The sequence below is a fragment of the Lactuca saligna genome, chromosome 4, assembly GCF_052625555.1.
Source record: "Lactuca saligna cultivar CGN05327 chromosome 4, ASM5262555v1, whole genome shotgun sequence".
NCBI lineage: Eukaryota > Viridiplantae > Streptophyta > Magnoliopsida > Asterales > Asteraceae > Lactuca > Lactuca saligna.
Window position 1 is genome coordinate 88721073 of NC_136420.1, and position 72089 is coordinate 88793161.

General features: G+C 35.2%; 2 protein-coding genes and 1 pseudogene across 3 annotated transcripts; 2 read left to right on the plus strand and 1 right to left on the minus strand.

The window, feature by feature from the left end:
* The first annotated feature begins 23507 nt into the window (after window positions 1-23507).
* Window positions 23508-29477, plus strand: LOC145038675 (uncharacterized). 2 transcript variants are annotated; one of them, XM_078986956.1, is made up of 5 exons: window positions 23508-23739; window positions 25771-26029; window positions 26458-27403; window positions 27674-27820; window positions 28719-29477. In XM_078986956.1, the coding sequence occupies exons 2-5, from the start codon at window positions 25979-25981 to the stop codon at window positions 29258-29260; spliced, it is 1686 nt and encodes a 561-aa protein (XP_078843082.1). In that variant the 5' UTR covers window positions 23508-23739; window positions 25771-25978; the 3' UTR covers window positions 29261-29477. The 2 variants fall into 2 exon arrangements, with proteins under 2 accessions (XP_078843082.1, XP_078843083.1); XM_078986957.1 differs by having other exon boundaries at window positions 25811-26029.
* Window positions 29478-44904: 15427 nt separating this feature from the next.
* On the plus strand, window positions 44905-45791 carry LOC145038676 (universal stress protein PHOS32 pseudogene; annotated as a pseudogene).
* Window positions 45792-61493: 15702 nt separating this feature from the next.
* LOC145039871 (uncharacterized) lies at window positions 61494-61928 on the minus strand. The gene has a single exon (XM_078987875.1). It carries the CDS (start codon window positions 61926-61928, stop codon window positions 61494-61496), a length of 435 nt encoding a protein of 144 aa, XP_078844001.1.
* Between the last annotated feature and the right edge of the window lie 10161 nt (window positions 61929-72089).

Sequence of the window (72089 nt, forward strand, 5' to 3'; positions counted from 1 at the left end):
GGAGGCAAATTGATCTTGAAGAAATTCAAGAATAAATTGGTGAAGGAACCTCAGACACTAGCAATCAACCTGAGGAGGAAACTCCTGTTGAGCTAGCTAACGAGTCTGTACCTCCGAGGCGTTCCACACGGGTTAGGAACACACCTGCGTTTTATTATGGCTTTCATATTACTACGGAAGGTGATACATTTATCAGTGATAGTACACTGGTAAATTTGGATGAACCTAGCAGTGTTAAGGAAGCCATGGCAGGCCCGGAGTCTGCTAAATGGAAGGAGGCTATGGACAGTGAGATACAGTCCATGTATGAAAATCAAGTTTGGAACTTGGTTGACAATGTACTAGGCCGTAAAACAGTCGGGTGCAAATGGATCTTCAAGAAGAAGACCGACATGGAAGGAAAAGTGCATACTTATAAGGCTCGACTGGTCGCGAAGGGTTTTACTCAGACTCAGGGTATTGATTATGATGAAACCTTCTCGCCAGTAGCAAAGATTAAGTCTATTAGGGCTATACTAGCCACTGCTGCATTTCATGATCATGAAATATGGCAAATGGATGTCAAAACCGCTTTTCTTAATGGAAAATTGGATGATGATGTGTACATGAATCAACCAGAGGGTTTTGTCAGTGCAGAGTACCCTAATAGAGTATGCAAGCTTGAGAAATCCATTTATGGATTAAAACAAGCATCTCGTAGCTGGAATCTTTGTTTCGATGAGAAGGTCAAAGAGTTTGGCTTCTCGAGAAGTGAAGATGAGTCTTACGTGTTGTTAGAGCTAGTGGGAGTATAGTTAGCTTCTTGGTACTGTATGTGGATGACATACTACTTATAGAAATGGCATCCCAACCTTGCAGGAGGTTAAGTACTGGCTTAGGAAGTGCTTTGCTATGAAGGACCTAGGGGAAGCTGCCTATATCCTAGGGATAAGGATATTAAGAGAAAGGAGTAAAAGATTAATTGGACTTAGTCAGAGTACCTACTTGGATAAGGTGTTGAAAAGGTTCAACATGCAGAATTCCAAGAAAGGAGATTTACCGATTCAAAGCAATACCAAGCTGAGTAAGACTCAGAGTCCGAGTACAGAGGCATAGATAGCTGAGATGAGCCAATTACCGTATGCTTCCGCTGTTGGCTCGATCATGTATGTTATGACTTGTACCCATCCTGATGTGGCTTTTGCTTTGAGCATGGTCAGCAGGTATTAAGGGAACCCTGGCAAGGCTCATTGGACTGCGGTAAAGAACATTCTCAAGTACCTGCGGAGGACTAAGGATTGGATCCTTACCTTTGGTGGGAGTGATGACTTGAGAGTATTAGGGTATAGTGATGTTAGTTTTTAGACTGATATGGATAACTTTCGCTCTCAGTCGGGCTGGGTCTTTACCTTAAATGGAGGGGCAATCTCTTGGAAGAGTTCCAAGCAGGAGACAGTGGCTGATTCGACTTGTGTATCAGAGTATATAACAGCGAGTGAAGCAGCGAAGGAGGCGATATGGCTGAAGAACTTCATCGGAGACCTTGGAGTTGTGCCAGCTATTAAGGAGCCGATGGAAATTTTATGTGACAACAATAGTGCGGTTGCTTTAGCTAAAGAACCGAGAGATCATGGAAGATCCCGACACATTTACAGAAAATATCACTTCATAAGACACAAGATAGAAGAAGGACTCCTCGTGGCAAAGAGGATATCGTCAGATGAGAACCCTGTGGATCCCTTTACAAATGGACTGACGAGGGCTAAGCATTTTCAGCATGCGAGGCGCATCGGGCTGAGAGACGATATTAGTTTTACAGATTAGGTAGATTCTCTGAAACTTGTAAAATGTAATCGACATTTGATGATGAATAAAATTGTGATTTATTTATGAGTAAGGTGTTGCTGTCATTGTCAATTATTTACAATTGTTTCAGCTTTGCATGTTTTGACTTCCAGAATAATTAATTTATTCAAACCTCCACAATCAGTCATACGTCGGAAGTAGGTATGAATCAAGATTTTCATGAATTGGGTTTGTAGATGGCTAAAAGTGTTTAGACATGGCAATGGTTGCTACAACGTTCATGAGTACTCATAAGTTATGAGTATTGGAATAAACCCACGCTCACTTGTATCACTTCATGGAATTTATCTCGAGTGATCGTGAGACGGTAATATCATATAAGTCTTCAAACCTAGAGATATGAGTTGTTACCTATGAGTTGGTTGTGCATTGATTGCACGTAAATGCATCAGTAACTTGATGTTATAAAACGTGCCTTTGTGTACAATTCAACAAGTAGTAGAACAAGTATATGAGTCGAAGTTTATTTGCTCCTTCTAGAAATAGAAGCGATATATGGGGCTCTCGATGATTTTGTGTTGACCCATGTACCGGGCCCAGTCAGAACTAAATTGATGTGTTCAGTTGAGTTCTTTGTCAAACAAATCGGAAATCGAGAAACAACTGCCATACAATAAGCAAGACATAGTTCCATGTGTTTGTCCGGCTGATATCATGAGAACAGAGGATTGTATGATCACTTATCATAAAATGGTGCTTCATAGTTCAACAGAGTTTTCGAGAGCTATGATTGCTGGTTGGTTCCTGAAGTAATAGGCAAATACAGTTATTAGACTTATCCAAGTAGGAGTCTGTTGGATAAGGTGTCTAAGTCCATAACTTATTTGGTATGTACTTGACCCGACCCGACATGGTCCATTTGGGTTGCATTTCATCCAAACTATTTATGGATAATTTTATTAGAGTTATACACATATGATTATTAATATATTATAAGTTATAATATATTAATATGAAGTCATGTTATTTAATTAGTCTTAGTCTTAAATTAATTATGGATTAATTTAGAGATTAAAAGGAAGACTAATTAGATTGTGGGATATTGGTTTTATATGGTGTGGGCTAACACTCATTTGTTAATGGGCTAGGCTTGTATGGAAGTCCATGGATGATCCATGGATCTTTTAACCCATGGATCCTTGGAAAAGGAAAGGTCATGGGTTATTAGGGTTTCACCCTAACCATGCACACTATATAAGCATGCTTATGTTGCATGAAATAGCCACTAGTGTGTGTGTTTGTGTGTGGCCGATTTTATAGTGTGTATACACTCTCTCAAAGTTTTCCAAGAGTTTGTGGTGATTTGTGATTCCATTTGAGGCATTTACAGTATTGGTGCTTGGCCCTCAAACTCCTTAAGAATCAAACACATCAAAAAGGTATGTAATCTCATCTAATTCTTTTATGTTTAAAAGTACCCCATGCCATGTTAGATAGGTTATGAACCTTGGAAAATTATTATTTTGCATGTATTTAGACAAACATAGATCCAAGGTTTATTAGGGTTGCATGCACACTTAGGAAGTGTTAGATTGCTCAAAACCCAACAATTGTTTGTTGTGAAAATTTTTAGATATCGTCTGATGATTATATGGAAGACTAGGATCTGCCCCTAGAATTTGTGTGAAGGAATAGGATTTGGCCTCTGACAGTTATATGAAAGACCAGTATTTGGCCCCTGGCATATATATGAAAGACTGAGATTCGGCCCTTAGCACTGAATGGAAAGACTATGATTTGGCCCATAACATTTATCTCCTTTCATGTATGGTATTTGGTACTTAGGGAACTCACAAAGCGTTATACTTATTGTTTGTGCATATGGTTTCAGGTACTTCTAGTTCCAAAGGGAAGGGCCCGATGTGATCATACAACATCCCCCCTCATGGTTTTTGCATTTGAGAAAATTTGTACTCTGATTATTTAATTCTATGATTTGTATGGGTTTTGAATAATTAATGAATGATTTGAATGAATCTTAAATGAGAATTTTTATTACTATTTGGGGACGTTACAAGTTGGTATTAGAGCATTGGTTTGAGGGATTCGGGAAAACTTACGGGTGTGTCATAACTCAAATTCAGGAAATGATAATTTTCTTAAGAAAATAAAAATTTAAACTTCTAAAATGGTTTTATAAAAAAGGACAGGGGTGTGATGCGTGCGATTAGCTGAACTCAAGTAAGTGGTTCCCAAGTTAACCATAATTATGTGTTATGATTAGTGTATTTGATATGAGAATTGCATGCTAGATTAGGGCTAAGGATACATTCATAAATATATGATAGATTTGCCTGATTTGTGTGATGCCTTATAGCCCAATAGAAGTTGATGTCATGTATTACTTGGAATTGACATCGGCTCATTTATTTGCTAAGTGTATGCTTTCAAATTTGTATATGATTAGGATTGTATATCTCTAGAATGATCGATTTATCTTTATTTCCTGCTCGTTATTTGGTTGTGTAATTAGGGTAGAATCTTCATTTAACAGTTTATATGATCCTATTTTGTGTATAACTTGCATGCATAAGGCAACCAACGGTGTTGATTGAGGTTCTTGGTATTGTGAGTGGTGAGAGAGTTCCTAGGAGAGTCTAGGATATGTATGTTATAAAGCATAAGTTTTTTTTATGGTTATAGTGTGTTAACTTTATGGAAACCTTGAGGAAGGTACAGGTAGGTGTAGAAGGTAGTATTGGCCCCGTACTACTGGAAGCACAAGATCTGTACCCGAGACAAGAACAAACCTGACAAGTCTAAGGAGGCCTGTGTTTCTGGAATTTTTCCCTCGGGTCATATCTTATTGTTAATATGTTGTATTTCAGTTTGAGGACGGTAATGATTACTCAAGGAGGTTCAAGTTTGGGTTCTGGTTTAGTGTCTGGTTCTAGTGTTGAACTAATTATTGAGAGGATGTACGAGTTTATATTTGATGAGGTTACTCGTTGTATTTTGGATGCTACCCCTGTATTGTTCGGTGCCATCAAGGAGGGGATTATGGAGTTGTAGGATGAGAGGCTCAGGACTTTTGAGTTGAGATTGTTGCAGGTTAGATTGGAGCTCGAACTCCCTCATTTCGGGAGTTCAATGCTTGTGGGGCTCCTAAGTTCTTTGGGGTTAAGGACCACATCACTAACCATTGTTGGATCGCTGATATGTAGAATCTAAGGGGGAAAAGATGGGATTTGTGTCTTGCCTATTGAGGGACAGAGCATGAGATTGGTGTAATGAGGTTACTCGAGCTGTATCGACATCAAGAGTGGAAATGATGACATGGGAGGACTTCGATCAGAGGTTTTAGATGCAGTTTACAACGGATATTGAGGTGCAGTAGATGGTGTGGGACTTCGAGGACCTTGGGCAGACTATAAAGACTATGGAAGGGATTACCGCCAAATTCAGGGAGTAAGTGTTGGATTAGGTGTCTAATCCCATAACTATAATCGATATATAGTTAAATTGATAGTATCACAGTCCTTTTGGGTTGCCCTCAACACTAGCAACCATACATGATGATTTTTGTCTAGAGAAGGTTGATTTATTAATTTGATTAATAAATTGAAATAAGTAATTTATTAATATATTATGAGAATAATATATTAATTAGAAATAGTAATATTTAATTATAAATTAATTGGAATTAATTTTAGGATTAAAAGAATTAACTAAAAAGTGCAGGGCCTGAATTGTAATTAATAGTTGAGCAAGAGGCAATCTAGAACCCTCCATAGGCTATGCACAATTTTCATATGCCTTAGAGTTTCTAGAATAGTATTTAATGGATAATCAGGAAAGTGGATAACTACTCGATTTAAGATAATCTTGGATTTGAGCTTATCCAGGGTTTCTCGACTGCACTATAAATAAGGTTGATACCCTATGATTTTCAGCCACTTGTTCTTGAAGAGTTCCATCCAAAATTTGCAACCTCCCTCCTCCTTATCAATCATTCTTCCTTGCTAGTATTGGGTATGAGCCACTAGAGGCGTGACAACTGTGACGCTTGCGCTCAAGGTTTTCAACAACACAAGGATTTAGATTGCTATTGCTATATAGTGATCAAGGTTTGATAATCTAATCCTAACCTGTGAATTTCAAAATTATAGAAGCATGCTAGGGTTTTTTGTTTTGTTGTTCAAGTTGTATGTTCAATTAGATAAAACATAGATCAAATTATTTAGGGTTGCATGCATACATATGATTGTTTGTTTTGCTCAAAAACCCGTCAGTGGTATTAGAACATAGGTTTACTTTTCTATTGAATTGATACAATTGTTGAACTTGAATAAGGAGGAGAAAACAGAATCGTCATTATGTTCATCAAACACACTGTAGTGTTCTTCCAACACGGCATGTTGACCTATGAAATCGACCCAACACGACGTGGTGATTGTTCACAACGACGTGTTGAGTTGTTAGATCCTAAAAATTTGGTTTCATTAATTATCTCATGGATTGATTAGGATCATTACCTTAATATTGTTGTAATTGGATAAAATTGAATATTTTAATCAGTAATCTGATATCCTTATCTTGAATTCATAATTAGCTTAAATTTTAAAATTAAAAAATAATTTATTAATTTTCAAAATTAGAATTTAACCTACATTATTTTTGAAAAGTTTTAAAACTACACCCTTATAATATACGTAACATTAAAGGTTTAATATATATATATATATATATATATATATATATATATATATATATATATATATATATATATATATATATATATATAAGACCGAGTATGTCGAACCGCTAGTACACCTTATTCACGAAGTCGATTTATAAGGGGGGTATAAGAAAATTGCCTATAAAATGGTGATTTAATGGGTGTCCACTCTCACCCACCTCTTCCTTGATTGGTGGAGGGTTGTTAGCTGAATAGATTTGATAGGATAAACTAATTCTCATTAATAAGTATAATGAATTATGAATTAACGAAACCTATTTTTACAAAATTCCCAATCTTAGTTACTTTAGGAAAAATATGAAATTGTATGCTAACCCATGAAATTGCACATTGCACTTTATTGGTCGTTAGTGGAGTGTGTGTGGTTAACCGACACACTAATAGGGAGTAATAAAGAGTGACAATGGGTGTCTCCTAAATTATCATTGAATGAAGCTCGTGTTGCTAACCAACACATTAAAATGAGATGATAAATGACATCGAAAGTACCAAACTAATTTGCATGGTTATTCACATCTAGTTTGTGATGCTCGGTATCCCAGTTACAAAAGGAGTAGCATAATCGAGATTAAACATGCCATTGAATAGTTCAATGAATCTCAAAAGCTCTAGGAATTTCATTAATAACCTAATTTGTTTAGATTTTTTTTTCGTGGTGGAATCGATAAATCTTCATTTACCTACCATTATATAATTTACAGTTATATTACGACACTCCTTTTTCTAAGTTGTAAATTATTTAGTTGGATCATAGCCTTGATATTTCATTTCGATGTTATATTATGGATTGTTCTTATCTAAATAAAACTTTCCTTTCTACTCTTTCAGATGTCTGCTCATACCGATGCTTCTGGTTCCTCCTCCAATAACGAAAACAACTTCTCTCTATTGAAGATCCATGCAAAGATGAAATTGAATGGCACCAACTACAACGAATGGATACACAACAGCAAAATGGCACTTTGTTTTGAGGATTAGGATTATGTCCTCGAGAAACCAATCGATGAGATCGATGAAATGAAGGCTACTCCTAAAGAAATAGCTGCCAACAAAAAAACACTACAAGGATGCAATGCAACAAAGTTTGCTTGCATCATTGTGTCTATAATGATTCCAAAATTTCAGAGACACTATGAGGATTACTAGTTGTACGAGATGAACAAGAACCTTATGGAAAAGTACCATAAGCGAGCTTGTCAAGAGAAGTACAAGGTGGTAAAGTTCCTCATGGTGTACAAGATAAAGGATGGTGAGTTTGTAAGCAACCATGTTTCAGGAATGTAATGATAATTGGATAGGCTCATCAAGCTGAATGTGCATTTTGTTGAAGAGTTGGCAATCAAGATAGTGTTGAACTCTTTGCAAAGTTGTTATGATCAGTTCATATTGACCTATCATTTAAACAACAATGAAACTACTTTATGACAATTGCACAACCTCTTGCGAACAGCTGAAGCAGGAATCAAAAGGAAAAGGTGTTGCCTCCATTCCTGATGCTGCTCCTGTTCTAGCCATTGGTCAAGGGAAAGGGAAAAAGCGAAAAGGTCCTCCTAAACTAAAATGGAAGGGAAAGTCCCAATCTGGGACATCTAGTTGTGGATCCAAAGGAAAGTCTAGTTCTGATGCTCCACTGTTTCTAACCCAAAGGAGACCATTTTCTTTTACTACAATGACAAGTGGAATTGGGAACGAAGCTGCCCGAAATACTTGCAAGATATTAAGGATGGCAAGGTGAAGCCAACCTCTACATGTATTTACAATATTTTATCTAATAACTATCATATTATCATTATTGGTTCCTTGATATATGTTGTGGGTTTCAGATATGTTTTGATTTGCAGGGGCTAAGAAGAAGTGAGGATGTGGAGCATGGAAGGATGAACTTGATCATGAGAAGTAAGAGATCTTCACCTGTTATCAAGATTGGAGTTTATAACTTAGTGCTTAGTTGTAGGTTAGGTTTGGATTTGAAAAATTGTTGCTACTCGTTAGAAATGACATGAAACATCATTTCACCATGCTTTATTTAAACAATGTTTTAGATATTCTTTCAATGATGAGAACGGATCTATTTTTGCTTTTAAAAATGGTGTGTCTTATTTTGAATCTTTACCTTGTGATGATGTGTATGAAACTGTGATGATTGTAGAAAATTTAGGAAATAGTGTTTTTCAAATTGATTCGTCTAATGGTATAGACAAAGCATACTTGTGGAATTGTCGTCTAGGACATGTCAACAAGAAATGCATGGCACAACTCTAAAAGGATAGAGTGTTGGAATCATTTGACTTAAGGTTAGATGATACATGCGAGTCTTGTTTGCTAGGTAAGATGACAAAATCACCTTTCGCTAGTTCTTGTGAACGAGGTAAAGGATTGTTAGATCTTATACACACAAATGTGTGGGGGCGTTTCAGATCCACCACAAGGGATGCAAATCGATTCTATGTGACTTTTACTGAGGATTATAGCAGATATGGGTATATGTACTTAATCAAGTATAAGCCAAAAACCTTTGAAAAGCTCAAAGACTTTAAACAAGAAGTCGATAATAAATTGGGCGGGAAGATAAAGATGCTTAGATCCGATAGAGGCAATGAGTATCTTAGCATCGAGTTCCACGACTACCTCAAGGAATGTGGAATAGTTTCATAATTGACTCCTCCTAGAACAACACAACTTAATGGTGTGGATGAGAGGCATAATTGAACCTTTTTGGACATGGTTTGTTCCATGATGAGTCAATCTTCACTTCCAATATCTTTCTGGTGGTATGCCTTAGAGACTACCGCCTACATTCTTAATCTTGTCCCAATAAAGAAGGTTGCCAAAACACCTCACGAATTGTGGATAGGGAAGGTTCCCTCGTTAGCACATATTAAGTTTGGAAACATGCGATGGACAACGAGATCAAGTCCATGTATGACAAACAAGTTTGGAATTTTGTTGGCAATGTAACAGGTCGTAAGATAGTTGGGTGCAAATGGATCTACAAGAAGAAGATCGACATGGATGGAAATGTACACTAGAGGGATTTATGGATGCAAAGTATTCCAATAGAGCATGTAAGCTAGAGGGGTTTATGGATGCAAAGTATCCCAATAGAGCATGTAAGCTTGAGAAATCAATTTATGGATTCAAACAAGCTTCTCGCAGATGGAATATTTGCTGTGACGAGAAGGTCAAATAGTTTGGTTTCTCTAGAAGTGAAGATGAATCTTATGTATATGTTAAAGCTAGTAGGAGTATAGTAACCTTCCTGGTTTTGTATGTTGATGACATACTTCTTATAGGAAGCGCATTCCAACTTTGCAAGAAGTTAAGTCTTGGCTTGGAAGGTGTTTCGCTATGAAGGATCTAGGAGAGGTTGCTTATATTCTAGGGTTCAGGATTTTGAAAGACAGGAGTAGAAGGCTAATTGGACTTAGTCAAAGTACATATGATAAGGTACCAAAACGTTTTAGTATGAAAATTCCAAGAAGGGAGAACTGCCTATACAGAGTAACACCACTAATGTAAAGATAGTAAAAATGAGTCAAGTTCCATATGCTTCTGTCGTTGGATCAATCATGTGTGCTATAACATGTATTGTAAGTCCCTAAAATGCTTGTGTATCAATCAGATCCGTTTGATGGTGAGGAATCCCAATCAAACGGATGATGTCAGATAAAATAGAAGAGGAGAAGAAGAAGAATATGATAAATCTATGTATGAATTGATTAGAATGAAGATTCGGATACAAAAGATTCACACACACAAAACTTCTCTCTAGTTTCTCTCTTGGCTGTACACTCCTTGTGTTTCATCAATCTCTACTTCTCACCCCTAACACCTATATATATACAAGGGAATATGGGCTTGGTGAACATGGGTCGTAAATGGGTTTATGGATGTAAACCTGTTTACTACCGTAAACACTGACCGTAAACCCCACCTGACTGTAAACTAGACTGTAAGCTCATAAAATATTACATAAAAATATAATTGCCCTGAAAAGCAAAGTATAAACCATATTTTGACATAACAATCCCCCTTTGGTTTATAGCTTTTTTTTCCTAATTAACCCAACAAACTCCCCCTAAAAAGTAGCTGGCTTTTCTTGTAAATCTTCATCGAGAGCTTGGCTTCAACATTTATCTTCAATGAATGACTTCATCTTGAGCACTTGGGTAATTCTTCAAGATTTGGAATTGAACGCACATTGGGTGAGGATGCTTGATGTACTGATTCTTGAAAGATGACGCTTTCAGCTTGAGAATCCTCAGAGAGAACTTCAGAGAGAAATAATTTTATGGATCACTTCAATAGGTTCATAGATAGCAGCAAATTGATTGAGGAGGCTTCAATACAATCCATCATATAATATTCAATTTCAGCTTCACCTTGCTTCTGTGGTTGAAAGATTGAATGCTGAAAGAATAATCTTCATTTCTTGCTCCTTTGAATGAGAATTCTTTGATGATCACCGATGAAGCTTTGGCTCAGAAATTTTCGACACAAACTCCATGAGTTTCATCTATACCTGAAATCACTTTTCAAAACAAAACTAAAAGAAAACTTAGCACACAAATTAAAACATAAACAAATATTTTTGGATTTTTCATATTTTCTGAAAAAAAAATAAAACAGAAATAACACTATTTTTTTTTTAATTTTTAATTTTATGATTCTTTTTTAATTCTCCCCTAATATTTAAAGTAGAAGAACACTATGATCAAATTTAAAAAAAAAACAAAAATAATAGCTAACTTTAAGAGTGATTTGGGATCAAAGTTTTTAGACAACCTTTATCCATTTATCAGTACCTATTCCTTCATGAATAGATCTGGTCAATCGTCGGTATTGTGGTCCACTTGAACACAAGAGATTGTGACAAAATTAGGACATACTATAGGTGACAAGACAATGTGATCCTTTATTCTTAGATGAATTTCTAGGGACCATTTAACTGACTACAACCAGGGATATTGTTGTCCACCAAAATTGAGCAGCGAGATCTACAAACAACCTGTATGTGTTCATTTTTAATTGTACTAGAACGTGTTTCCCGCTTCCTGATATACCCCAACCATCAAGGACTTCCAAAATACTCCGTACACCGGGTGAGCAGACAATTACTAAGAGAGAAGATAGATTTAGAATGCATATGGTGTACATCCAGGTCGGATCTCTTCCAATCACGCAAAGGATGAAACATATGACTAACTGAAGTTTCAGAGGGATTGAGAAGAGAACATTGTATATACTGTGTACCAGGTCGGATTTTGAGTCACACAGAGGATACAGTATATGGCTAACAGATGGAAAGAATTGCATAGATAGAGGATCCAGAGAGATAGAGATGCATATGTTACAATCCAGGTCGGATCTATTGATCACACAGAGGAGGCAACGTATGACTAACATATAGAAAGCAAGAAAATAACCTTTTACAGACCTAGTTTATCGGAATTCCCCAGTCACCCCATCTAACCGGAATTAAGGACAGAATCCGCACATCGAGGAAAAGTGAATCCATAGTTCTAGATACGGGTTATTTAATGTGGCCGATAGATTCCCATGTATATCTCCCTGCTCAACCTATCCGAGCGTCGTGATGTCAGGCTAAACGGATCTAACTAGGTCAAAGTTTGGCAGGTCCTTAAATTCATTAAGTTCAACTCTCCTTACTCAAGCCCATTTAAAATCTTTTGTGCCTACCAGCGCATCGAGCACAGAGCATAGACAATTCAGATTCATTCCCTTACACAGATTCAGATTGCCTGTTATCACATGATTATATCACTTCCCAAAACGTCTCCTGCAAGCACATTCCATTAACACCATATTTTTGATTTTCTGGTTTTCTAATGTTTTTGGATTTTTTTTTAAATTAAAATTTTCTAATTTTTGTTTTGTTTTTATTTCTCCTCCTAAATTTGTGCATAGGAGAGAAACGAAAGTAAATGCGCAAATTTAAACTATCCTAACACAAAAATTAGTCTTTAAAGCAAATCAGCTTAAGAAAAACTCAGGAGTATAGAGAAGAAAATTCATACCGTAAGTCACCGAATAAATTTGCATCCAGAAGGTCTGAGAACTGCACGCGTAATCTCAAAACAGATCCTAAAATTCTTCACATCGTTAAGTACTAACCCCATGAGTGATCCCTTCCTTTCTTCCCTTCCCGCAAAAGGACACATACTCTCAAGCAAAGGTCAAAATGTTGCACAGTTGAGAGATGTCTCCTATCATGTGTCTGGAACAACCACTATCAATAAACTGAAATCTAATGATATGCCTCCATAGCTGCTCTGAAACAGAGTGAGATCAGTTGGTCTTTGGAACCCAGTCCATTTTGAAACCAGGTTGACCTTTGTCATCAACACACGATACTTTCTCCCATGACATGTCCTGTTTCTGACAAACAGAAGATGTAGAAATATTAGAGTCATTAGGAGATTGAGCCTTTGGTACCCATTGGTAGTTGGGTTTAACCCATTTCTTTTTCTATCCGATGGGTGCCTCGACACTTGATTTGGAACTTGAAGCTGATCTTCGAGATGACTTTGACTTAGCCGATCTTTGTTTCACTGGAGCATCTCTTGGATTTGGCTTCTTGGCAGACATTTCTTTTTTTTCCATTGGGATTCAGATTCTTGGGCTTCTTCACGTTCCAGTCACCATTGACTGAACGTGACCTGGAAGGGTTTCATTTGAAGTATCTCCCACTTGGCGCATTTTTCCATCCTTATGCATAGTAGGGAACGTACGCACGATTTGGACAGTTTCGAGCAATATGTCCAGGTGTTCCACAGTGAAAACATGTCTTTTTCTTCACTGTGAAGTTGTTTCTTCCTACCCCTGATGGTGTATCCATGCCTTGTCTCTTATTGATCCCACATGCACACTTGCAACAAGCACTCTGTTGCACTGGAATTGGAGGCCTGTATTTCTCAACGGCAGGTTTGTTAGGAGTAACAGAATTCGAAGCAACATATTTTGAGTTCAAGGAGTCATTGGTTTGTTCAGTAGTGTTCTCCTTGTTCTCATCTTCTGCTACTTTACCTGCACATGAAGTAGAAACATTAGTATATTCAACATGAATACCTCCTGACACAAATCCAACTGGTTTTCCATATTGAAGATGTGCCTCCTTGTCAATTTCTTCTTGTGTCATAATGGATGTGTAGTTATGATTGAAAGGTGGAGGAACACTATCATACCCTAGACCCTTGTTTTGATTATCTTTGAATTTTAATTGGGTTTCAAATAAGGACTCGACTGTCTGACTTGACGCAGTATAATTTTTAAAACTAACATCTGTTTTTCCACAATGAATTTTCAAAGTGTCAGGTTCTTCAGTTACAGCAGCAAGTTGTCTCTTAATATAGTCCTAATTTTCACACTTGTTGCTATACTCTTCCTGAAGCTTCCTAAAGTCTTTGATTTTTGCTTCTAATTCAGTCTTTAGGGGTTTCTATCCTTTCCTGAGTTGATATCTTTCATATCTCAGGTCCTCAACTTCTCTTTTTAATAAATCAATTTGTTCCTGAAGAAATTTAATTGTAGTTTCACAAGTTGGAGTACATGTAACTTCATTGACCGAGATGTGTGCAGAATTCATTGTATTTCCACACTTCAAAGCGTTAAGCTATTCAATTACATCAGCAATATTAAGACGATTGATATCTTTTGTCTTCCTGATGATAGCCACGTTTATATCCCACGATTTCGGAAGTGAATTCAGTAGCTTTTTGTTTACCTCAAACTTATACAAGAAGATCCCAACTATATTCATCTCAGTAATAAGTGTAGTAAATCGCTGCAACTGAGTTTCAAGGGTTTCTCCAGGGATATAATCGAAAATGTTGAAATTTTGTCTTAACATATCCTGACAACTCTCTTTCATGTTTTCAACTCCCTCGTAGACCTTAAAAGCCATTAAAAAGCACAACTAGAAGCTAAAATAAAACTTAAAAGTCAAATTTAAAAGTCAAACTTGAAAGTCAAACCGAAAAGTTAAATTTGAAAATTTAAAAAAAAAAACGAAAAAGTCAAAGTTTAAAGTCAAGGGTCAAACTTGAAAGAATAAAAAGTTAAAAAAAATTATAATTTTTATTATTTTTATTTAATTTAATTTTTTAATTAATTAATTAATTTATTATTATTATTTTTTAATTTTGGATGAAAAAGGAATTTAAAATTAAAAGGAATTGAATTTTGGGTTAAAAGTGTCAAATTTGGAAAGTTGAAACCGAGAATAACATGTTATAATTTAAATTTCGAAAGATTGTAACAAGTGATCAGGTAGCCGACTTGGATAAGGCATTGGGTTGTTGAATTAGAGGTCTTGGGTTCGAAACCCGACACCTCCAAATGCGCTACTAATTTTCTCCGCCACACCCTCGCAGAGCAAAAATATTTCGAAAATAAGATAAAATAAGCTCCAGATCTGACAAAATTGACTAATACAATCCTTGCTCTGATACCAATTGTAAGTCCTGAAAATGCCTGTGTATCAATAAGATCCATTTGATGGTGTGGAATCCCAATCAAACGGATGATGTTAGTTAAAATAGAAGAGAAGAAGAATAAGAATATGATGAATCTATGTATGAATTGATTAGAATGAAGATCCGGATACAAAAGATTCACGCACACAAAACTTCTCTCTACTTTCTCTCTTGTCCGTACACTCCTTGTGTTTCATCAATCTCTACTCCTCACCCCTAACACGTATATATATATATATATATATATATATATATATATATATATATATATATATATATATATATACACAAGGGAATATGGGCTTATATATATATATATATATATATATATATATATATATATATATATATATACACAAGGGAATATGGGCTTGGTGAACATGGGCCGTAAATGGGTTTACAGCCGTAAACACTTACCGTAAACCGCATCTGACCGTAAACTAGACTGTAAGGTCATAAAATATTACATAAAACTATAATTTCCCAGAAAAGCAAAGTATAAACATATTTTGACCCAACATGTACTTCCCCTGACATGGCTTTTACTTTGAGCATGGTTAGTCGTTATCAGGGAAATCCGAGTAGAGCTCATTGGATAGCGGTCAAGAATATTCTTAAGTATCTGCGAAAAACTAAGGAATAGGTCCTTGTATTTGGTGGTAGTGATAACTTAAGAGTAACTTGGTATAGTGATTCTAGTTTCTAGACAGACAAAGACAACTTTCATTCTCAATCTGGATGGGTGCTTACCATTAATGGAGGAGTAGTGACTTGGAAAAGTTCCAAATAGGAGACCGTGGCTGATTCTACATGTGAATAAGAGTACATAGCAGCAGGCGAAGTATCTAAGGATTCTATATGGTTGGAGAACTTTATCGGAGACCTTGGAGTTGTGCCATCCTTAAAGGAGCCAATGGAGATTTTTTGTGATAATGAAGGAGTGGTTGCCTTAACCAAGGAACTAAGAGATCATGCCAAATCGAGGCATACCGGCAGAAAATACCATTTCATTGGACATAGAGTAGAAGAAGGTCACCTCATTGTGAAGAGGGCATCGTTTGAAGAGAATCCAACAGATCCCCTCACAAAGGGTCTAAGTAGGATTAAGCACGTTTAGCATGCAAGGAGCATTGGTCTGAAGGATGATATTAGTTTTAGTAGTTAATTAGTTGTTTAGAAACTTGTAAAAAAATAAATGTCATTGACTCTTTATGATTAAGTAATGAAGAATTATTTATGAGTATTGTTTACTATCTTTTGTCAATTATTAATTATTGTTTTTCATTTTGCATGTTTTACTTCTGGAATAATTGGATTATGCAACTATCCACAATCGATCATATTTTTGGAAGTAAATAGTGGATTAAGATTGTCATGAACTGATTGTAGATTGTCTAAAAAGTTTTAGGCATAACAATATATTGCTGCAATATTCATGAGTGCTTTGAAATAGGGAATTTAAGTATTGGATTAACCCGTGCTCAGAGAATTACTTCATGGAAATTATCACGAGTAATTCTAAGACGATAATATCTTATAATCTTTAAATGGAGATATATGAGTTGTTGTTTATGAATTGGTTGTGCATTGATAATACGTAAACGCATTAGTAACTTGATGTTATAAAATATATTGTTGTGTGTAATTTGATGAGTAAATAGTGCAAGCATATAAGTCAAAGTTTATTTGTTCCTTTTTGCCCTTAGGAGGAAAAAGCGATATCTTTGGTCCCTATGATGATTTGGTGTTGACGTATAGTGTCGGGCCCAACCAGGACTAAATTGATGTGTTTGATTATTAGTTCTTTGTCACTACAAATCAGAAATAGAAAAACAAAGTATTGGACAATGAGATTGATTATGTTCCATGTCATTTGTCAACATGATATCTTGTAGAATGGAGGATTATATGATCACTTATCTTAGGACACGTAACTATCTAGGTCAGAGTTCGACAGCGACTTTGAGAGCTACAATTTGCTAATCGATTTGACAACTATAGTTATTAGACTTATCCAAGTGGGAGACTGGTGGATTAGGTGTCTAATCACATAACTATAATTGGTACATACTCAAATAGATCGTAACATAGTCCTTTTGGGTTGCCCTTAAGACTAGCAACTAGACATGATGATTTTTTGAAATAGAAGGTTGATATATTAATTTGAGTAATAAATTGAAACAAGTAATTTATTAATATATTATGAGAATAATATATTAATTAGAAATAGTAATATTTAATTAGAATTAATTTTAGGATTAAAAGAATTAATTAAAAAGTATAAGGACTAAATTGTAATTGTTTAATAATTGAGAAAGAGGCAATCTAGAACCCTCCATGGGCTATGGACTGTTTACATATGCCTTAGGGTTTCTAGAATATTATTTAATGGATAATTAGGAAAGTGGATAATCATCCGGTTTAAGATAATCTTGGATTTAGGCTTATCTAAGGTTTCCTTACTGCACTATAAATAGGGCTGATATCCTATGATTTTTAGCCACTTGTTCTTGAAGTGTTCCAGTCGGAATTTGCAACCTCAATCCTCCTTCTTAATCATTCTTCCGTGCTAGTATTGGGTGTGAGCCACTAAAGGCATGCCAATTATGATGCTTGCTCTCAAGGTTTTCAACTACACAAGGATTTGGTTTGCTATTGCTATATAGTGATCAATGTATGATTAATCTAACCTAACTTGTGAATTTCAAAATTATAGAAGCATCCTAGGGTTTTATGTGTTGTTTTTCAAGTTGTATATTCAATTAGAGAAAATATAGATCAAATTATTTACGATTGCATACACACATAAGATTGTTTGTTTTGCTCACAACCCATCAGAGGGCATTATTAGTCCCATAGTACTCTGCAAATGAAGAGATGAGGAAGATGAGATATCATGACACGTTGAGAAAGGATATCATGGAGTTCGTGAGATTTTCAGGGTACAAGAAGAAGCAGAAGCCAGAGAAGGTTCAGACCACAGTAGGTCAGACTAAGAGGCACAAGACCTCTGATGCACACACTAGAGGCTAGCAGGGTCAGGGTCATTGCGCCAAGTGCGGCAAGCCGCACAATGGAGGTTACTGATCAGCAGGTTCATGATCTTTTAGCTATAGCCAGTGGAGACATATGAGTAGGGATTTCCCCAAGTGCGCTCTGATTTGCATTTATTGCAATCAGACCGGCCATAGAAATGTCGATTGTCTGAGGTTGTTTGGGGGAGCAGTGGCGGCGCCTGCACCATCCACCTTGAGGATTACTGACAGAAGCCAAGTCAAGGAGGAGGGTCCTATGGTGAAGAGCAGGGCTTTTTAGCTGACCACCGATGAGGCCCGTGCAGTTCCAGATGTAGTTACTAGTATGTGTTTTGTCTTTATTTTTTTTTTTGCTTTCTATGTTTATGCTTATGCTTATTGTGATCTTGTATAGGGACCTTTTTTATCAATGGTTTGTCTGCTCATGTTCTGTTTGATTCGGGGGCTACCTGATCCTTTGTTTCTTTTATGCGCAACAAGAAGTTTCGAGAAGCTTTGAGGAGTTTGGATTCCCCTCTAGAGGTGGATAATGCGGATCACCGTACCGTGAGTGCTTTAAGGATTTTTCGTGGGTGTGTCTTGAACATGTTCAATGAGAGGTTCTCTATTCATTTGGCGTCGATCCTCTTGAGAGAACTGAAGGGGATGCCAGCACCCATATATTCTAGGCATTATGTGATTATATGGTATGTGGTATGATGGGGAAACTCACTAAGCTTTATTCTTACAGTTTTCAGTTTTGGTTTTAGGTACTTCTTCCTCGAAGGGAAAGGAGTCGGCCCAGTAGCAGCGCATCACACACATGATTTTCCGCATATGAGATTCTATAGATTTGTACTCTGACATTGTTACTATCTTATGATATGATTTTGAGACATATGATCTATGGTTTTTATGGAATGAAGTAACTTGATGATGTTTTCTATAAATTATTTTATATTTGTTTAATTTAAAAATGAAAGTTTTGGTCCAAGTTTTTGGGATGTTACATGTACTCCATTGTTGATCTATTGACACCATATCTGCTACACTTAAAGATTAACCCATTCAGATGATCATAGTACAACTCGATGTTTTTACATTCTTTTTTCTTGAAATCTCCTAACTCAAGTAGACATTACTTAACATAACTCTTTTTGGTTTTCTCACTTCCTTGATATTTCTCCTTTAGTGTGTCCCAAATCTCTTTTCCAGAAGAACAACCATGGAAATAGTTATACACAACTGGTGGAAGAGATCCTCCCAATTCACGCACGCATCACTTATTGTTTGTTTTCTTCTTATCAGCTTGAGCATTAACATCTACTAAAGAACCAGCACTTCCAACTTTAGTTAGCATTAACGGAAAAAAATTACCAGTCTTAATTCACCTCCAGAGATCTTCATTTATTCTAGTGAGATAATCCTCCATCCTATCAGCCCATTGTACATAGAATTTCGGAATCAACATCGGGATCTTAGTTGATGAACCAAAAAGATAAGAATAAGAATTCATGCTGTTCGTGTTGAAATTAGCCATTAATGTATGCAAATGATTTTGAGAAAAAAAAACTTTAGAAATTAGGTATTTGATGATTAAAACTTCCAGAAATCAAACCAAAAACACTCGATTATAAAAACCAAAAGCAGAATCGAAACAATACAACATATATGTAGAGATTTTCAAATTCAAAAGTGCAAAATGATTTTTGAGTCTAGAACTAGATTCAAAAACTTTTGAAATCAAAAGAAAATCAGATAGCAGTTATATGAATCCTACTATGATATGAAATGTAGTTGAGATAGATCGAGTGTTTGAATGTATTCAAAGTTAAGATTGGAATATGAACACATAAAGTAAATAGAATCTATATGGCTCGATTTATGTTTCTGAAAGGTACAGAGAGAATATAGAGTAAAGTAAGGCTTCAAAGATGCCTCTAACTCTAGTATATATCACCTATTTATAGGGATAACAAAAACATACAAAAAATACTTAGGGGCTTATACATTCATGCTTCGACATTACAATATACCTTATGCAAATAAACAAAACTGACTTCAATACTCACTAAATACATATGACGTTTTAACACCTTACAACAATTTCGACCCCAACATTACAATTTCTAGTTGCATGTCCCAATGACAATATTTTTTTGTATCATACCTTCAACTTCGGATGGGATATGATTATAGTTTCATAGATGCCAAACTTATAGTCTATCCATCAGTGATGGTAATACAACCATGACTTCATCCGATCGTTCGTATTCAATAGAAACAAGCACAAAAAATATCACCACTCAGTATGTTACTAGATATGTTTATGTTGTGAAATAATGTTCGATCCATTTATGGTACTGTTTATATCCTAGTTCTTTGATAGTCGCAATAACATGGGAACAAGATATACTAGTCAATATTTATTTCCCACATCTACACAAATGGTCTTGTAAGTGAATTGAACTAATCTTTTATTAGCAAGTCACTTGATATCTATGTCCATCTATTTGGTATATTCGTCAACTTGCTAATTTATTAAACCTCCTATCAATAATATCCTCATCATAACGAATAACATGTTTTTCTTTTTGTGATACACAAGAATGTAAACATATTGTCATGCATAATAATTAAAGGAAAAAGAAATTTAAATTAATATATTTTTTAAATAACTATGGTGTTACGTTGTTGATACCACTATTATAAGAAAATGAAATTCAGAGAAAGTTTACTTTTAGTCAAATATTGATCAAAAGGGTAAAATGGCCAATTATGAGAATTTTATATGTTTACAAAGTTATGACCCAATTATAAATTAGGGTTTTATTTTATTGATTAGTGTGGGGATTCTCCGGTTTAGCAGCCTGAGCATCTATTTGACTTTCAGCAGACTGAGGTGAGTTTGCTCACTATGTAGTAGGACACTAGGGTTGTTTGTTCTTGTAGTCTTTATGACTCTTGTTGTATGTCCCTATGCCTATGTGCCTATTTGCTATATGTATGTGGGGTGACATAGACCTGGTACAACCTTGAATTGATACATTAGTTGAAATAGACTCGGGGTGAAATAGGTCTGGTATAGCCTTGTGCTGACACATGAGTTGAAATAGAGTCGGGGGTGAAATAGACCGGGTACAACCTTGAGTTGACATATATGTATGGCATACGATATTTTAGAGAACTCATTACGCTTTGTGTTTACAGTTTTCTGTTTATGTATCAAGTACTTCCGGTTCTAAGGGGAAGAGCTCGGGATAATCGTAATGCACACACCACGATTTTCCACTTATTTGACTCTGATGTACCTTTGGGATATTTATGAATACTCTATGGTTTTGATAAACTTGTTTCGTTGATGGTTTAATTAATATAAAAATGAAAATTTTTGGTTCTGAGATTTGGGATGTTACATTTTCTTTCTTTAGAATCTAAGCAATAATAAGAGTACCTTTCTTGATGGGGTTGTTAGGGCTTAGTTTCCTCCTCTTCATATATGCAGTCTCATTCTCATCATATTCAGTAAAGCCCTAGAATTTTTCTATTGGGTTTCAATGTGGAAGTATATTACTATCCTCAACAATATCATCAATTCTTCTAGATTAGTTGTTGATTCATCACCCTTAAATGTTGGACTAGCATCAACACAACCTTAACATTATACCCAACATCACCCTGTTCTACAAACCTATTGTAATAAATAAGAAGGAAACTAACTTAATGTCATGTTAACAAATTACAAATTTAGTTATTTCTTGAACCAGAAGGCCCATTGCTACCGAAATGATTTTTCCCATGAAAATCGATTCACACTACTTTCCAGAACATTATCAACAATAAAAAATTATACTGTGTTAGGAGGCATACTACTAAAAAAACCAAGAAAATATATGGATCATTATAGTTAACAATCTACATAACTATCTTAATCTAAGACATAGTAAAGATAGTCAGATTTAAATAGTATGTAACATGGACTTCAAAGCAACCAACACACTCAGTCAAACAAACTTGATATAAGTGGTCAAATATATACTATGCATGTATAATTTGGAGTAATATGCTACACTGATCCATCAATTCGCTCTTATTTCCCTCTACTACGAACATATATTTTAAAATACTGATAATACGAACTCATTTATAAGTAACACAAAGCTCTATGTGGTCTATATATATATATATATATATATATATATATATATATATATATATATATATATATATATATATATATATATATATAACCCTAAGACTAGCAAGAAACTAGTTGGGCCAAGAGCGAGGTACAATTACAAATTACGACAAATAAAAGGGGAGCAACACCAATAAGTTCATTTATATTTATTTATCGCCTTCCAAATTCTACGAATGAGACCTTATAGTATGGTGCATAACATCTTCGACTTCCTAAGACAATTTCCCCTTCTTGCTCCAAAGTGTAAGAGATCAGTTACTCTTAAGAATTGCCTTTGAGGAATTCCATACAATTTAAAAATCCAAGCTAGAACCGATGAGGCGAAAGAACATCTAATGAGAACATGGTCACTGAGAACTTGCATTTCATTGAAGTGATTTGAACTCCTCTTTTTGCAAGGGTATCAACTACTAGAATTCTGCCATGTTCCGCCCTCCATACGAAGCATGACAGATTTAGTGGGGTAGTTTTCGGCCATGTAATGGTATGCCCACCTTTAGTATTGTTCTTGGAGTCCATGAGTTTTCTAACAACCTCCATAGTGAAATTCCCTTCAGGATTGAGTAAGCTTCAAAAATTTTCCACCCCCTACGTGAAATTATGATTACATAAAAGCGAGTTTAATTCTGATAACTCCAATTGAGCTTTAGCAAAGTTGGGTGCAGATCCCCATACCCATTTAAAACTGTCTCCTACTCTCCTTTCAGCAATATAACAAGATTTTAAGAATTCAAGTGAGTAGAGCTTCGAAAAACGAGGTTATAGATTCTGAGAACCTATCCATACATCTTTCCAGATGAGTGTTTTGTATCCCAAAATAACCTACAATTGAATAATGTTTTTAGGGGCAATGCCTAAGCTATAAAGATCACAGAAGGAGTTGTTGATGCTTTGCCATATGCCTCGTAAGGTTTTTATTTTTATTTTTTTATTTTATTTTATCATTATATTTTTTTGCAGCTTGAATAACTTTATTCTATAAATTATTCTTCTGGGTTCGAAGAGGCCACAACCATTTGACTAGCAATGAGATATTTTGAGTTTTAGGTATCCGACATCCACCCTTCACTTGTGGTTATTATGTAAATTGTATTAAAAAATAATTATTATTTTTGCTAATAGACTCATTTATATCGGTTAAAATTAGTTAATTTCCCTAGACTTTACAGTAATACACCAACATAACAAACAATTAATAACGTTAGTTTTTTCTATTAATCCCCAGCCAAGCATTTTGGAATTCGCTTCAAGGGTTAACATTGTTGCAAACCATCTCCTCAATTTCACCATTCTTTCATAGCAATATTGTTCTTGTCCCTTCCCCAAATTTACCCACATTGAAAAGAAACTACCGAAATTAGTGCATTTTTGCAACCTCCGTTTTCCCCTTTTCAATCTCTTATCTGAACAATAAAAAGGTAATTTCAGGAAGAAAATAAAAAGAAGATCAAATCTTGAAGTTTTACAAGTCTTGGGTGTAAAGAGGTTAGATTTCCAACACATTAAATAGTTTTCTTCAAAATCTTTTGCCTGTTTTTATAGTTCATTGGTTTATAATTCTATGTTTTAATGTGTTAACATTTGATAGGGTTTCTTTGAAATTTGATATGTTCTGATGAATAGATTATCTGTTCATAGTATGTTTGATTCAACCCTAAAATTTTAATTTTGATTGAGAATTTATATATCTTGCGTTGATATAATAGGTTTTGGTTTTTTCATTGGTGAGTGTTATGAAAGTTCTCTCTTAGGGTTGCTTAAACTGTATTAGGTTTCATTGTTTGCCACTAACGACTTAATTAAATTATTTCAATTAAGGGTATGAGGAAGACATAAACAAGTTAATAATATGTATATATATATCCTACAATGATAAAATCTACATCGATGTAATTCCTAGGTGTCAATGGGGCGGGTCTTGATCTTGTTGAATCTATCCATTTATGTGATCCAAATGATTAGAAAAAAAAAAAAAAAGACTTGATTCATTGATTCAATTAGCAACCCAATGGGTTGGCCCATTTAAGCCTATCAATACATGGATCATATGATCTATTTATTAAGATTTAGTTGGTCATGGGACAAACATGATCCATTAGCTTAAGGATGTGATCATCAGTTTTGCCGAATCAATCCAAGTCAGACATAGTAACAAACATTTTTTTTTCTTTTTCTTTTTTACTGTTTAAAAAATATTTAAAAAATGTATAGAAGGAAGAAAAGTAAGAAAAAGGAAATTTCGTAAAAAGTTAGGACTTGATGGAGGAAGGTTCATTTTTTATTTTTTCTATTAAATTGTTCTATGCACTAAGTCAAAAATAAAAACCCATATATAAGTCCATTAAGTCAAAGGAAACAAGTCAAACAACACCTTTGTTCGATGTTTTCACTTCGTTAGAGTAGTAAGCATAATTTCTTAGAAGTCCTTTAATAAATAAAAAAAACATACTGATATTGTCTTAGCCATAGTGACAATACAAGTATATTTCTATACAAATAAAAGCAATGCATTTTATTTTTTACACATAATAACAACGTGCTTATATTTTTACCCTTAATAGCAACATATTTACAATTTGCTACCAATATGGTCAATATACTTTCTTTGTTACATATTCTTGGTAAAAAAATGTAAATATGTTGCTATTAGGTATCAAGAAATGTACGTACGTTGCTATTTTCAGTAAAAAAGATAATTACGTCGCTATTATGGGTAAAACCATAAGTAGATTGTTGATAGGGGTAAAATATATTGCCTATGTTGGTAAAAAGATGTATAGGACGTTGCTATTCGATAAAATGGGGAAAGTACATTGTTCCTTTTAATATTTTTGTAAATCGTAACACCTTATACTATAAAAATAACAACTTAAAATAATTTTCAGTATCAATACACAAGTCATCCAAAAGTATGTAGCCGACCATCATAAGAAACGACCCTATCGACTTAATCCAATTTATATGTATAATTAATTACTTATGCATAACAAACAACAAGTTTGAGTGACTCATTCCATTCCTTCGAGTCAACCAAACATGATAACAGAATGTAATGATCCATTCCACTAACTTGGTCATTCTATTACTCAAATCATTCCATTCATTTGTGATTCTATTCTTTCATAACAAACAAACCCTAAATAAACAAAACCCTGTCAAATGATGTCTATCAATTGCTATTAAAACATATAAATAGTGACACCGTATTATTTTTATGTGTACCAAGTTTTCACGATAACTTAAACTCACCTGAAACATAGCCAAGAGGGTGTACTTCGGGCTTGCTCATGGACTCGTGGTTTATCCATCCCTCTTCCTAAAAATAACAACCATAATACTCATTATTGTAACGAAGCACCAAACTGCTTACCAATATATTACCATGATCCGTAAAATATCAATAAACGACCTATTACGATTTTTCTGAAATTAAATATATCTTAATAATACTTGTAAAATAATTCCCTTAATACCCAGTTTAGTTCATTAATTTGTTTTTTTTTTACTATCCATTAGGCACATATCAAGCTGATAGTAGCATGAATCGTTTTTTCAGCCTGGATGTGGGGTGATAAAAATGTAGCGACTCTACTTAGTGTTTTGAGGAGATCAAGATCATCATATATATCTGGAAACTTTGTAGTGTTTTAGTTGGACTTTCCTTTAACTACGGCTAAAGCTAGTAGAAAAAGATGTGAGTCAACTCGGGTCGGGGTTGACCAAGATGGTTAGATTCTTGTGCATCTATTCAGCCATTCTCTATCACAAGTCAAAGGTGCGTCAACAAAATTGATTAAAAGTAAACATATTTGAATTATTTTGTAAGAATTGTTGACAATTAAGACATATGTAAAATTAGTTAAGACATTTATTTCTTTCTTTCTTTCAGATTAAGTGTTGTCATAAACTCATAATATATAATATAGTATATAATGTTTAAAAAATGCGACTTAACAGGGAAAACATATATATATATATATATATATATATATATATATATATATATATATATATATATATATATATATATATATTTAAAATTTTTCTGACTTTATTAAGTGTCACCCATATATAACTTACCAGATAAAGCCATGTCCAAGTTAAGCCCATTAAGTGGTATCCTTTCAAATAATTTTCAAAAATATATTTAAAGAAAAGAGAACACCCAATATCCCTATTAATTCTATATCTTATTTAATACAGAAATTTGTTTACATATCTAGCGGAGCAATTCATAAATCTTTGGAACAAGTTAAAACCCTAAACCACATGGAAACCGAAAAAATAGCCGAAACAACAAGACATATAAGAAAAAGCGTGTCCCTCGGGAGCGACCTCATAGACTATGATGGAAGAACATCTGCAGATGAATACCCCATGGATTCCGAGTACACAAGCTCCCATAATACCGAATCCATAATTGAGTTCACAGATAAAGATGATAAAGATCCCGAAAACCAAAAATCCAATTCACTTCAAGTAAGTTCTAATCTCGTTAATCAAGAATCGGTATCTTCCGGATACCAACAATCCCATGAAGAAATCTCGGACAACGAGTCACGATTTTACCAAGATTTTCCACAACAGTTGGTCAAATCGAACTCGTTACCGTTTCTTGAAAGTTCGTTGTCTAAATTGGTCGATCAATCTCAATCTACCGATGACTTAAAAGCTTTAGAAAGAGTCGAAACCGAAAAAAACACTACGGATGATAGTTCGGATTCGTGTAACCATGTGGGGTCCGCTAAAGATTGGATAGTTCCGGGGGTTGATGAATCGGGAAAAGAGAAAAAAATTCAAGAAGATTATACGGGTCGTAATTGGGACCGATTGGCGAATAAGGATTTTAAAGTTAAACGGATTGAGAAATGGGTTATGGATCTTCATTATACTCCGGTCAATGAAGTCAACAAGCCCGTGAATCTTGATAACCGGGTGAATAATGCTCGAACCACTATTTTGGATTGTTCGGCCACTTCGAGAATGGGAACGAAAGGGGTTCGGGGCATGGATGCTGCAAAAAGTTATATTTCTTCATTGAGTGGTTCATCATCGACTGCTCATTTGGCTAACCATGGTTTGGTTACAATACCGTTTTTGAGCGCGTATACAAACATGAAGGAGCTTAATTTGTCGGGAAACACGATAGGTTTGAACTTCTTGCTTTTGGTTATTTTTTTAATAGCTAAATGAAAGAAATAGGAATTTACTTCTATATGTTTGTTTATTATCATACTTTCATTTATTTTGATTTTGCATTGTTTTTGGATGACATTGCAGTAATTTGGTAGATTTTTTAAAGTAGAATGTTGTAATAGGAAGAAATGAAAGTATGATGATATAATAAACAAATAAATGAAAGTATGTCGCTATTTCTTGCAAAAAATTTCTTGATTGATGATGCTTTTAATTTTAACAGTTAGGATCACGGCAGGCATTCTTCCAAAAGGACTCCATATTCTCAACTTATCAAAAAACAATATTTCTGTTATTGAAGGGCTACGGGAACTTACTCGAATCCGTGCACTTGATCTGAGTTACAACCGTATACTTCGAATAGGACATGGTACGTGTTCTTCATGTAAATTTGTAGATTTTAGTACTTTTAATTTTTCTAAGTATAATGTTGTAATAGAAAAAAATGAAAGAAGTACGCTATAATAAACATATAAAAGAAAGCGTGATGAACATAAACAAACCTTTATTTCATTAGTAGTTTGGTCACTGGACAAATGAAACGATTAAAATTTCAAAAACCGTTAAAAAACCATTACATGGTGTACAATTAGTTTCTATTTATTGTAATTTGCTTGTTACTAGATTTACTATATTTTCTATTTTAAAGGTTGAATGCAAGAAATACTAATAGCAAGGTACCTACATTGATTTGTTTATTATAGCATAATACTTTCAGTTCTTTCGATTACAACATTGAACTATGAAATTCTAGTGCAGTTATAGCATTGCATCCAAAATATAAAGCAATTCATGTTTTCATTGCGATAATTGGATAGATTTTTCAAAATACAATGCTTGAATAAGAAAACTAATACAAAACAGTAAGCAAAAGAAATGAAAGTAGGATTCTATAATACACCAATAAATAAAATTACATTACTATTTTTTTGCATGTAGCCTTTTTTTTACAAACAACTTAAGAAAATAAAGAATGAAAGTAGGATGCTACTACAAATAAATTAAAGTATATTGGTATTTCTTGCATTTAGCCTTTCTTTTAGACAACATAATAATATAAAGAATGAAAGTACGATGCAATAATATACAAATAAATTAAACTACATTTCCATTTCCTGCATTTAGCATTTTTTTTACATACAACTATAAAGAATGAAAATAGGATCCTATAATACACACATAAATTAAAGTACATTGCTATTTCTTGTATTTAACTTTTTTTTTTTCACAACTAACTTAACAAAATTGAAATTTCAATCATTTGAAAGGTCTAGCAGCTTGTTCATCATTAAAAGAACTATACTTAGCCGGAAACAAAATAAGCGAGGTTGAAGGTCTACACCGTCTCTTAAAACTAAAAGTCTTGGATCTGCGTTTCAACAAGTTGTCCACCACAAAGAACCTAGGCCAGCTCGCCGCTAATTATAACTCATTACAAGCCATTGGGCTTGAGGGTAACCCGGCCCAAAAAAACGTAGGCGATGAACACCTCAAAAAGTATCTAACCGGGCTCCTCCCACATTTAGCTTACTACAATCGACAGTCAATTAAACCGGGTTCATTAAAAGATCCGGTCAACCGGGCCGCCCAACTTGGCTCGTTGGACCGTAGCATGCGGAAGTCAACTCATTGTCGGAAAAGTCAACCCACAAGTTCTCATGCCCGACATGTTCGCTTGCCACCGAGTGGGATGAAGACGGTGAATGTAAGGCACAATTATCATGATTTGAGTAATAAACGTATGACCATTGGGTCAAAGAATGTAATTCGAAGAACACGAAGTGAAGGAATTTTACTTAGAGCAGCTTAGGCTGATACATGACAAGACATGACAAGATATCAAAACATAGAATACGACATGTATTGGATTGAGAACGAGACTAATATCCATGTGATGGATGTGGATATCATTTGGGATTTAGTTGATATGGAAGAAAAATATGTAAATATATTTTACTTTGTATATTGTGTACGTAACAATTGTTATAATTCCATTGCTATATTTTTGTCTATAACCTGAAATTCCAGTCGCGAAACGCATTGTTGTAATAATCATATTAGTTGTCTATTATATAAATTTTGTAGCTACGATAGTATTTTAATGTCTTATTTGCTGTAGAACATATTTTTTACTTTTCGCATGGAAAACTAAATAAACGAAAATCACGACTTTTTGAACATATATATTTTCTATAAAAAATTATTTCATTAAATATATAACCACGTAAAAATTAGTTGCTTGCAAGTCCAATGATGAATCAATTTATAAATTTACATGTCCGATTTAGTTTTTCATAAATATGGTGTTTAATAGAAAGCACCAACTCGTACGGAACAACACAATTTTATTAAAGAGAATTTTTCGTCAAATAACCATTTTTGTGTGCGTGGGGTTGGGGGTATTAACCTTTTGACCATGAAAATCAATGTTTTGTAAAATGACTATAATATCCGGAGAAGGTGCTCTGCGGATCAAATAAACCTTCTGAGGATCTATAAACACCTCTGCGGAATTGAGATGGCATCACAAAAAGATAAAAAATTCCGGGTTTTATGGCGTTCTGTAGATGAAGCTCTGCAGATCATGTGACGCCTCTGCGAATCGCAGTAATGCGCTGAGGAAATGGTTGTTAGATGATTCGCAGAGCCCTCTCGACGGATCTATGAACAATTCTATAGAATTGATTAATTCTCTATGAAAATTTTAGTTTTATTCATGCTTAAGCAATAGTTAACCTTATTTCGATTATATATGATTTTTTAACGTTATTATTGTTTTATATCCTTTTTGGTGATCAGAAACGACTTTTTTTTTTTTTTTTTTTTTTTCATTTTATGAATGTTTTAATCAGTAGAAGTCATTTTTTTCGTTATCTTTATCGAGAGAGTTTTGTAAAAATGAGTTTTATTATTCTCTGTATGGGAGGGTTGTGGCAGTCGGTTAATGGAAATGAGGTTTACGTTAGAAATAATGTGAAAAACTATGGTTTAAATCTTCCTCCTAACATTGATCATCATATATTATTACAAATGGTTAAAAATAAGATCAGTGTGTTTAATAGTCATAAATCTGTCTTTTAAACACCCAGAGTGTGGGTATGTCATGGAGCTTGCAGATAAATCAGATATAGATCACTTTGTTGGGTACAAAGTTATCCATGTATGAATTTGTAAATGGTTTGACTTTTATAGACCTATTTGCATGTGGTAAGTAGTCTTATGACATGATATATATATATAGAGAAAGAGAAAGAGAGAGAGAGAGAGAGAGATGTAAACACCTCTATATAAGGTGGGTTCATACCACTTTTAGAGATGTGCTTGAGAGATGTAACATTGAGAGTGTTAGTGTGTTTTAATTATTTAGATTTAGATCTATATCCTTTTTATAAACACCTTTCATAATCGAATGCATCTCTTAAACACACAAATCATCGTGTTCTTTAATTCCGCATGCCAAACCAATGTTCATAATTCACTACATTTGGTATCAAAGCAGACATTCGAAGATCAACATGATTTTTTTTGAAGAAACGGTTCTTAGTTTGGCTATATTCATCACAATTGGAACATTTATGGTGAGCCTCTCTGTGATCTCTCTTAATCTCTTTGATTTGTGCCTCACGTTCTTGAATTTTTGATCATTTTGATTCATTGGATCAATTTTTTTTGAAAAACCCATTTGTTATGATCCAATATATTTCTTTCATTGATTTAGCCAAAGCAAAGTAAAATCATGAGTATACTTACTGTTCATAATCGATCCATTGTTAAAATTGTTTTTAAGATTAAAATCTGATTTAAATCATTTGATAATCAATTGCTATTCATTTGATTCAAGTTTTGATATTTAGCCAAAATATCAACCATTACTATTCATTGATCCAAACTTTGAAGCCCAATATTTTGTTTGTTTATGATCTAAAATAATGAATCCGATACTGTTCACATTATTGAGCCCATTGATTCATCAAATTCAGTCGACATATATGTGTTTGTCATCATATGCTCTGAAGTCGCATTCAATGTGTTCTTTTGTTTTTAGTTCTGGAGTTTCGTTTTACTTTCATCACTCTTATCGATTGATTAGTTTTGTTTGTAGAGATGAACTTGTGAATCGATTCTTTGTACTGACTTTAATCACAAACATTGATTATGATAAAGTTAGAACCAAGAATTCGAAAATTGACTTTTTAATTTGATAAAATTGATCAAAAATCTTGAAATTATTATGAAGAACTTGTGACGCAGAGTTGATATTTGATGATTGATCCGAAAATTTTCAAAATAATATTGATTTTTGTTTATCGATTGACGAATTCAAAAAGTCAAAATACGCGTTCTGAGATGTTGAATGATCGATGCTTGTGTTGATTGATTTCGAAGTCAATTATTGGAAGATTTAGATATCATCGATGTCTAGGATCGACGAATTAGATGGACAGATTGGCTTTCGAAAGTCAAAAAAACGTTTGAGAATGAACAACTATTGTTTTGATTTCGTTCTTGATTGAGGTTAGAAATTTGCAGGTTTGGTAATGGTGAGTGGATTTGAACGCTATTGGAAATCAATTTTGTGAATAGACTTGAAAATTTCGATTTTGATGTCAAGGTTTGAATGAAAAAGCGAAGAACGAATTCATGTATATCGATATGGGAATATGAGTCGATAGTCGATTTGCGCACAACAGAAATCAATGTCGATGGTCGATACTTGAGTATCGATTGATGATCCTTAATATCAAATATTGATTACAAACAGATGACAAGTTTTTGTTTTTGATTTCGAAGGGTGTCATTTTGGGAGTCGACATCAGGAAGTCGAACTCACACCGATTTCGAAGACTGTGAACATGTTTTGCTTGAGAATGAAATTGTTTTTGGTTAGGTATATTGATTTTGATTGTTAATGATATTGATTTTGGGTTAGTGAATGAAAAGCTAAGGACGAAGATTTTGAGATCGATGGTCAAATAGGTTTGATTCACTGTTGAAGGTTTTGGGTTTCCCACTCGACACTCGACATCACTCGACGAAATTGGTTGGATCGGGATCTAGTTCGAGGGTTTATATATGGTATCAATGTCGAGGGTTAATTACTCAATTTTGAAGGTTGCATCTGGAGATTGAAGGTTCGAAGGTCGCTACTTGACATAAAAATAAATAATATTCGCAACTGGAACTAGTGAATTGGAGAAGAAGATATAATTGTTTTGGAATTGGTCTTTAAAGCTTCTAAGACTTGACAGATTACACTCATTTCGAAATAAGGACTGATTTTCGACATTTTGGGAGAAAAGAAAGTATTTTCATTTCAAGCGCCTGCACTTTTGTCGAACACTGCAGTTTATACCTATATTTGACATTGGAGTATAATTTCGACATTTTGAAGAATTATGAAGAAGTTTCATTTTGAATTCCTGAAGTTTGTTCGAAATGGCAGAATTTACCTAACTTCGACATTGGGCTAAAATTTCTGAGAAATGGGATAATTTTTGAAATAGGCCCCTGTAGTTAATGCTAATTGACGCTTTCTACCTAGTTTCAAAAAATGGGGGAGTGTTTTACATTTTTGGTTGTTTTGGGTGCACCGGGTCACTGCAAAATTTTGAAATTGACAATTTTACCCATATTTGTGAAATTTTGTCAAAGGTAATTCGTGAGCGAAGCTAAAAGTTGGAGATGTTTGGATTTTTTGGATTAAAGCAAAATGTTTATGCCATGTGTGAAGGGGGAGTTTTGGATAGAAAAATTCTGAATTGAGCGCTTTTTCATTCTCTTTTGGTTTTATAATCATTTTTCGATTCTAAAAAAGGGGAGAGATTTAGATATGGAAATTCAAAAGTTGAAAATTTCATATTATGCGGACTTGAAGACCGAAGTGACCTTGAGTATTTGAAGTTTAAGAAATGATTCGATTGGAGATTTGGAAGTGATTTCGGTTCATGATGGGTTTAGACTTATTGAAGATTTTTGGAGTGTGCATAAATGCTCAAATTTTGGGTAATTTTTTGGAGAATGAGAAACTCCTAATTACCTTTTGATGCTTGGTTTGTATGGTCTCACATTCTAGAACCCAAATTGAAAATTCATGGAAGAATTGAAGATTTGATGTTCATCTCTACATGTGTCACGTTTAAGACTCGGTTCGTGAAGCTGCTCGAGTTTGGAAGATTTGAAGCGGGTCATCCATTCTAACTTTGAGGGGAGAATGTTGGGTACAAAGTTATCCATGTATAAATTTGTAAATGGTTTGAATTTTGTAGACCCACTTGCATGTGGTAAAGTAACCTTGTGACATGAGAGATAGAGATAGAGATAGAAATGTAAATGCCTTTATATAAGGTGGGTTCATACCACTTTTAGAGGTATGCTTGAGAGATGTAACATTGAGAGTGTTAGTATGTGTTAATTATGTAGATTTAGATCTAGATCCTTTTTGTAAACACCTTTCATAATCAAATACATCTCTTAAACACCCAAATCACCATGTTCTTTGTGTGTTCTTTAATTCTGCATGCCAAACCAATGTTCATAATTCACTATATACTTGAAACATGTAATGTATGAAACAAAGCATAAAGTTTATTTGTATTTATTGGTGGTAGATGAAGAAGTTGAAGAACAATAGTGGTGAAAAACCAGTTTATTGGAGAAAAAAGTAGTAGAGGTCATGGAGATAGACAATCTGGTGGAAACCAGTCTAGGGGACGAGGAAATGACGTGGTAGTGACTTATGAAAAGAAAGCTTTAGTTGCTGATAAGTTTGTATCAGATAACAATAACTTTTTATCATATAATAATAAGGAACCGAATTTGCACATGGCAGAATTAGAGCAACAAAATTTATTTTAGTTTTGAAAAGTACCTGATTTTGATGATCAATTATCTGATGAAAAATCAAATGAAGGTTGGTCGGAGAATGAGTACAAACAACGGAAAATTGCTTTTAATCCCTGGTATTGTATTCCTCCTATTCCTGATTGTCCAGAACCTATTCTTGAACCTGGACCATTTCACAGTTTAGGTCCAAATGATAAAATATTTGTGAATCAAACCTATAACACCAAAAAAGACCTAACAACTTCTATTAAATTTAAAGTGGTTAAAGAAAAGTTTCAGACTAAGGTTAAACAATCAAGCAAATCTTGATACGAGGTTGTTTGTTTACAAGAAAACTGTCTTTGGCATTTATATGCAACTATCATTAAAGGAAATAAAATGTTTGAAATGAATACTTTTAATAAGAAGCACACATGTTCTTCATTACTTATACACCCAAATCCTAGGCAAGCAACTTATGATGTTGTTGGAACCATAATACATGACATTATGGGTAAAGGTAGTTTGAGAGTTTGGAGGCCTAAAGATATTATTAGTTATATGAATGTGTTGTTGGAAATTAATTTGAATTATTCACAAGTGTGGCATGCTAGAGAATTTGCTATGGGATTTATGACGGTGATCCCCACAGAAAGTTTCTTCAAACTTCCAGTTTATTTTCACTAATTGAAAAAACATAATCTTGGGAATATGGCGTACATACAAACTGATTTAGAGTATCGCTTCGAGTATTGTTTTTTCGCTATTGGTTATGCGGTAAATACATAAATTAAATTTTAAACTATGTAAATATATAGTATGGTGCCCAACTAAAGGGAAAATACAAAGGCACCATATTGCATGCAGTTGCCATGGAATGGCAACAATCAGATATTGCTTATTGGGTATGGAATTTTCCCAAAAGTGAGAATGGATTCTTGGACATGGTTCCTTGAAAAATTACATGAGTGCATTGGTGATTTGGAAGGTCTGACATTGGTAACGGATAGCGTTGCATCATTTTCTGTAAGTATTCAAAATGTTTTCCCAAATGCTCAACATGGCTTGTGTGGTTTTCATCTAATAGGAAAAATAATGCACACCTTTGGAAATAATAAAAAACCGCAATTTTGCTTTGGAAGCTTGTAAGAGCTTACAACACCATTGAGTTTGAACGATATTTGGGGAGACTTTATACTCTTAGACAAGATGTAGTGGCATACCTTAGTCAAATTCTACATGATAAATGGACTAGTTCCCATTTCCCTACCATGAGGTACAATTATTTGACCTCAAATATTGTAGACTCCATAAAGGTTGTATCAAAAGATGCAAGGAAGTTGCCTATATTACCACTTCTTGAGTTCTTCCGCGTTGTATCAAAAGATGCAGAAATCTTGTATCAAAAGATGCAGAAATGGTTTTACCAATGTTGGTTGGCTGCAGGTATGACTAAAATTTTGTCAAATTGAAAGATAAATGTCATATATAATTATATAGCATTGTTTTAATGGGAAAAAGTACAACAATGCTTACGAAGTGGGCCGAAGCTATGGTTAAAAAAATAAAGACGGGATAACAGGATGGTTGGTATCTGGTGTTGATAATGCAACATATCAAGTCCATGACTTCAAAAGTGGTGGCGTAGTTGACTTGAGGCAATAGACTTGTTCTTGCAATTATTGGCAACAAACTGGTTTGCCTTGTGGTCATGTGATAATGGTTTCAATGCACATGAAAAATGAAAGTTGTGGACATATGGCTATAGATGCTTATAAAATTGAAATGTATCGAAGAACGTACGAGGAAGTCGTCTATGTAACAGTCGGTTTCATATTTTCCTTGTTGCTTGGGGCTGCGGCCCAATCATCAGTTTTCATGGAGTTTAGGGCTTCGGGAAAGGAATGATTTTGCCCATTTTGGATCTAGTTGCCATGGTCTAAGTGATCCATGTATTCGATTGTGCCTTGAAATCCAAGGGTATGGCTGTGAATTAATATGTCTTTTATGAGTTTTGGGTTTTATTAGGAAGGTTTTAAGGCTTAGGTGTGTTGTTAGGAGCATAGGGCTTCTCGCCACCTTTTCATGGATATAAGGTTTGTTGGAAACGAACTTAAGATGAATGAGTTATGGCATTTTGAAGTTACTGATAGAATTTGCCCTTGAAGGGAAAAGCTTGCACATTAGTCCCATGCATCCAAGGATGCATGCACCTGTTTGGATGGGTACGCCCAACCTTTTATGGCTTCCTCTTCCTCTCTATCTCTAAGTTAATCTCCCTTTCTCTGACTCAAGCTATCGTATCTCCAACGTTTTGCAGCTGGATCAGCTCATAAATTGTCAGATGTCGCTCCTCAGCAACTCATGATATCAGGGAATCTTCATCTCCTCTTTCGCCACATACTACGGGGCCAGAAGCGCCCTCTCCCTGAACATAGTTGTGATCTCAGCCACCATCTTAGTAATCTGGCGAAGATCCTGGAACTCTTACACCAACTACTACACCTCAATAATCGGTGTAAACTCAAATCGAACCCTGGTCGAAAAATCATCACTGGTCATCCCATCAACAAAATCATCACCCACAACACTACCAACCTCCTCCCACCAGTCTCACGCCCTATGCTTGAAAAGGCAGGAAGCTAGTCTGGCCTTGTCCCCCTCAAGACAATGATTGGTGTGGAAAGCGTTAACAACATCTGCTAACTAACGCTTACTCGCAATGGGGACTTTTCCCCATGATAGCCTGGAGCTCTACAACCCTGGAACTCCCTTAATGCCAAAGATCGATCTCCTACTATTGCCATCATCTCAGAATGAAACGAGCTTAATTGCTCCTCCAAAACCTCTAAAATACCCTCCTTGACCGAGCCGAAGATCACATGAGTCTGATCAAGAATGGAACGAGTAATCTCTGACGAGAGAAACTCCCTAGTCTGGTCATCGAGCTGCCCGACTACAGATCCTGAACTTGAACCCTCCCCGGCACCTGAGCTGCCAACTGGTCTGCCCCGCAATACCACCATACTGAAAAAATAGACCACAAAAACTATCAAAATATGCATCAAAACATACCATGGAATCACAATTCTATAAGCTTCCTGATTTTATTGCAGGGCTCCTTGAATCGAGTATGGATTCTCTGCTTCCAGTAGTACAATTTCATACTACCTTCCACATCTACCTGTACTTTCCTCGAGAATTTCTTTGACTCAACCAGGTTACTCTAAATCCACCAAACCACCCCTCATAGTTAAGGCTCCCATTACTAGATATTATCCTAGGTTTTCCTAGGGCAACTCCAAACCACTCTCCGGCATCAGCTGCATAAGGAATTCTCGCTATCTCCTTGTAACTAACTCGTGAATACCATTACATATTACTAAAACTAGATAATGCTTCGAATGAGAGGCCTCACACTACAGTGGTTGGACTTAAACAAGCGCTGTGCAATAGAGTTAAAATCTAACCTTTTAAAATTATTTAGTTCCCATGATATGTAATATAACATATTCATTTACTATTTAGCTGAAGTTAGTTAGAACTCCTAAAAGCACAAAGCAAGTAGAATTCAAGCATCAAGAATCAGAACCAAGCACAACCTATTCAGGTCATCCTATCACTGACTGATCAATACTAGCATCAAAGTCTACAAGCTCTGAGAACATGCATATAAAGGCATCTCTCCTAGCATTCTTTCATGTAAAACTGATAAGATCCTTAGCCCTAACTAGCATGTGATTCATAGATTCAATAATATCAAATAACATGTATTGGTAATTTGGGAAAACTTACTTGAGCACGGTCAATTACACGCACCACACCCTTTATCTCTTTTTAGAAATCCTTTATATAAAACATTTTCCTTTTGAAAATTTCTACCAAGTCCTTAGTTTGAGTACAGGCACACCCGAGAATGTACCCAAATCCCTCAAACCAAGGATTTGATACCAACTTGTAATATCCCAAAATATGCTCCCAAAAATTTCATTTTTAAAATAGATAAAATAGTATTTCGAAATATCATCTATACATCTCAACAAAAACCAATGTATCAAATTTCATAAAATTCAGAGTAGAATATCATGTGCAGAATCCCAATGGTGTGTGCGATGCAGTCAACCCGAGCTCTTCCTTTTGCAACCAGAAGTACCTGAAACATAAAATAAATATAGTAAGCACAAAGCTTAGTGAGTTCCCCAAAACACACTATACCATATATAATAAATTACATATTAGGCCCCTGCCCGACATCGAGCCCCGCTCGGTTTACAGATCTGTTATTCTCAGGCCTCTACTGTCACTGGGCCTCGCCCGCTAAACACATACAATCAACATCACATAATCATGTTAACACATATAATGATCATAACACTAGCATATGTTCCAGTCCTTAGGCCTCGTCTGGTATCAAGCCCTGCCTGGTATACATAGCAGCAAGGGTCACGCAGACTCCTAGCATCCTAACATAAACAATAAGGGCCGACATTGTTGCCTTCGACCCGCTAAACCCAGTGAGGAAACTCACCTCAAATACTGAATCTCATAAAAAGAAATCCTAGTTGCTGCCTTGATGACTCCTCGAGCTATTAGAATAAAATAACACCCCATCAATACTTGGGTTTCAATCAATGTCCAACACTCCATACTTGGGGTCAAATGACCATTTTACCCCTAGCCTAATTTGATCTACGATTAAGGCCCAAATCCCCAATATAAAAAGTCCCAACACTAAATAATCTTCCAAGCCCTACTTGTGGCCCACTTATGGCCTAATTCTCTAAATTAGGCCCAAACCCCTATAATGGGCCTTTTACTAAAGCCCAATAATTTACCTAGTCCAAAAGCCTAATTTTAGATGGCCCACTAAGGCCCAAAGCAACTAGATCCATGAAATAATCCAAACCAAGGCCCAAATATGCGAAGCCCACTCTGACCGCTTAGTTGTACGCAACGCGTACAAGCTTGCTGGCTTGTACGCTGCACATACAGACTTGTACACTTAGCATACTCCTCTATTAAGATAACTTTTTCCATTGAGCACTTAATGTTTAGCCTAAAGGTCCAAACCACAGATCTGAGCCCTAATCAATGTGTAGACCCATAAAGTCATTGAATTGGTGACTTTGCATGCCCAAAATGAATCAAAAATCAAAATATAACATTCTACTTTCATGAAAATGGCCCTAACTCATGCATGGATGGATCCCAACCTCAAAAATGGCAAATTTATGACTTAAGGGACCAAATAACACTAAGAGTGGCAACTCTAAGCTTCATAAACATTATAAACTCATAAGATCTCATGAATAGGACCAAAAGGGTCCATAAAACCAAACCAACAGAGATCTAAGATAATAAGCATCAAGTTCAAGACTGTATACCTCAAATGAGTGCTAAATGATGATGAGGTTCTGGATTTATAAGCCTTCACTCCTCCAATGAAGCTTCAAGGATGGACACCTTCCTTCAAAGTACCAAAATACACCTTCAAATGGCATTCTAAGCTCAAAAACACACAAGATGGAATTAGGGTTCGAATGTAGGGTAAGGAGGACATGGATGCTTATAAAATGAGGGATTCAAGTCCATAAGGTTTCTTAAATAGTGCCCAACCCTGGAAATCAGGGTTTTTATTAACCCTGCATACACCCCATGTACGAAGCTGTACGCCCCGCATGCACATCTGGAACCTCGATCAACACTCTCGCATGAGTACGCTAGGCGTACCACTTGGTATGCTCCATGTACTCGCTTCACCACTTGTATGCTAAGTGTACCTTGTTGTATGCCCCACATATAACTCAAGGGTTAAAATGAGACAAATCAATAATGCATGGTCAAAAGTGGAACTTACCGAGATTCAAGCGTTAGATGTATAGTTTTTATAATTCATAATAATATAGGTTTTATGTGTTTAAATCATAGTAGATTATATGGAACATAACATTAAAAAAGTATACTGTTATACTCATGTAGAATGCATATTCACCATTTGAATCATAACGTACTAGTACATTTTGAAAGGTTAAGTTGTGTAATTTGATGGAAGAGTATGATGTTATAGTTTTAAACATTTGAAAGGACAATGACATAATTAAATAAAACTTCAAAGTAGTCATATATTTTGAATCCTAAAAATTATTTATTTATATTTTCAATCCAAAATAACGAGTTGCAAAATTTATGATCCTAAAAGTTATGATGCCAAATTTTATGACCCAAAAACATAAAATGAATTATACAATTTTGGATCATAATTATTAATAACTGAAATTTGTTATGCAAAAATTACAATCTAAAAGTTATGGTGTAAAAGGTTAGTTATGATCCAAAAATATAAGATATAAAAGTTTGGATCTTATGGTTTTTGAAGCAAAATTATACGATATAAAAGTTTCGATCTTTATGTTTTTGAAGTATATAATTCAAGTAGTTTTATAATAAGAAAGAATTAATAATACAAAATAAAATGATACAATTTTTTTTATAATTGTATGAGTCATTTTTTTTTTCATATTTGAAAATATGATTCAAAGTTTATGATTCAAAAAGACATAATAAAAAAATAATCTAGATTTATATGATAAATTTTTTGATCCAACGTAAATGACGCAAGTTTTTATGACTTCTAATTATAAGATTTAAAACTTTCTTTGATACATAAAAATATGATCCAAAGTTCATGATTTATCATTTTTGAGGATGTGTATATTATCCAGAAACTCGTTTTGCATTATAAAAGTATAGATCTTAAAATTTACATCACCAATCATTGTTGATTTATAATTTTTACATTATAAGGTTTTAAGTTTCAATAGTATATGATCCAACTCATAGTAAAAGAGTAAAAAAGTTCCAAACAACAATAAATTATATATCTAGCAAATTAGAGCATTTTAAACACAATCCTAAAAATTCATCATAAACCCATTAATACTATCTTTAATATCTAAACCATACAATTACTAGAAACTAACAGCGTATCTAAACCAATTCCCTAACAATCAAACAAACATATCTAGGTAACATTGTTTCTTAAGTACATTACACATCATCCATGAAAAACATACAACTAACAACAAACATACATATGCAAGTAACATTGTTACTTAACCACAACATACCAATAATGAAAATTCGCAACTAACAAGAAGTCTTCAACAACACCCACACCACCGATCATGCAATCTGACATCCTTGAACTGTTACTAACACTCATGGAAATGACCTTTAATACAAAAAATTCATATGAGTTTTCAACTAATCAAAATATTCCAGATTTGAAAGTAGGATGCTGTAATAAAAAATAAATAAAAGTAAATTTCTATTTTGACACTTCTATCCTTTATTTTAGTTTCCTAAAATTTGTACAAAGTTAGATTTAGATGTTCTCTATATGCAAGATTTCGGTTTAACGTATACTACAAATTTTGTTTAGATTTCTAAAGCTAAAAAGTAGCTCATCAAAATTTCACTTTTTACATTACGCGGAGCCGTTCCGGTTTAGTCGTAAAAGTTCGACGGTTCATAACTTATTCGTTATAAGTCAGATTTCAGCATTTTTTATATGTACGAAATCCTTGTAACATGTAATATACTTTGGTTAAGATTATTTATTCTAAATAATCTTCTATCAACAAGTCGTTCTTAACGCTTATTGTCTTCAAAATGACTAGCCCGAATATGTGGGCGTTACAATTATCTCCCCCTTAGGATGATTACGTCCCGAAATTATCAACGAAACATGGCTTGTATAATGACTCCATACGTTATCTTCTTCATCCTAGGTAATAATCGTAACTCTTATGTCCTTTCAAGTGAGTATCTAACTCTTGGACTTCTTGACTGGTGACGGTGCTGAATCTTGTAACCTTCAAGTTACAAACCTGATCTTTATTGGAGACTCCTGCTCCTTTGTAAACAGACTTAGCTTAAGATAAGTTCTTTACTTCGATTATCGTGATAGATTGATGAGTCATATTCTAACGACATCTCATCATATGATGCAATGCTTAGACTTAGATCTTTTTGAGTCAAATTCCAAAACGGAATATACCTTCCTTTAGTTCTAATGTGATATAATCACATTCTAGCATGTAGCACTTCTAGCTGCAAGCTTCTTACCTTAACAACGATTGTGGTATTTCTGTTGATTGCTTTGATTATCTTTTACTTCAATCTTTTGGATTAAGTCGGATGCTACGTTGATCTTGACTCTCTGAACCACGTAACATACTTATCGTAGTCGGACTCGATTTGATATGACCACTAGGGTCGGAATAAAAATCATCTTCTTAGTCATTACCGAAACGATAGTAACGACAGACATGAACAAAACATAATTAATTATTAGTGCCTTGGTAACCTTGTGAATTTCCTAATCCAAGTGCGAGTCCTGTGCTTCCGGTAGTATAGGCCTCTACTACCTTTCACACCTACTTATACTCATCCCAAGAATTATCTCTTAGTTTTCTAAGTCACAACAAAGAAAAATCATATAGCAACTTAACACATCAGATAACATAACCAAGGTTTATATTATTTCTTGAAATGATTACATAAATATTCAAATTCACCTTACATTATACCTCTTATATTCGACTACACTATATGATACTATCTATATGGATACGTTATCTCATGATCTAAAGATATATAAATCCTTACTTCTCATCCCTTGCATCGTCACCAACTTCATCAATAATCATTTGAAATGCTCTTGTATTTGGCTTTGGTGGTATGTTTGGCTTTGTAGCTCCTTCCCTATTTGAGTAGTCTTGCTTGAAATGTCATTCTTCACCATACACACACATATACATATATACATACATACATATATATATATATATATATATATATATGTGTGTGTGTGTGTGTGTGTGTGTGTGTATCTACACATGATCATGGAAGGGATGACCGACACCGTCACCATACCCAATTGTCTGAAAAAGTAAAAATATGTTGATCTTATTTATACATCGTCACTGGATGTAACCCATGATGTGACATGTGCATTTGTAAAATTAACCACATACCTCCCCCTCCCCCAAACACACACACACAAATGTCCCATAATAGGGGTGAATATAATAATGAGGGGTACAAATAGAATCACTCTAAAATATAACATCCCTGATAGCGAGATCTAATACCCATGCTATGAATCATGTTACAAAGTTATGCAACTGACTTGAATTGATGCCTTTATCATCAATGAATCAAGAAACATTTGATGCGATTCTCTCGATAGCATTTTGGCGTGTTTGCCTTGAAATAAAAAATACAGAAGGGTCTCCTTTTTTGATACCATAATATCGTTTTCTTTTAGTGGTTGGGGCATTAAATTAGAAAAATTAAATTCAACTGAGTTCTTTGGTTACAAAACCTAATGATGGTTTGTACTTGGTTCCGATCTTTTCCTTGCAACCGAGTAGAAAAAAAGCATTAAGAATGATTTTTGTTTCATCTCATAACCATTTTGCGTTTCAGGGATTTTGGACCAGTTGCAAACCGATTTTCTCAGAGGACTGTATCAGTACTTACTAGGATTGTGCTTGTTTCACGTTCCCATTTAAATAAAGATTTACTCTCTTCTAGGGGATACACTATCATATTGATATAGCTAAGGGAACTACATAAATTATGCGTCTTTTTTCCTGTATGGCTTATTGTATATTTTATTTATATTCCTTTTATCCAATATTATGAGGCTTGTCAACAAAGATCCATTTAGTTTTTGTATTCACTTGTTAGTATGAATTCACTTAACTTGGTTATGAGATCATGATTTTTTTACAACAATTCTCAACACTGTTTAAGGTCTTTCTGGAATCAACGAGCACCATTTGTGGTTGATATGGCAAGGTGGTGAGAATAAACCCACCTCATATTATTGTGATGGATTATGGTGTATTGTGCGTAACACCATAATTAACCATCTCTCTCAACATCATTATATTTCTTATCTTGTGGATTATACATATATACTTAATATCATCATATTTCTTATCTTGTGGATTATTATATAATAATAATAATAATAATAATAATAATCTACAAGATAATAATAATAATAATAATAATAATAATAATAATAATAATAATAATCTACAAGATAAGAAATGTGATGATGTTGAGTATTGAATATACCAATTTAATGTGTTTGCGTGGTGAGCCTAAATATAAGCCGGGTCACTTGTTTATAAAAATTGTTGATGCATAGAATTTGACGTCACCAGCTGGAAGCTGGAAGCCACATCATCAAGTTTTTCGGTCGAAATATAGAAAATTGGAAGGAGTGGCTTAAATAAAACTATTTCGCCTAAGACGAATTAAATAAAGTTTATTGAACATGGACAATAAAACTAGCTTGTATTTTAATTTGCCATGAAAAGATGATTTATTTAAATGACGTTAATAACAAATTTATTTAATTTATAATCATCTGCTACGTTATATATCCGAAGCTCAACGACCCTAATGCATGGGTTCATTTAATATTGCTTGCCCTTCATCCTCGGTGTTATTGACACCTTCTACACAAAAATCGCTTCATTCTCTCCTCAAAATTTTGCTTTTTTCTCTTATCTGTAAATCACCCAAAACTACATAGAAAAAAAAAAACAAAATCACCCATACATTCCGATTAAAAAACAATGAAAGGTCCGATCCCTACAGTCTCCACCATTCATGCAGATCCACCATCTTCCCCACGCTACCCACCACCAGTAGGAACCCCCACCTCCAGTGCCCATCGCCGCATTGGAATTGCTGTTGATTTAAGCGATGAAAGTGCTTTTGCCGTTCAATGGGCTGTCCAGAACTATCTCCGGCGAGGGGATGCTGTCATCCTCCTCCATGTACGATCCACCTCCGTCCTGTACGGGGCTGACTGGGGCCAAGCAACCGACCCTGAATCTCACTCTGAAGAATCACAGAAGAAGCTTGAAGAAGATTTCGATAAATTCACCAACACAAAAACTACCAACCTGTCGCAGCCATTGGTGGACGCTAATGTTCCCTTCAAGATTCATATTGTGAAGGACCATGATTTAAAAGAGAGGCTTTGTTTGGAGGTAGAGAGGTTGGGGTTGTGCGCCATGATCATGGGGAGTAGAGGTTTTGGTGCTGTAAAACAGACTGAAAATGGAGGGCTTGGAAGTGTTAGTGATTACTGTGTACGCCATTGTGTTTGCCCCGTGGTGGTTGTCAGGTATTCTGATGAGAAGGATGGTGGTGGTCGTGGTGGGGGTGGTGGTGGTGGTGGTGCGGCTCAGAAAGATGCAATGTTTCATGATGCGAAAGAACATAATAAGTAAGGGTAATATTTTATAGTAGGTTGAGTGCACGAAGCTAATTAAGTTGAGGTATGGATTTCCATAAATTGACAATAGTGAAGGGGATTTATCTGTATTACATTATTACTCCTTGCTTCAATTGATGATTGAGGAAAAAGAATATATTTTGGAATGTATTTTGTTTGGAAAGAACGACAAGTTTTATTATCAAGAGGCCAAATTATAAGGAAATAATATGTTGGATTGAAACGAAGATTTAAATGGTGTTTTATGTTTTTATCTGTTATGTCATTCGCAGGTTTATGTGGTTTATGTGGTGTCAAAAGAGAAATAATACTTGAGCTAAAAATTGTGTATGTTGTATATTACATATTTGTAACTAGAGTTGTAACCGGAGCCCGACTCGGGACTTGCATTGCCTTGGTCACAACACCGTCTATATAAAACAATGTATTAAACTAACCTAACTTAGTCTAACATTCCCCCGCATGCTAAGGGCGGGGAACGACAGAACAGAAACATTTTCGTGCGGTCCATGAGATCAAGTTCGAATCCAAATATATAGCAAATCCTCCCGTGGAACACCGATCATCAGGACAACCAACCCAATCCGAATCCGAGAAGGCACGAAGGGAATTAGGGGCATAATGATGCCAATGAACATTCGTAAAAGCTTGTAAATCGGATCCCAAATTGTGTCGAATAAGAAGTCTAAAATTAGTTGTGCCCTGTAAATAACGCAATATGTGTTTGACAGTAGACCAATGGTTTTCGGTAGGTGCATGCATGAATTGACACACTTTATTGACAGCGTAAGCAATATCAGGGTGAGAAATACTAGTGTACTAAAGAGCTCCAACCAATTGTCTGTAGATAGTCGGATCCGACAGAAGAAGATTGTCATCAATAGATAAGGCCTGAGAGGTGGTCATTGGAGAGCTTACCGGTTTTCAATCCTTGAGACCCGAACGATGAAGGATGTCCAAAATGTAATTCCTTTGTGATAGAATGAGATCAGAATCATGAGAAACAACTTCAATACCCAAGAAGAAATGTAAGTGACCAAGGTCCTTAATGGCAAAAGTGGAGCCCAACTTATGAATGATGTGAGCAATCATTGCATCATCATTACCTGTAATAATAATATCATCAACGTATACAAGAATATAGATTAGAGTTTGATCTATCCTCAAAATAAATAAGGATGCGAGAACCCAAAAAACCAAAACGATGCAACACAGCGGACAAACGTTGAAACCAAGCCCGTGGAGCTTGCTTGAGGCCATATAAAGATTTTTGAAGGAGACACACATGACCTGGTTTAGAAGGATCAACAAATCCTTGTGGCCACCGAATGTAGACAGTTACTTGTAAATCACCATGCAAAAAGGTGTTCTGAACATCTAATTACCGAAGAGACCATTTGTTAGTCACAACAAGAGAAAGGACAACCCAGATTGTGGTAGCTTTAATTACAGGACTGAAGGTTTCATGGTAATCAATACCTACCTGTTGTTTGAGACCTTTGGCTACAAGCCGAGCTTTATAGCGAGAAATATTGCTCTCTGGATCTCGCTTAAGTTTATAAACCCATTTGCAATCTATGATGTTTGAATGAGGAATTGGAGGGACAAAAGTCCAAGTGTCGTTAGTGGTGAGAGTAGTGTATTCCTCTGCCATGGCATTGAACCACTCTGGAGACTTGCTAGCAACCAAAAAAGATGTGGGTTCAGTAATAGAAGCAGTAGCATGATAGGCCGAGGGGTTGTTAGGGGTGGTCAGTTTGGGGGTTAGGGCGTAGGTTAGGGGGAGAGGGCATGGAGTAGGAGGTGACGTGGCAACTGGAGGTGAAGGCGGCTTGGTAAAGCTAGCGTCTGGGGTGTGTGGCGGAGATGTTGCAGGAGTAGTGGTGGTAGGAGAGGTAGGGGTGTGGTTGGTAGCATGGCATCAATAGTAGTGGTAGAAATCGGATCAGGTGTATTAGGTATATAGCATGGAAAAGACGAAACATAGGTAGGGGTAGGTGTAGGGGTAGTAAGATTTGGTGTTTTGAACGGAAAGACATTCTCATTGAATCGAACATGGCGACTAATGTAGATTCGATCCATGGAGGTGTCAAGACAACGATAACCATGGTGAAATGGACTATAACCAAGAAAAGTACAAGGAGTAGAGCGGAAATCCATTTTATGTCTATTATAGGGGTGTAGGTGAGGAAAACACTCACAACCAAAAACGCGAAGAAAAGTGTAGTTTGGCTTTCGATGGAATATATGTTGATAAGGTGATCTGTTTGATGAGGTTCGAGATGGTAGGTGATTTATAAGGTATACTGTTGTCTCAAATGCAAATTTCCAAAAACATTGGGGAAGGTTGGCATGTGCAAGAAGCGTGAGACCGGTTTCAACCACATGACGATGACATCTCTCAACAAAACCATTTTGCTCGCTAGTATGAGGGCGTGACCGACGATGAATGATTCCAAGGGATGAGAAATACGAAGAGAGATTGCGAAATTCCCCTCCCCAATCAGTTTGAACACTTTTGACTTTAGAATTAAATTGTCATTCAACCATTTTAACAAAATTGATGAAGGTTTGAAAAACATCAGATTTATGTGGTAACGGGTAAAACCACATGTAACTAGAGTGATGATCAACACAACGCATAAAGAAACAACAACCAACAAAAGATAAAGTTGGTGCAGGACCCCAAACATCAAAATAAATTAAGTCTAAAATGTTATTACATCGAAAAGATGAACTAGGTAATGAAAGTTTGGAAGATTTCCCTAGTTGACAAGAAGAACATAAATCTAAACATTGTTTTGTGGAAATAGGAAGCAAAAAACTAGAAACAATAGTATTAAAAAATCGTTCATGTGGGTGACCATGGCGGTGATGCCAGACACTTGAAGAAGCTTTAATTGTTGTGAGAGCGATCTTTGGTATTGGCTTCAAATTGGTTAGACATAGAGAGTAGAGACCATTATTACTTGGTCCCGTGAGAAGAGTGGTGCGAGTAAGTTCGTCCTTCACAACGAAGAAATAAGAGTGAAATTCAAAGAAGACATTGTTGTCATTACAAATTTTTTGGACAGATAAAAGATTTTTCATAACTTTAGGAACATGAAGGATATTAGAAAGATCAAAGGTTTGATTGGAAGAGTAAATTTTTTAAGATCCAATTGATGGTTTTAAAGCAAAAGAACATCCTATGTGCTCATGCAAAACCCTAAAGCTTGGATCTAGGCTTCTCTATTGTACATGTAATTAATCCAAGACTTGTAACCCTAGATCTAGCATGCATAATTCGATTTTAACACTATAAGAACAAATCTAAGTGATTAACTCTTTCAATTGGCTTGAAATCCTTTGATTCTTCTTGATCTTGAGCTTAGAGTCACAATTGCAACTCCTCTAATGGTTCACAAACACCACACAAGCAAGAAGGCTATTATGAGAGAGGAGTAAGAATACTAAAAATTGGCCCTAGGGTTTCACTTGGAGTCAAGGTACCGAAATTTGCAACCAAGGGTCTCTATTTATATTGTAGGCTGCTAGGGTTTCAGTCTAAACCCTAATGGACAACTTAGTCACCAAGCAGCCCATGGAACCTTCTGGAATAGGGACTTGGACAAAAATATGATCGATCCCCATCATAATTTTGTTCCCCCTTAGTCCATTAGGTTTCCCAGCCCAAAACTCAACTATCACACATTTGATAGTTTATGCCCCTTTATTCAATTAATCTCTTTTAGTCACCAAATTAATTCATAATTAATTTATGACCAATATTAATTAAATAATATGATTTCTCCTTTAATATATTATTCTTATAATATATTAATAAATCATACTATCTTCTATCTCTCTTAAATAACCTTGTCAAGTTGCTTTGGTGAAGGCAACCCAAAAGGACCATGCACAACCGGGTCAAGTACATACCAAATATAGTTACGAGCTTAGACACTAATGTAACAGTCTCCCACTTGGATAAGTCTAGTAACTATATCTCACATATGACTTTAGGATCCGATTAGCAATCGTAGCTCTTACACGTTGCTGTTAACTCTGATCAGTAACTTGTCCTTCAGATAAGGGATCGTATAGTCCTCTGTTCTAGATATCATGCTTACAAAACTTATTGTTCAACACTTTGTTTCTCGATCTATGATTCATTTAACATAGAACTTAGTTGAACACATAAACTTGGTTATGACCGGGCCTAGCACATAAGTCAAACCAAATCATCGAGTGGCCAAGATATCACCTTTATTCTCTTAGAATAAAAGGAGCAGATTAACTTCGAATCATATGCATCTATTATTTACTAATTAAATCACGCACAACAATATGTTTTATAACATCAAGTTACTGATGCGTTTACACATCAACAATGCATAACCAATTAGCAAACAATAACCATATCTCTAAGTTTTAAGACTATAAGATATTATCGCTTTGCGATCACTTAAGATAAAGTTTCATGAAGTGATACCAGCAAATGCGGGTTTATTCCAATGCTCAAATCACAATTCATAAGCACTCATGAACTTTGCAGCAAACTATTGCTATGTCTAAAACCTTTTAGACAATCTACAAACATATTCATGACAGTCTTCTTTCATATCTACTTCTAACATATGAACGACTGTGGATCATTTGAATAATCTTATTTTTCAAGAAGTCAAAACATGCAAAATTGAAACAATACGTAAATAACCAACACAAGATAGTAACTTTACTCTTAAATAAAACACCTTTTATTTATATCAAATGTCAAGTACAAATTATCTATTACACGTTTCCTATCTAACTAATCTAAACTCATATTGTCCTTCAGCCCAATGCTCCTAGCGTGATGCAAGTGCTTAACCTTGCTCAGTCCCTTTGTAAGGGGATCTGCTGGGTTATCTTCTGACGGTACCCTCTTCACTACGAGGAGTCCCTCTTCTACCCGATATATGATAAAATGGTATTTTCTATCGATATGCCTGGATCTACCATGATCCCTTGGTTCCTTGGTTAAGGCAACCACTCCTTCATTATCACAGAAAATCTCCATGGGTTCCTTTATGGATGGCACAACTCCAAGATCTCCAATGAAGTTCGTCAACCATATTGCCTCTTTGTCTCCAATGAATTTCGTCAACCATATTGCCTCTTTTGACGCTTCACTTTCTGCAATGTACTCTGATTCACACGTTGAATCAGCCACAGTCTTCTACTTGGAACTTTTCCAAGTAACCGCTCCTCCGTTAAGGATAAAGACCCAGCCTGATTGCGAACAGTAATTATCCCGATCCGTTTGGAAACTAGCGTCACTGTACCCTCGTATCCTTAAGTCATCACTCCCACCGAGGACTAGAAACCATTCCTTGGTCCTTCGAAGGTACTTAAGAATATTCTTAACTGCAGTCCAATGTGCTCTACCAGGGTTTCCCTGATATCTGCTGACCATGCTCAAAGCGAATGCCACATCAATAGGAGTACAAGTCATAGCATACATGATCGAGCCAATTGCGGAAGCATAAGGTACTCAGCTTATATCAGCTATCTCTGCCTCTGTACTCGAGCTTTGAGTCGTACTCAACTTAGTATTGCTTTGGATTGGCAACTCCCCTTTATTGTAATTTTCCATACTAAAACGCTTTAGTACCTTATCCAAGTATGTATCCTGACTGAGTCCTATCAGTCTCTTACTTCTGTTTCTTACTATCCTTATTCCCAGAATATATGCAGCCTCTCCGAGGTCCTTCATAGCGAAACACTTCCCAAATCAGGACTTGACCTCCTGCAAGGTTAGGATGTTGTTTCCTATGAGTAGTATGCCATCAACATACAATACGAGGAAGCTCACTATACTCCCACTGGCTTTGACATACACACGTGACTCATCTTCGCTTCGCAGAAAGCCAAACTCTTTAACCTTCTCGTCAAAACAAAGATTCCATCTGCGAGACGCTTGCTTTAATCTATAAATGGATTTCTCAAGCTTACAGACTCTATTTGGATGCTTCACATTGATAAAAACCTCTAGCTGATTCATGTAAACATTCTCAGCCAACTTTCCATTAAGAAAAGCATTTTTCACGTCCATCTACCATTTTTCATAATCATGAAACGCAGTTATTGCGAACATCACCCTAATAGACTTTATCTTGGCAACTGGCGAGAAGGTCTCATCATAGTCAACTCTAGGAGTTTGAGTAAATCCCTTCCCTACCAATCACGCTTTATAAGTGTGCACATTCCCATCCATGTATGCCTTCTTCTTTAAGACCCACTTGCACCTGATTGTCTTATGACTCAACACATTATAAACCAAATTCCAAACTTAGTATTCATACATGGACTAAATCTTGTTGTCTATCTCCTCTTTCCACTTAGCAGACTCCAGGCCTGCCATGGCTTCCTTGTAGCTGCTTGGTTCATCTAAATTTACTAGTGTACTATCACTAATAAATGTATCCCCTTCAGTAGTAATATGGAATCCATACAACTGGGGTGGAACACTAGCCCTACTAGAACGTCTAAGAGGTAAGGACTTGTCAACAGGTTCAACAGGAGTTTCCTCCTCAGGTTGAGTGCTAGTGTTAGAAGTTCCTTCATCGCTTTGCTCTTGAATCTCTTCAAGGTCAATTTGCCTCCCATTGTCCTCTTGGCTTATGAGTTCTCTTTCTCAGAAAACTCCTCTTCTCGCAATGAAGACAACATTGTCACTCAGTCTGTAGAAGATATAGCCAAAGGACTTTTGTGGATATCCGATGAAATAACACTTCTCACTACAAGGTTTGAGCTTGTCGTGAGTCTCTCGTCTTACGAAAGCCTCGCAACCCCAAACCTTGATATGTGACAACGAGGGAGCTTTCCTTGTCCACATCTCGTGAGGTGTTTTGGCAACCTTCTTGGTGGGAACTAGGTTAAGGATATGGGCGGCAGTCTCCAAGGAATACCCCCAGAAATCTATTACGTCTCTCAGCCTTGCCATTTAATTGTGGCATTCTCGGAGGCATCAATTGCGAAACAATTCTGCATTCCTTTAGATAGTCGTGAAACTCAAGACTTAGGTACTCTTCTCCTCAGTCTGACCGAAGCATCTTGATTTTCCTGCCCAGCTGATTCTCCACTTCATTCTTTTCTTTGAAATTTTCATAGGTTTCCGACTTATGCTTGATTAAGTAGATATATCCATATCTTCTGTAATCATCTGTAAAAGTCACGTAGAAGCGGTAAGTATCCCTTGTGGTGGATATAAAGGGACCAAACACATCAGTATGTATGAGATCCAATAGACCCTCACCCTTTTCACAAGTACCAGTAAAGAGTGACTTTGTCATCTTCCCAAGTAAACAAGATTCACACATGTCATCGTCTCTAAGGTCGAACGACTCCAACACTCCATCCTTTTGGAGTTGGGCTATGCGTTTCTTGTTGACATGGCCAAGGCGACAATGCCACAAGCATGCTTTGTCTAGACTATTCGACGAATCAATATTCAACACATCATTTCCTAAATTGTCTACAGCCAACACAGATTCATATATTCCATTACAAGGAAATGCATTAAATAAAAAGCACCATTCAAATATACATTAATAGAACCATTAATATTATCGAATGAATATCTGAAACCTTGTCTATATAATCCAAGAAAAGAGATGATGTTCTTTGCCCTATTTGGCGAATAGCAACAATTATTTAAATCTAACCATAACCCATTACTCAACATTAAAGAATAAACTTTGACTTTAGTCACAGGTGATGATCTTCTGTTTCCCATAATCAAGTTTATTTTCCCATGCTCCACCTCCCTACTTCTTCTTGGGCCCTGCAAATCAGAACAAATGTGGAAACCACATCCTGTATCAAGAACCCATGAAGTAGAAAGTGATGAGTTGTTAGATTTAATAGAATACATACCTACGAAGGTGGGATTTATCTTCCCATCCTTAATGTCCTGCAAATATTTAGGGCAACTTCATTTTTAGTGGCCCTCTCGTGGCAATAGAAGCACTCTGCTTCCTTAGGGTCAGAGGAGGGTTTAGCAGAACCTCTTTGGTCCCACTAGATGATGAACCATCATGGGACTTTCCCTTTTGGTGGCTCTTTGAAGGATCCTTCCTCTTCTTTCCCTTCCTTTGGCCAACTGCCAACACAAGAGCAGCCACAACAGGGGATGCTGCAACAGATTTGTCCTTGAGGTTGCTCTTAGTAGTCGTCAGTGGTCCTTGAAGCTTACTGAAGGAGACCTCTTCCTTATTCATGTGGTAGGTCATTCTGAACTGTTTGTAGCAGGAAGGCAAGGAGTGGAGGATGATGTCGATAGCCAAATGCTCATCAAACTTAACATTAAGTTTGAGAAGACGATCAACATACCTCTGCGTTTTCTGCAAATGAGAGGTTAGGGATTCTCCACTCCCCATCTTAGTGGTGATCAAGTTAGTAATGATCTCATAGTGCTCTTGGCTCGCGCTTTGGTGGTACCTGTCCAGCAAATCTTGATGCATTTCATATGGATACATGTACTCATAGGACTTTTGGAGTTCGAGGTTCATGGTGGCCAGCATGATGCAATGAGCTTTCGTAGCATCACGCTCGTGGGCTTCAAAGGTGGCCAACTCTTAAGGAGTAGCAACATCTGGGATGATCTTTTCAAGTTTCTCATCGAGGACATATACTTTGTCCTCGTAGCGAGTGATCATGCGAATATACCTCAGCCACTTGTTGAAATTTGACCCATCAAATGTCGCCTTTTGACATAGGTTCATGTTAACACGTTGTCGCACGCGTATTAAGCAAATAAGTTGTCACTGCTGCTTGCACTAAAAATATAGTATAAGGAAGCAGGGTCGAATCCTCAGGGACACAACCTAATGGTCAATGCCTTTTTGCATCAGGCACAATCTAGTCAAGACAAAAATTATTAAAAGGGGGATTTGAATTAAACTAAAAACTAAATGTGCAGTGATATTAAACTAAACGAAAATCAATATAAAAAACGATTTCAGTTCTGCTGTGACTTTCCTAATCATGTAACTGATCCAGATCAAATTATTAGAGATGCGTTCTATCTAAGCTGGTACTGAGAAAAACTAACAAGCTCTAGTAATTTCTCTTTTACCTAAATTAGTTAATCAAAACAGGCTCTTCAATTAACCCTAACTTTTTACTGTTCAATTAAACAAGCTCTTAATTAAATAAGAAAAATTGCTTTAAGTTCTTTGTAAAATTCCCAGCAATACCCAATACTTCTCACAAGCTCGGAAGCATAAAGATGTGATTTTTCAGTTTATAATAAAGTCAAATCCCAAACACGGAACCGATTTATTACTTGTTACCTATTACCAGTTGACAAGAACAATTACGTATTCTATAACTGATTAACTGGAATGATAAAACCCTAGCTAGGTGATCAAACTAACAAGAATCAAAATCAAACATTCATTAAGAACAAAACGAAAGAATCTAGATAGAAACACAAATCAAAAACCAAATCTAATGATCAATCACATGAAAAGTACTTGTCTTATGCAAAACTGAAAACTAGGGTTTAGCCAGACATGGCCAAAATCTGATAAAAAATAGATGAAAAGAAACATCAAACAACTAATCTTACTAATCTACTTGAAGGAGATGATCCACAGTCTTCAGATCTCCAGCAATTGATGAAATCAGAGAAGAAACGCCTCCAAAATCATATTTTTGTCGCCTGGTACCTCTGGAATTGCCAACTTAGGTTACTGGAAGGCTATCAGGATCTTTTTTACATCCAGCAGCAAAAACGGCACACCTGCGATCGCATGTACACAACCTGCGATCGCAGGTTTGAAATAAACACATCTGATGCCGTTTTAATGAAGTAGGATGCTATTTTGACACTTTTTGGCCAACCTGCAATCGCAAGGAGACAACCTGCGATCGCAGGTTTTGAGTTTTCACTTCCGGATGAATTTTGGGCACAAAAGAACCTTGAAGGCAACCTGCGATCAAACTTGCGATCGAAAAAAGGTCACCTGCGATCGCAAGGAGACAACCTGCGATCGCAGGTTGTACCTATGACATCCGAAATTTTGTCTACTTTTCAGATCATTTTGAATCGCATCAATCAGAGTTACGATTCTCGAGATCTGGTCAAAACACTTAGAGGGGGTCAAAGCTACCAGCAACATCCTTTAACTTTGATATTGTATATTCTATCTTCGTGTGATGAATTCAGTTGAATATTTCTTGACCAAAGCATCTACCAAACATTCCTCAACATACTACAGAAGTTACAAGCTCCATTTTAAGCTCCAAACATGCATCCAACTGGTCCCAAAGCACTGCTCCACTCGAACTATCTGAAATCAACATAAAACATGAGTAGTACGGGAATTCTAACGAAATACATGAGCTGAACATTATTTATCTAAATGACATGAAAATGTACAAAGTATGATGCTAAAATGATAATGAAAACTACCCTATAAGATGCATAAAATGGCATCTAACAAATCTCCCCAAACTTGAACCTACCCTCAAGTAAGAAAAGGAATAACATTATAAACAAATGGAAAGATGTAGATAACCTAAAAAGAATTTAGAATAAAATAAAGAAAAAACTTAAACTAAAGTACTTCACTCTTTTTTTCGTCACATGATCAGATTTCACAACGAGGAAGCTTCAATGAAATCACTACCTAGACAAGAGTCTCAATACTTTATATTAATGATTCATAATTATATTTAATAAGTTAAACCAAGATTGAGCAAATAAATTTTACACTGAATTTAATTTGTGAAAACAGTGTATTTTTAAAAACAATTTCACTAAAATTCGTTTATAAAAACTTAGCTTGACCAACCCCTCGTTTTTTTCCGAACTTGTCCAGTAAACGCGGTAAGCTCCATTATGGACAGAAAATCCAAGCTTACCCCTATGATTCCGCTATCGAGGGATCAACCTCATTATACCACACATCTTCTTCGTCTTGATCAACTCTTTACATTTAACTTGCTTGCTTTATGGTTTTGACTTGAACTTGACTTGGATTTGACTTTGACTTGCAGATTTCTTCAAGTTGCTTGATATATGATTTCTAACATATATTGACTAGGCGCATATTTTACTTTAAGGCCCACCATATCTTCAATACTTTAAAAATGATAATAAATTGTGGGTATAACAAGAGTTCCCTCCCAACCTCAAAAGGCGTAGAAACTATAGGGTTCAGTACTTCAAGGAATGATAAGGGTTATGCAATCTAGGTTCTTTTTAAGGCATTCAAGGAAATTATTTTCAAAACACTGTTCGTTTTTCCATCTCACAGTTCTATTGTAAAAATTATCCGACTCTTATGTTGGGTCATATTGAAAACATTTAAAGCACTTGAAAAGATAATTCTTAAATTGATTGTAATGAGACTGTTATTTTCGGTAACTATCACATTTTATCTTAACAGAGCTCTCGAATGTAAAAATATCCTCATCTCATGTAATATATTTTTATTTTTTAAGATTTTTGAGAATTTTAATTAGCAGAAAATAAAAAATAAAATAACTAGAAATAAAATCTTTTCGGATTTTTCTTTGTGTTTTATGAATGCAAAAAAAATAAAAAGGAAAATATTTTTGGATTTTTTTTTTGAATTTTAATATGCAAATGCAATTCAGAAAATAAAATTTGAAATTTTTTTAATGAAAAACTAAAAAAATTAAAATTTTTAACAAAAAATGCAAAATTTTACACTAACCCCCTCCCCAAGCTTAAAATGAAGCATTGTCCTTAATGCTTAGAGAGGAATGAATAGCTCAATAAAGAATATATAAAAGCAAAAATATGCAGCTAGGAATGAATGTACCTGATAGATTACAAAAATTCTGATTTTGACGATGAATGTTGATGAAAAATTTGAATTTTCAGCAACTCTGTCGATCCTCTGATTTCCCCAAGCTTTCTTGGAACTGCGATCATCTCTTTATTGAAAAACTAAAAACTACTCATCGGGTTTCCTCCCGGAAAGCCGTCCTTTTTTAAGGTCGTTGGCTCGACTTTGTCCAACCAGATTTATGAACCCGTGTGGTTGGGACTTCCTTAAAGCTCAACTCTTTTCCTTGTAACTCCAGATCCCTTCAAATATGGCAATATGGGTGGATCTGCGACTTGTTCAACAATCGGAAAAAACTCCAAATTTTTATCAAATGAATCAAATTTTAGATTTTTGAGCCGTTTTCTTTTTCCATTCTTCTTGACAGCACCCAATTTCTTCTTTTTCTTCTTTTCTTTTTTTAGCATCTTGTCAGAAATTACCTTTTTCTCATCTTCCCCAAGCTTAGCTTTTTCCATCAGCTTTGTAACAGTTCCTCCAGTAGAATTTACATGATCTTTCATCTCCCCAAGCTTATCTATGTTCAGCTCCTTTAATGTATAATTATCTAGTTTCCTATCTAAAAATAAATCTTGCACAAAACCATTAGAAAAATCACAACAGTCCTCAGAAAAAGGACTGTTGGTACCTATATAATTGATAGGAATATTTTCAGAAGGAAAATCATCATTTTTAATTTTAAAGTTCACAACTTCCTCATCAAACTCCATTGAAAGTGTAACGGAAAAAACATCAATTTTTTTTTTGTAGTTTTCATAAAAGGTCTTCCCAAAATAATAGAATTTGTATCTGAAGTATCCAAGTTTCCCATGTCCAAAATGTAAAAATCCGCAGGAAAAATCAGATTATCCACTTGGACAAGAACATCCTCCAGCACACCTTTTGGATGTACTATTGAGTGGTCAGCCAATTGTATAATTGTCATGATCTTTTGTAAAGTTCCAATTTTTAATTTTTCAAAAATAGAAAACGGGAGGACATTAACTGAAGCTCCTAAATCAAGCATGGCTTTTTGAAATTTAAGTTTCCCCAATTTACAAGAATCTGAGAAAATCCCAGGATCCTTGCACTTTGGAGGTAAACCTTTTTGTAAAATTGAAGAGATATTTTCACCAGCTTTTACAATATCATTAAATTTCATTCTTTTCTTTGATTTGCAAATTTTTCTAAGAAACTTAGCATAGTGAGGGATATGTTAGATAATATCTAAAAGTGGGATATATACCTCAACCTTGCGAAGAATTTCCATAATGTCTTTATCATCTCTTTCGCGCTTCATACTCTTCAGTCTTTATCGGAATCGAGGTAATGGTTTGTACTCCTTCAGAATTGGCTTGGGTAGTGTTGGAGTTTCTTTTTCTTCCAGCTTTTCAGATTCTTCTTCAACCAACACCTCTTCAAACTCTTCAGCTTCAGATTCTTTTTGTATCTCTTCCACATCTCCTTCTTCTATCAGAACCTCTTCAAACTCTTCATCTTTGTTTTCTGGTTCAGATGAGCTTGGGCCTTCATATGTATTTCTGCTTCTCAAGGAAATAGCACTCACATTATTCTTTGGATTATTTTCTATATGCCCTGGTAAGTTTCCTTGAGACTCCAAACGTCCCACAGAAGTGGCAAGTTGAGACACCTGTTGCTCCAGATTCTTGATACTAGCTCTAGTTTCGGTCTGGAATGCTTAGGTGCTCGTGGCAAGACTCTTCACTATATCTTCTAAGGCCATGGTGGAACTACTGGGTTGATGTTGCAAAGGCTGATGTTGCAAAATTTTACCCAATACTTCTCAATGCGATCATCTCTTTATTGAAAAACTAAAAACTACTCATCGGGTTGCCTCCCGGAAAGCCGTCCTTTTTTAAGGTCGTTGGCTCGACTTTGTCCAACCAGATTTATGAACCCGGTTGGTTCGGACTTCCTTGAAGCTCAACTCTTTTCCTTGTAACTCCTGATCCCTTCAAATATGGCAATATGGGTGGATCTGCGACTTGTTCAACAATTGGAAAAAACTCCAAATTTTTATCAAATGACTCAAATTTTAGATTTTTGAGCCGTTTTCTTTTTCCATTTTTCTTGACAGCACCCAACTTCTTCTTTTTCTTCTTTTCTTTTTTTAGCTTCTTGTCAGAAATCACCTTTTTCTCATCTTCCCCAAGCTTATCTTTTTCCATCAGCTTTGTACCAGTTCCTCCAGTAGAATTTACATGATCTTTCATCTCCCCAAGCTTATCTATGTTCAGCTCCTTTAATGTATAATTATCTAGTTTCCTGTCTAAAAATAAATCTTGCACAAAACCATTAGAAAAATCACAACAGTCCTCAGAAAAAGGACTGTTGGTACCTATATAATTGACAGAAATATTTTCAGAAGGAAAATCATCATTTTTAATTTTAAAGTTCACAACTTCCTCATCAAACTCCATTGAAAGTGTACCAGCAAAAACATCAACTTTTTTTTTTTTTTTTTTTTTTTTTGCAGTTTTCATAAAAGGTCTTCCCAAAATAATAGAATTTGTATCTGAAGTATCCAAGTTTCCCATGTCCAAAATGTAAAAATCCGCAGGAAAAATCAGATTATCCACTTGGACAAGAACATCCTCCAGCACACCTTTTGGATGTACTGTTGAGTGGTCAGCCAATTGTATAATTGTCCCGGTCTTTTGTAAAGTTCCAATTTTTAATTTTTCAAAAATAGAAAACGGGAGGACATTAACTGAAGCTCCTAAATCAAGCATGGCTTTTTGAAATTTATGTTTCCCCAATTTACAAGGAACTGAGAAAATCCCAGAATCCTTGCACTTTGGAGGTAAACCTTTTTGTAAAATAGAAGAGATATTTTCACCAGCTTTTACAATCTCATTAAATTTCATTCTTTTCTTTGATTTGCAAATTTTTCTAAGAAACTTAGCATAGTGAGGGATATGTTAGATAATATCTAAAAGTGGGATATATACCTCAACCTTGCGAAGAATTTCCATAATGTCTTTATCATCTCTTTCGCGCTTCATACTCTTCAGTCTTGATCGGAATCGAGGTAATGGTTTGTACTCCTTCAGAATTGGCTTGGGTAGTGTTGGAGTTTCTTTTTCTTCCAGCTTTTCAGATTCTTCTTCAACCAACACCTCTTCAAACTCTTCAGCTTCAGATTCTTTTTGTATCTCTTCCACATCTCCTTCTTCTATCAGAACCTCTTCAAACTCTTCATCTTTGTTTTCTGGTTCAGATGAGCTTGGGCCTTCATATGTATTTCTGCTTCTCAAGGAAATAGCACTCACATTATTCTTTAGATTATTTTCTGTATGCCCTGGTAAGTTTCCTTGAGACTCCAAACGACCCACAGAAGTGGCAAGTTGAGACACCTGTTGCTCCAGATTCTTGATACTAGCTCTAGTTTCGGTCTGGAATGCTTGGGTGCTCGTGGCAAGACTCTTCACTATATCTTCTAAGGCCATGGTGGAACTACTGGGTTGATGTTGCAAAGGCTATTGGAAATTTTGGTGCTGAAAATTCTGCTGATTCTGAAAATTTTGTTGAAAATCCGGCTGCTGAAAATTTCGATGCTGCTGAAATCCGGGTGGAGGCTGAAATTGTTGTTTTTGTTGAAAATTATTCTGGTAATTATTCTGATAGCCTCCAACAGCTTTGACTGCAACTGTATCTTCTTGCAATAATGGGCACATATCAGTTGGGTGTTCCGTCTTCAAACAGATACCACATGGTTTCTTCGCAACTACTTTTTCTTTCCTTAGGAGTAGAACAGATTTCGTTAATTAAGATATTTGAGCTTCCAGATGAACATTGCTAACTTCCTTGACACCCCTTGGCTGATCCTGATACCACCCGTCTTCATTCTCGGAATGTTTAGAATCGTTCGCCAACTTTTCAATCAGCTCTCTGATTTCAGATGGGGTCATGTCACCCAAGGAACCACCACTGGAAGCATTTATCAGGCGCCTCTCCATGGGTGCCAGGCCTTCACAAAAACAATTGTAGAGCTGATAATCGCTGATCCCATGTTGGGGGCACCGAACCAACAACTTCTTGAATCTCTCTCAGTAGGTATGTAAAGCTTCTCTTTTTCCTTGTTTGATACTAAGGATTTCTCTTCTAAGACAGGAGACTCGCGTTTCTGGAAAGTATTTCTCTGAAAACAGCTTTGCGAGTTCTGTCCAAGTGGTGATGGAACCTGATGGGAGTTCATACAACCATTCTCTTGCAGAATCTTGAAGCGAAAAGGGGAATGCCCTTAACTTTATCTGGTCTTCTGTGACAGCATGAGGCTTCATTCCTGAACAAACCACATGAAATTCCTTGAGGAATTTATGTGGGTCTTCATTTTCCAATCCTCTGAAAGTGGGAAGAAGATGAATCAGCCTAGATTTAAGTTCGAAGTTCTGGGCTTCTGGAAACGTAATGCAAAGGGGCTGTTGGTTGACCTCTTGAGTGGCCCACTCTCTAAGGGTCTTTTCTGCTTCGTCTCCACTCATAACTAAGTGTTCAGATTCGGTTTCTTAAGAGTCTGTGGTTTCAGTTTTAATGGAAAGGGGTGGGAAATATGTTTTATATGGGCTGTTTTGAGGAGAAGATGGGGGTACTTTTGGAAAAAACGGATCTGATTCGTTCCACAAGGGAGTGCCTTGTGGTGTGGAGGTTTCTGGGGGTATGGAAGATGATGAACCAAAGAGACCAGCTGATTGTTTTTTTCTTGCTGCTTCTTTCTTCAGTTTCCTAGTAGTTCGCTCGATTTCTAGATCAAAAACTAAAGGTGTACCTGAACGAAAAATTCTTGGCATAAAACTATTAGAAAGCACCGTCACCCCGACAACGGCGCCAATTTGTTAACACGCTGTCGCACGCGTATTACGCAAATAAATTATCACTGCTGCTTGCACTAAAAATATAGCACATGGAAGCAGGGTCGAATCCTCAGGGACACAGCCTAATGGTCAATGCCTTTTTGCATCAGACACAATCTAGTCAAGACAGAAATTAATAAAAGGGGGATTTGAATTAAACTAAAAACTAAAATTGCAGTGATATTAAACGAAACGAAAATCAATATAAAAAACGATTTCAGTTCTGCGGTGACTTTCCTAATCATGTAACTGATCCAGATCTGATTATTAGAGATGCGTTCTATCTAATCTGGTACTGAGAAGAAACTAACAAGCTCTAGTAATTTCTATTTTACCTAAATTAGTTAATCAAAGCAGGCTCTTCGATTAACCCTAACTTTTTACTGTTCAATTAAACAAGCTCTTAATTAAATCAGAAGCTCGGAAGCGTAAAGATATGATTTTTCAGTTTATAATAAAGTCAAATACCAAACACGGAACCGATTTATTACTTGTTACTTATTACCAGTTGACAAATACAATTATGTATTCTATAACTGATTAACTGGAATGATAAAACCCTAGCTAGGTGATCAAACTAACAAGAATCAAAATCAAACATTCATTAAGAACAAAACGGAAGAATCTAGATAGAAACACAAATATAAAACCAAATCTAATGATCAATCACATGAAAAGTACTTGTCTTATGCAAAACTGAAAACTAGGGTTTAGCCAGACATGGCCAAAATCTGATAAAAATTGATGAAAAGAAACATCAAACAACAAATCTTATTAATCCACTTGAAGGAGATGATCCACAGTCTTCAAATCTCCAACAATTGATGAAATCAGAGAAGAAACGCCTCCAAAATCGTATTTTTGTCATCTGGTACCTCTGGAATTGCCAACTTAGGTTACTGGAAGGCTATCAGGATCTTTTTATACATCTAGCAGCAAAAACGGCGCACCTGCGATCGCATGTACACAACCTACGATCGCAGGTTTTGAAATAAACACATCTTATGTCGTTTTAATGAAGTAGGATGCTATTTTGACACTTTTTAGCCAACCTGCAATCGCAAGGAGATAACCTGCGATCGCAGGTTTTGAGTTTTCACTTCCGGATGAATTTTGGGCACAAAAGAACCTCGAAGTCAACCTGCGATCAAACTTGCGATCGCAAAAAGGTCACCTGCGATCGCAAGGAGACAACCTGCGATCGCAGGTTGTACCTATGACATCCGAAATTTTGTCTTTTTTTCAGATCATTTTGAATCGCGTCAATCGGAGTTACGGTTCTCGAGATATGGTCAAAACACTAACAGGGGGTCAAAGCTGCCAGCAACATTCTTTAACTTTGATATTGTATATTCTATCTTCGTGTGATGAATTCAGTTGAATATTTCTTGACCAAAGCATCTACCAAACATTCCTCAACATACTACAGAAGTTCCAAGCTCCATTTTAAGCTCCAAACATGCATCCAACTGGTCCCAAAGCACTGCTCCACTCGAACTATCTGAAATCAACATAAAACATGAGCAGTACGGGAATTCTAACGAAATACATGAGCTGAACATTATTTATCTAAATGACATGAAAATGTACAAAGTATGATGCTAAAATGATAATGAAAACTACCCTATAAGATGCATAAAATGGCATCTAACAAATCTCCCCAAACTTGAACCTACCCTCAAGTAAGAAAAGGAATAACATTATAAACAAATGGAAAGATGTAGATAACCTAAAAAGAATTTAGAATAAAATAAAGAAAAAACTTAAACTAAAGTACTTCACTCTTTTTTTCGTCACATGATCAGATTTCACGAGGAAGCTTCAATGAAATCACTACCTAGACAACAGTCTCAATACTTTATATTAACGATTCATAATTATATTTAATAAGTTAAACCAAGATTGAGCAAATAATTTTTACACTGAATTTAATTTGTGAAAACAGTGTATTTTTAAAAACAATTTCACTAAAATTCGTTTATAAAAACTTAGCTTGACCAACCCCTCGTTTTTTTTTCCGAACTTGTCCAGTAAACGCGGTAAGCTCCATTATGGACAGAAAATCCAAGCTTACCCCTATGATTCCGCTATCGACGGATCATTCTCATTATACCACACATCTTCTTCTTCTTGATCAACTCTTTAGATTTGACTTGCTTGCTTTATGGTTTTGACTTGAACTTGACTTGGATTTGACTTTGAATTGCAGATTTCTTCAAGTTGCTTGATATATAATATCTAACATATATTAACTAGGCGCATATTTTACTTTAAGGCCCACCATATCTTCAATACTTCAAAAATGATAATAAATTGCGGGTATAACAAGAGTTCCCTCCCAACCTCAAAAGGCGTAGAAACTATAGGGTTCAGTACTTCAAGGAATGATAAGGGTTATCCAATCTAGGTTCTTTTTAAGGCATTCAAGGAAATTATTTTCAAAACACTGTTCGTTTTTCCATCTCACACTTCCATTGTAAAAATTATCCGACTCTTATGTTGGGTCATATTGAAAACATTTAAAGCACTTGAAAAGATAATTCTTAAATTGATTGTAATGAGACTGTTATTTTCGGTAACTATCACATTTCATCTTAACAGAGCTATCGAATGTAAAAATATCCTCATCTCATGTAAAATATTTTTATTTTTTAAGATTTTTAAGAATTTTAATTAGCAGAAAATAAAAAATAAAATAACTAGAAATAAAATCTTTTCGGATTTTTCTTTGTGTTTTATGAATGCAAAAAAATAAAAAGGAAAATATTTTTGGATTTTTTTTTGAATTTTAATATGTAAATGCAATTCAGAAAATAAAATTTGAAATTTTTTATTTGAAAAACTAAAAAATTAGAATTTTTAACAAAAAATGCAAAATTTTACACTAACCCCCTCCCCAAGTTTAAAATGATGCATTGTCCTCAATGCTTAGAGAGGAAAAATTGCTTTAAGTTCTTTGTAAAATTCCCAGCAATACCCAATACTTCTCACAAGCTCGGAAGCGTAAAGATATGATTTTTCAATTTATAATAAAGTCAAATACCAAACATGGAACCGATTTATTACTTGTTACTTATTACCAGTTGACAAATACAATTACGTATTCTATAACTGATTAACTGGAATGTTAAAACCCTAGCTAGGTGATCAAACTAACAAGAATCAAAATCAAACATTCATTAAGAACAAAACGGAAGAATCTAGATAGAAACACAAATATAAAACCAAATCTAATGATCAATCACATGAAAAGTACTTGTCTTATGCAAAACTGAAAACTAGGGTTTAGCCAGACATGGCCAAAATCTGATAAAAATTGATGAAAAGAAACATCAAACAACTAATCTTATTAATCCACTTGAAGGAGATGATCCACAGTCTTCAAATCTCCAACAATTGATGAAATCAGAGAAGAAACGCCTCCAAAATCGTATTTTTGTCATCTGGTACCTCTGGAATTGCCAACTTAGGTTACTGGAAGGCTATCAGGATCTTTTTATACATCTAGCAGCAAAAACGGCGCACCTGCGATCGCATGTACACAACCTGCGATCGCAGGTTTTCAAATAAACACATCTTATGTCGTTTTAATGAAGTAGGATGCTATTTTGACACTTTTTGGCCAACCTGCAATCGCAAGGAGACAACCTGCGATCGTAGGTTTTGAGTTTTCACTTCCGGATGAATTTTGGGCACAAAAGAACCTCGATGGCAACCTGTGATCAAGAGGAGACAACCTACGATTGTAGGTTGTGCCTATGAAGTCCAAAATTTCGTCTACTTTTCAGATCATTTTGAATCGCGTCAATCGGAGTTACGGTTCTCGAGATATGATCAAAACACTAACAGGGGGTCAAAGCTGCCAGCAACATTCTTTAACTTTGATATTGTATATTCTATCTTCGTGTGATCAATCCAGTTGAATATTTCTTGACCAAAGCATCTACCAAACATTCCTCAACATACTCCAGAAGTTCTAAGCTCCATTTTAAGCTCCAAACGCGCATCCAACTGCTCCCAAAGCACTGCTCCACTCGAACTATCTGAAATCAACATAAAACATGAGCAGTACGGGAATTCTAACGAAATACATGAGTTGAACATTATTTATCTAAATGACATGAAAATGTACAAAATATGATGCTAAAATGATAATGAAAACTACCCTATAAGATGCATAAAATGGAATCTAACAGTTCATCAGCAAGAATGACCCAGAAGCATTGTTGTTGTTAGCAGACATCTGAAAAAGAAAGGAACAAAGTTTGATTAGAAATGAATCCCCAATTAAACACCCAAATGAAAAATTAGGGCTAGGATCCAACAACATTATTCAAAATTTAGAAAAGGGTTGTCGTAATCTAAATGCAAATAATTTGAAGGTAAGTGAATGAAGATTCACTAATTTCCTCCATGAAAAACGAAAGGAAATTAAGTTTGAAATGTATTTGAAAACTCCTAGATTCCTTTGAGATTTATTGAACTTTTCAATGGCATGTTTGAATCTCAATATGCCCTTTAAGTTTGTGACTGGGATACTGAGGATCACAAACAAGTTGTGAATAACCATGTGAATCAACATGGTGCACTCAATGTCTCTATAACCTAATCAATATGCCGGTAAACTACACACGCTCAATTGATCTGTGACAAACATCGAGCCACCCTTCGCAACCAATGTCAATCCGAAATTAGTGTGTCTGTTAACCACACACGATCCACTAACGTTTGACAAGGTACAAAGTGTAATTCCATGGAGTAGTATCATTTTCTCATTTTACCCTAAAGTAAATAAGATTAGGGAATTTGTAAAAACATTGTAGTTACGTTGTATCATTCATTATACTTTTAACGAGGAGAGGATTGCCCTATCCTACCCGTTCGGCGAACGACCCTCCACCAATCAAGGAAGCAGTGGGTAAGAGTGGATACCCATTAAACGACCATTTTATAGGCCATAACCTTATACCCCCATCATAGATCGACTTCGTGAATGAGTCCTACTAACAGTAAGACTAGCACTTTATGTTATGCATATATATTAATTAGTCTTGTAATAATATAATACTATAGGGTTGAATTTTAAACTTGTAAAATTCTAAGGATTTGAAATTTAAATCATTTAAAATTAAACTTTTAATCATAAAAATTAAATTTCAAAACCTGAGGACAAGTTTTGGACTTTTCAAATACAAGGGATCAAATAACAAATAATTTAACTTAAACAATTAATTTTATAATTAACTATATTTGACCTAATCCAATTTTAGTCACAAGATAATTACCAAATAATTTAAATAATCCATATTTATCATATAAAGAAACTAGTATTCAAAAGATTTGAAATTATTTTTTGTTTTGGTAAGGATAATCATTTAAATACAATGATTATCCTTACCAAAACAAAAAATAATTTCAAATCTTTTGAATACTAGTTTCTTTATATGATAAATATGGATTATTTAAATTAAACGAAAATATGATGGATCCCCATCATAATTTCTTCCCCCTTAGTCCATTACGTTTCCCAACCCAAAACTCAACTATCACACATTTGATAGTTTATGCCCCTTTATTCAATTAATCTCTTTTAGTCACCAAATTAATTCCTAATTAATTTATGACCAATATTAATTAAATAATATGGTTTCTCCTTTAATATATTATTCTTATAATATATTAATAAATCATACTATCTTCTATCTCTCTTAAATAACCTTGTCAAGTTGCTTTGGTGAAGGCAACCCAAAAGGACCATGCACAACTGGGTTAAGTACATACCAAATATAGTTAGGAGCTTAGACACTAATCCAACACCAATATGAATAATAGGGAGAGAATTACCATCACCAACATGAAGAGAATATGAACCACAATAAAAACTCAGAAGTTTCAAGATTGGACAAGTCTCGGGTGGTATGAGAGTTTGCACCTGTATCAGGGAACCAAGTAATGTTTAAAGTGGAGACGTTATCAGCATAAGTGGCGAAATTGGCTTGTAGGTTCGATCTTGTAGGGTTGCTAGCACCTTGATTATTTGGACACTGAGATGGTAGTTTTCCAATGCCACATCGATTGCAATGACCAAACAAAGTGTTTTGCATGAAGGCCCAAGCAAATGTTGGATTAATGTCTAAGTCCATAACTATAATTGGTAAGACTTGACCCTACCCGGCGTGGTCCATTTGGGTTACATGGCATCGCGAAAATTGGATAGACAAGATGAGGAAAAAAGGATACTAGTGATATATATTAATATATTATAAGTTCTAATATATTAATATATAATCATATTATTTAATTAGTATTAATCAAGAATTAATTTATATTTAATTAAGTGATCAAAAGGAACTAATTAAATATGGACTCTTAGATATATATGTGTGGTGGGCCAAGTTCATTTAGGTTGGGCTAAGCTTTCATGGATAGTGCATGGAGTGTTTAACCCATGGATCATATGAAATGTAAGGTCATGGGTTTAACCCTAGTCTCCACACTATATAAAGGTGCCCGTGGTTGGTGAAATTGGCACTAGTGTAGGTACACAAGAGGGCTAGCCTATTTCACTAGGGAGAACCAAAAGTATCCTTATTCTCTAGGTTATTCCAAGTGTTCATGGTGATGTGTGAACCATTTGATGTGTCACACTTGGGGCACTAGGCATTCAAGCTTCATGAAGACAAGTTACATCAAAAAGGTATGCATTCTAACTTGTTATATTACCCAAGTATTAAAAGATTGTATGCTAGATACGATAATACCTTGGAATATTCATCTTTGCATGTATAATAGGGAAAACATAGATCCAAGGTATTTAGGGTTGCATGTACACTTAGGAGTGTTAGAATGCTCAAAACCCAACAGTGGTATTAGAGCCATGCGTTGTTTTCTGTTATATTGATGCAAATGTTTTTTTTTTCAAAGTTGGAAAAAAAGGGAAAAAAAACATGACGTTTGTCAAATTTTAAGATAATTACTTTTTTTTGTGAAAAACTAATTATTTTTAAAATTTGAATCATTTGCTAGATGAGTTGAATTAGGTCAAATTTAGTAAAAGATAAAATTATATGATTATTGTATTAGTTTTAAAAGTTTGAAACCTCCATAGTTTTATTAGTAAAACTATTTTTTTTTGAAACCTCATAAGTTATGGATATGAAAAGGTTTTAAAAAAATTGATTCAAAGTTTTTTTTATGGAGTTACAAAAATTGGTGTTAATGTTTTAAAGAATTCCATAACTTGTTCTTAAGTTATGGAACATGAAAAGTTTCATCATTAAACAAACATTAAACTCCATAAGTTATGGAATCCAAAAGTTTTTTGTTTGAATTATCTTGATCTTATGAGTTGATTTAGATTAATAGAAAATTATGTGATTATATGTTTTCAATCCATTTTAATCTAAGAGTTGATTCTAAAATTTGTTTTTGTAACTTGTCCTAAAGTTACATGAAAAGTCACATTTAAGTTTCTTAAAACTCATAAAAGTTGTCATAGGTTACAAAATGAAAAGTCTTGTCCTCATTAAATGGTATTGTGACTCCATAACTTGTCCTCAAGTTATGGAGGTTTAAGAGTCTCTTCATTAAATAAAAAAAAGGTGTAACCTTAATTAAATCCATAGGTTATGAATAAAGAAGAGTCACATTCTTTAATGGTTTAAAGTCTTCCATAACTTGTCCTCAAGTTATGGAACTTGAAGAGTTTTTTAGTTAAAACTAATTTAAACACATAAGTTATGGAATTAATTAGTTTTGAATAGTTCAAAACTTGCCCTCAAGTTTTGGAATTTATAAAGTTTTCCTCGTGAATACTTTAAATATAAGTTAAGCCCTTAGAATTTTAAAAGTTAAAATTCAACACTTATACTTTATAATATTATAAGTTAATAATATATATATATATATATATATATGTATGTATAAGAATAAAGTCGTCTTACCATTAGTAGGCCTCATTCACGAAGCCGGTTTATAAGGGGGGTATAAGGTTACTGCCTATAAAATGGCAGTTTAATGGGTGTCCACTCTCACCCACCGCTTCCTTGACTGGTGGAGGGTCGTTAGCCGAATGGGTAGGACAAGGACTATAATTCTCCCTTCATTAAAAGTATTAATGATAAATACTAAGTAACTAAACACTTATTAATACCCAATCTTAGTTACTTAGGAAAATGTGAATTTGGTGTTAACCCATGAAATTACACTTTGCACTTTGCTTAAGTCGTTACTGGAGCGTGTGTGGTTAATCGGCACACTAGCTTGATTTAACAAGGTAGGTAAAGAGTAACTTAATGTTTATCATAGTATCAATGGAGCGTGTGTGGTTAATCGGCACGTCAATTAAGGGGTAAATACTTAAGGGTACCAAGTATATTTGCATGGTTATTCACACCTTGTTTTGTGATCCTCGGCATCCCAGTCACAAAACCTGAAGGGCACACTCGAGATTAAAACATGCCATTGAACAGTTCAATGAATCTCAAAAGATCTATGAGTTTCAAATCCAATTAAAAACCTAATAAATTATTTCGTTTTTCATGGTGGAAATTGGTGAATCGTCATTCACCTACCTTCAAATATTCTATAGCTTGGATTACGACATCCCTCTTCCAAGTTATAAAATATTGTGTTGGGTCCTAGCCTTAATATTTCATATTGGGTGTTATATTAAGGAATTTAAATCAACTATCTTGAATATATCCCAAAAGATGTCTAATTCAGACATCTATTATCTTCCCAAATCTCTTGGAACTTCACTTCCTCCATCTCCTCCAATTATTCTCACTAACCCACAAGTTTAAGGTAACTCAAGCCCTATTGGCAAGAATAGTCTATGTGTGCTCACATCTTGGAGATTGAAGAGAATTGTTATCAAGAATTTAGAACAGAAAAGATAGATTTGAATGATTTAAGATGAAGAACACTGAGAGTAAATATTAATCAGATCTTATATTGATAAAGACTGATTACAAAGTTAAGCAGAAGTGAGTTCAAGCATCGTACTACAACTTCTAGCCTAAGTCCCTATTTATAGGGAACCATCAAAAAGTATACTAAGTTTATACATTTTTTCTTCGCATAAAAATGACTTAGTAAAATAACATAAAATGTGAAACTATACAAAACACTCCATTCGACTTTTACAATATACATCAACATTCTCCCCCTTTGTAAACAGTCGATACAACTCAGTTCATAAGCTTTTGAATTGCAGAGTGAATTGCCTTTCGCACCTCTCCATACCAGGAGATCACCTTCTTCAAATCCTTCTTGTCTCCTTCGTTATTTTTCTTACAATTGTTCATACGTACAATGAAGTGCGTATATTGTGAAGAATTATATCTTTCAATCTCTGAGACCTTGAACAAAAACTTCTTTGGATTAGCTTTTGTGTCTCTGCCTGAAAACACCATACCAAATGGTTTGAGGCAGATTTCTCTAACAACATACTTTGACAAAGCAGATTGTGTCAAAGTCTCCTCCCATGGAACTTTCAATTCCCTTCCCACAACATGTGCTAATTCATCATCAGTAAGGGCTAGAAAATCAAAGTAATTGTCTATGAAAGTCTTCACATGTGCGAAGCCAGCTTTGAACACATCTGTATCAGAGCCTTTTAGATTGTTTTCTTCCATATGCTTCAAAATCAGTACTACTTGAATCAAGTCATTGCAATTCATCAAAGGAAAGTCAGCAACTGTGAAGTCATATTGTTTGTTTTCAGCTCTGATAACAAAGTATCTGAAATTCTGTAACATCTCTTAAAACATAACATCTTTCTTTATCGTC

Excerpts from the sequence above, each read along its gene's own strand:
- LOC145039871 (XM_078987875.1), bottom strand. The coding sequence starts at position 61,928 with ATGAGTGGAGACGAAGCAGAAAAGACCCTTAGAGAGTGGGCCACTCAA.
- LOC145038675 (XM_078986956.1), top strand. The coding sequence starts at position 25,979 with ATGGTTAGATTCTTGTGCATCTATTCAGCCATTCTCTATCACAAGTCA. Across the intron at positions 27,404-27,673 it reads TTTGTCGGGAAACACGATAG|TTAGGATCACGGCAGGCATT; the intron begins GTTTGAACTTCT and ends TAATTTTAACAG. Across the intron at positions 27,821-28,718 it reads TATACTTCGAATAGGACATG|GTCTAGCAGCTTGTTCATCA; the intron begins GTACGTGTTCTT and ends ATCATTTGAAAG.